The 72089-nt window shown below is 46.5% G+C and overlaps 1 long non-coding RNA gene across 1 annotated transcript; it reads left to right on the forward strand.

Annotated features, from left to right (window-relative positions):
- Positions 1-37529: 37529 nt before the first annotated feature.
- Positions 37530-40417, forward strand: LOC125536163. The gene is made up of 2 exons (XR_007294926.1): positions 37530-39979; positions 40118-40417. It is a non-coding gene; the product is annotated as an uncharacterized LOC125536163 (long non-coding RNA).
- The last annotated feature ends 31672 nt before the right edge of the window (positions 40418-72089 follow it).

A 72089-nucleotide genomic window follows, 5' to 3' on the forward strand; every position in this document is an offset into this window, starting at 1 on the left:
GAAAGAGAGATTGCACCGGTTGAATTAAATGGCTTGAATGAGATAACATCCTCGAAAGAGTTTGAACGAAAGCAGAGTGAAAACACGAATCTCCGAGATATCTAGAGCACTCCGGATCAATAAAATAACAAGTAGGGAATGATTAAGAGGTGCACCGGATGGGAAAAGCATTTGAAACGATGAAAAGGATGAACAACAAAGCTTGAATTGAAACCACTAGAGAAGAAAGATAACGAAGAATGACGAACTAGTAGAGCATCTTCAGGAGAACCACTGGGTAAGACATAGACGGAAAAGAATGGAGAGACTTCCATCAATAACATGATAATTGATTCAGAAATCCGAATCTTGAAAGAAAAAGGGGGGGGAGGGGGGGAAAACAAAGACAACTTGGAATGGAAAAAATGAGCACCGTTGAAAGAAAACTTAGAATTGAACATGCAGATGTTGAAATGATCGGATCCACTCGAAGAGGAACACGCCGGTTGAAAAGGATTGACATGACGATCTCAATTATCATGAAGGATTAGTATTATCGAAGAAATATGAAAGCACCGCTTAGAAACGGTATGGAATCAACACTTGACTTCGAAGCAACTCGAATACCAAAACTCAAACAAACAAAGGATTGGCTCGCAGAATAAGCCAGAAATACTCACGTGATCCTAAAAAAATTTAGTGAAATTTCAGAAGAGAAGAGTCAAAACTCTACGTGAGGATGCCTCACCAGAGAGACGAAGGGACTGAGGAGTAAAAAGAATTCCTAACTCTCCGATATATATAATCCTAAATGACTCAAAATATTTTTCTAAACTCAACAACGTCCGCTATTCGATCAAGCAGGGGGCTCCTAAGGTCGGGGAAGGCTCTGATTACCAACTTGTAACGCCCTCGATGCGTCTATATCTCCCACGTGTCGAAGCATGACTTAGAGGCATAACCGCATTGAAAGCAATGTCGCAAGTGAGGTAATCTTCACACAACCCATGTAATACATAAGGGAAAGAGATACATAGTTGGCTTACAATCGACACTTCACACAATTACATGAATAAAGCATTACATCAACCAAATACAATCAAGGTCCGACTATGGAACCAAAATAAAAGAAGACTACCCCAAATGCTACCCAGATCCCCGATCGACCCCAACTGGGATCCACAACTGATCAACTGGAAACGGAACAACGTAAAGGACAAAATCTTCATCGAGCACCTCCTTGAGCTTGGTTGCGTCATCTGCACGGTTCAACGGCACCGGCAAACTGGTTTTGGAAGTATCTGTGAGTCACGGGGACTCAGCAATCTCACACCCTCGCGATCAAGACTATTTAAGCTTATGGGTAAGGTAAAGGTATGAGGTGGAGCTGCAGCAAGCGACTAGCATATATGGTGGCTAACATACGCAAATGAGAGCGAGAAGAGAAGGAAAAAGCACGGTCGAATAACTATGATCAAGAAGTGATCCCAGAACAACCTACGTCAAGCATTACTCCAACACCGTGTTCACTTCCTGTTCTCCGCCGAGAAGAGACCATCACGGATACACACGCGGTTGATATATTTTAATTAAGATCAACTTCAAGTCTTCTACAACTGGACATTAACAAATTCCCATCTGCCCATAACCGCGGGCACGACTTTCGAAAGTTCATATCCCTACAGGGGTGTCCCAACTTAGCCCATCACAAGCTCTCACGGTCAACGAAGGATATTCCTTCTCCCAGACATTCCGATCAGACTCGGCATCCAGGTTACAAGATATCTCAACAATGGTAAAACAAGACCAGCAACACCGCCCGAATGTGCCGACAAATCCCGATAGGAGCTGCACATATCTCGTTCTCAGGGCACACTCAGGTGAGCACTACGTACAACTAAAACCAACCCTCAAGTTTCCCCGAGGTGGCGCTGCAAGTGGCTCTGTTTGGACCAACACTCAGAGGAGCACTGGCCCGGGGTTTAAATAAAGATGACCCTTGAGTCTGCAGAACCCAAGGGAAAGAAAATGCTAGGTGGTGAATGGTAAAACCAATGTTGGGCATTGCTGGAGGAGTTTTATTCAAGGCGAACTGTCAAGGGGTTCCCATTATAACTCAACCGCGTAAGGAACGCAAAATCCGGGAACATAACACCGATATGACGGAAACTAGGGCGGCAAGAGTGGAACAAAACACCAGGCATAAGGTCGAGCCTTCCACCCTTTACCAAGTATATATATGCATTAATTAAATAAGAGATATTGTGATATCCCAACAAGTAAACATGTTCCAACAAGGAACAACATCTCCATGTTCCAACAAGGAACAAACTTCATCTTCACCTGCAACTAACAACGCTATAAGAGGGGCTGAGCAAAGCGGTAACATAGCCAAACAACGGTTTGCTAGGACAAGGTGGGTTAGAGGCTTGGTTCAACAAAATGGGAGGCATGATAAGCAAGTGGTAGGTATCGCAGCATAGGCATAGAAAAAGAGCGAGCATCTAGAAAGCAAAGATAGAAGTGATTTCGAGGGTATGGTCATCTTGCTTGAAATCCCGCAAGGAAGAAGAACGAGTCCATGAAGAAGACAAACGGACGTAGTCGAACGGGTCCTCACAAACGCGATGTTATTGGAACCAATCCGAAGAAGCAATAACGGAAAGAAGCACACAACATAGTAAACAACCAACACATGAACATGGCATGATATGTGGGATGCGGTATGTGATGCATATGCATGATTTGGAATGGAATGATTGAACCTGGCCTCAACATGGAAATCCAAGAGTGCCACTGGAAAGGTGAGGTGATTTCGGTTGAAATCGATATAAAGATCACCATAATCGGATGCACAGTTTGGAAATGGCAAGCAAAACAAATATGGCACCGGTCTGCGATAATCAGCAAGTAACCTACTAAATGCATCAAGATAAATAAGCTACTGGACTCAAACATGACAACAAAATACATGGCAGATATCCACTCATGATGCTTTACAAAAGATGAACACTGAGCTACAGCTAATTCATCCGTTAATAGGTTCAAACAAGCATGGCAAAAGAGCAAATGATAACAGGTTTCAGACTTAGTGAAATTAACACAAGTCTGGAATTTATCATCAGGAAGCACACTTTAGAGCATGAAAACTACATGCTACATGAACTTAAAATGGCAAAGCAAGGCATGGCATGAAGCTACTAAAATCACTTAACAAAAGTCCCTTAGTGACCTTGAGCCAAAAGGGACAAGAGAATACAATTGCAATCATGTGAACATGGCAAAAACATAAACAGATTCAGACTTAGTGAAAAACTGGAGCATGCAAAACAGATTAGCAAGTAGGCATGTTTACGAGCTCGATGCACTCACTACAAAGCATGACATGACAAAATAAGCATACACCCATCAAGAATACATGGCATAGAAGCTAGACATGGCAAGTACAACAACATAGCATGCACGGATCAATAGCAACAACCTCGGCAAATCGCTAAACATGTTAACAATCTGCCAGGAACATTTTATAGCAAAAGAAGAGCTCGATTGACTCAAGCTAGGGTGCTCCATAGATGAAAACAAATACATGGATGGATAGAGCACAACAATATTAACAAAACATCCTTACTGATCATCCTCAAAAGAGGCACGGATCACTAGGAAACAACATGAACATATGGCATAAAGACAATAACAGGACAAGGACTTAGTGAAAAACTAAGTCCCTGAAATCAGCATTACCAATTACGCTACTTTGCAAGCTTTTGCTAGTCACCACATAGATCACAAAAATACATGGAAAGCACCTCTGTAAAGATGGCATGGCATATAACAAAACACATGTAGAGCTCAGGATCATAGCATGCACACATTAATCATGGCAAAAATGACAAAACGCCATTTGCTGAAACAGATCTGACAAATTACTCACATAGCCCTCTTCCAACAGCATTTCGGGCATCAAGATGAGCTCAAATGAAAATGATGCAATGAGATTAAATGATATACTCTTCGAGGTGAACATTTTGATATGCTACACGCACAAATCGGATCTACGGATGCAGAGTTATGATGTGATGAAAATGCCTAAAAAATTACTGGAATAAAATGATTTAGGAGAATTTTGGGGTCAACCTCAAAACATATCTGGATCGGGCGGTTCCCGATGCTCGCCGGGGTTGGAGCCGGACTTGGGGGAGGAGGCCGGAGAAGGGGCGCCGGGAGGCTGGAGAAGCTCGGGCGACGAGGTTTCTCCGGCGAGGTCGCGGGGACGCCGGCGAGGTCGGCGGGCAGCGGATCCGGCGGATCCAGCCGGGCTCGGGCCTCCCATGGCCGGATCTCGCGGGGCGGCGGCGGAGCTCCTCGGGGTGAGGAGGAGGCGGCGCACTGGTGGCCGGCCGGAGCGAGGCATGCGGCGGCAGGGCGAAAGGCGGCGGCGCGCGGGCTTGGAGGCGAACGGCGGCGAGGAGAGGCAGGTGGGGCGCGGCGGCTCGGAGGCGGCCGGGCGCGCGGGCGGCGGCGGGCGACGCGCGGGCCGTGCGGGCCGGCTGCGGGCCCCGCGGGCGGGTGGGGGGCGCGGAGGAGAGAGAGGGAGGATGCCGCTGAGGTGGCGGCACGTGGTTGGAGGAGATCGGCGGCGGGGTGACGTGTCGGGCGCTGATTCGCCGAAGTGAGGTGGCCGGTGGACGTGTCCGGCGCGGATGGACATGTCCGGCGGCGCGGAGGGAGCGGTGCTAGGGTTTGGGGTGGAAGATCCGGAAATTTCGGGGGAGACCTAGTTTTAAGGTAGAGGGAGCTAGGAAGCTCCAAATGGAGTACGGTTTGCGGCCACGCGATCGTGATCGAACGACCGAGATGATAGAAGGAGTTTGGTTGAGTTTTGGGCCACTTTGGAGGGGTGTTGGGATGCAACACAAATGAGGTCTTTTCGGTTCCTCGGTTAACCGTTGGAGTATCAAATGAAGTCCAAAAGGCACGAAACTTGACAGGAGGTCTACCGTTAGTAAACCAAGGCCGCATGACAAGTCATTGTCCAATCCGAAAACGTTTAACACCCGCACATGAAAAGAGGTAATAGGGGACAACGGGTGACATAGGAGCACCGGATTGCAAAACGGACAACGGGGAAAAATGCTCGGATGCATGAGACGAACATGTATGCAAATGAAATGCACATGATGACATGATATGCAATGCATGACACGCAAGAAATGACAAGGCAACAATAACGAATAACTGGTGGACACCTGGTGCATCGGTCTCGGGGCGTTACATTTTTGATGACTTGTAGATTTTTTCAATAAGTATGTGAGTTCTTTATGACTAATGTTGAGTCCATGGATTATACGCACTCTTACCCTTCCATCATTGCTAGCCTCTTCGGTACCGTGCATTGCCCTTTCTCACATTGAGAGTTGGTGAAAACTTCGCCGATGCATCCAAACCCCGGGATATGATACGCTCTTTCACACATAAACCTCCTTATATCTTCCTCAAAACAGCCACAATACCTACCTATTATGGCATTTCCATAGCCATTCCGAAATATATTGCCATGCAACTTTCCACCATTCTGTTTATCATGACACGTTCATCATTGTCATATTGCTTAGCATGATCATGTGGTTGACATAGTATTTGTGGCAAAGCCACCATTCATAATTATTCCATACATGTCACTCTTGGTTCATTGCATACCCCGGTACACCGCCGGAGGCATTCATATAGAGTCATACTTTCTTCTAGTATCGAGTTGTAATCGTTGAGTTGTAAATAAATAGAAGTGTGATGATCATAATTTTCTAGAGCATTGTCCAAAGTGAGGAATTAAAAAAAGAGAAAGGCCATAAAAAAGAGAAGGCCCAAAAAAAGAGAGAAAAAGAGAGAAGGGACAATGTTACTATCCTTTTACAACACTTGTGCCTCAAATTAGCACCATAACCTTCATGATAGAGAGTCTCTTGTTTAGTCACTTTCATATACTAGTGGGAAATTTTCATTATAGAACTTGGCTTGTATATTCCAACAATGGGCCTCCTCAAGTGCCCTAGGTCTTCGTGAGCAAGCAAGCAAGTTGGATGCACACCCACTTAGTTTCTTTTGTGGAGCTTTCATACATTTATAGCACTAGTGCATCCGTTGCATGGCAATCCCTACTCCTCGCATTAACATCAATCGATGGGCATCTCCATAGCTCATTGATTAGCCTCGTTGATGTGAGACTTTCTCTTTTTTGTCTTCTCCACATAACCCCATCATTATTCTATTCCACCCATAGTGCTATATCCATGGCTCGCGCTCATGTATTGCGTGAAACTTTATAGGTTTGAGATTACTAAAGTATGAAACAATTGCTTGGCTTGTCATCGGGGTTGTGCATGATGAGAGCATTATTGTGTGACGGAAATGGGGCATGACTAAACTATATGATTTTGTAGGGATGAACTTTCTTTGGCCATGTTATTTTGAGAAGACATAATTGCTTAGTTAGTATGCTTGAAGTATTATTATTTTTATGTCAATATGAACTTTTGTCTTGAATCTTTCGGATCTGAATATTCATGCCACAATTAAGAATAATTACATTGAAATTATGCCAAGTAGCATTCCACATCAAAAAATCTGTTTTTATCATTTACCTACTCGAGGACGAGCAGGAATTAAGCTTGGGGATGCTGATATGTCTCCAACGTACCTATAATTTTTGATTGTTCCATGCTATTATATTATCTATTTTGGATGTTTATGGGCTTTATTAAACACTTTTATATTATTTTTGGGACTAACCTATTAACCCAGAGCCCAGTGCCAGTTTCTGTTATTTGCCTATTTTAGGGTTTAGAAGAAAAGGAAAATCAAACGGAGTCCAATTGACCTGAAACTTCACGGAACTTATTTTTGGAAGGAAAGCAACCCGGGAGACTTGGAGTCCACGTCAAGGGAGCTTCGAGGAAGCCACCTGGTAGCGGGCGCGCCCACCCCCCCCCCCTTGGCATGCCCTCCACCCTCGTGGGCCCCTCGTGGCCCCCCCGACGTACTTCTTCTGCCTATATATCTCCATATACCCTAAAACAACCGGGGAGCACAATAGATCAGGAGTTCCGCCGCCACAAGCCTCTGTAGCCACCGAAAGCCAATCTAGACCCGTTCCGGCACCTTGCCGGAGAGGGAATCCCTCTCCGGTGGCTATGTTCATCATCCCGGCGCTCTCCATGACGAGGAGGGAGTAGTCCACCCTCGGGGCTGAGGGTATGTACCAGTAGCTATGTGTTTGATCTCTCTCTCTCGTGTTCTTGATTTGGCACGATCTTGATGTATCGCGATCTTTGCTATTATAGTTGGATCTTATGTTTCTCCTCCCCCTCTACTCTCTTGTAATGGATTGAGTTTCCCCTTTGAAGTTATCTTATCGGATTGAGTCTTTAAAGATTTGAGAACACTTGATGTATGTCTTGCCGTGCGTATCTGTGGTGACAATGGGATATCATGTGATTCACTTGATGTATGTTTTGGTGACCAACTTGCGGTTCCACCCATGGACCTATGCATAGGGGTTGGCACACGTTTTCGTCGTGATTCTCTGGTAGAAACTTTGGGGCACTCTTTGAGGTTCTATGTGTTGGTTGAATAGATGAATCTGAGATTGTGTGATGCATATCATATAATCATACCCACGGATACTTGAGGTGACATTGGAGTATCTAGGTGACATTAGGGTTTTGGTTGATTTGTGTCTTAAGGTGTTATTCTAGTACGAACTCTAGGGCTGTTTGTGACACTTATAGGAATAGCCCAACGGATTGATTGGAAAGAATAACTTTGAGGTGGTTTCGTACCCTACCATATTCTCTTCGTTCGTTCTCCGCTATTAGTGACTTTGGAGTGACTCTTTTTTGCATGTTGAGGGATAGTTATGTGATCCAACTATGTTAGTATTGTTGAGGGAACTTGCACAAGCGAAAGTATGAACCCTAGGCCTTGTTTCAACGCATTGCAATACCGTTTACGCTCACTTTTATCATTAGTTACCTTGCTGTTTTTATATTTTCAGATTACAGAAACCTATATCTACTATCCATATACCACTTGTATCACCATCTCTTCACTGAACTAGTGCACCTATACAATTTACCATTGTATTGGGTGTGTTGCGGACACAAGAGACTCTTTGTTATTTGGTTGCAGGGTTGCTAGAGAGAGACCATCTTCATCCTACGCCTCCCACGGATTGATAAACCTTAGGTCATCCACTTGAGGGAAATTTGCTAATGTCCTACAAACCTCTGCACTTGGAGGCTCAACAACGTCTACAAGAAGAAGGTTGTGTAGTAGACATTAAACTCCTTTGCTGCTTCCGAAGCAGCTATGTATTTCGCTTCACACGTAGATCCGCCACGACGCTCTGCTTGGAACTGCACCAACTGACAGCTCCACCATTTAATAAAAACACGTATCCGGTTTGTGACTTAGAGTCATCCGGATCAGTGTCAAAGCTTGCATCGACGTAACCGTTTACGACGAGCTCTTTGTCACCTCCATATACGAGAAACATATCCTTAGTCCTTTTCAGGTATTTCAGGATATCTTTGACCGATGTCCAGTGATCCACTCTTGGATTACTTTGGTACCTCCCTGCTAAACTGATAGCAAGGCACACATCAGGTCTGGTACACAACATTGCATACATGATAGAGCCTATGGCTGAAGCATAGGGAACACCTTTCATTTTCTCTCTATCTTCTGCAGTGGTCGGGCATTGAGTCTGACTCAACTTCACACCTTGTAATACATGCAAGAACCCTTTCTTTGCCTGATCATTTTGAACTTCTTCAAAACTTTATCAAGGTATGTGCTTTGTGAAAGTCCAATTAAGCGTTCTTGATCTATCTCTTAGATCTTGATGCCCAATATATAAGCAGCTTCACCAAGGTCTTTCATTGAAAAAATCGTATTCAAGTATCCTTTTATGCTATTTAGAAATTCAGTATCATTTCCGATCAACAATATGTCATCTACATATAATATTAGAAATGCTATGGATCTCCCACTCACTTTCTTGTAAGTACAGGCTTCTCCAAAAGTCTGTATAAAACCATATGCTTTGAACACACTATCAAAGTGTATATTCCAACTCCGAGAGGCTTGCACCAGTCCATAAATGGATCGCTGGAGCTTGCACACTTTATTAGCACCTTTTGGATCGACAAAACCTTCTGGTTGCATCATATACAACTCTTCTTTAAGATATCCATTAAGGAATGTAGTTTTGACATCCATTTGCCAAATTTCATAATCATAAAATGTGGCAATTGCTAACATGATTTGAACGGACTTAAGCATCGCTACGGGTGATAAGGTCTCATCGTAGTCAAATCCTTGAACTTGTCGAAAACCTTTTGCAACAAGTCGAGCTTTCTAGACAGTAATATTACTGTCAGCGTCAGTCTTCTTCTTGAAGATCCATTTATTCTCTATGGCCTACCGATCATCGGCAAGTCAACCAAAGTCCATACTTTGTTCTCATACATGGATCCCATCTGAGATTTCATGGCCTCAAGCCATTTTGCGGAATCTGTGCTCATCATTGCTTCCTCATAGTTCATAGGTTCATCATGGTCAAGTAACATGACTTCCAGAACAGGATTACCGCACCACTCTGGTGCAGATCTTACTCGTGTTGACCTACGAGGTTCGGTAGTAACTTGATCAGAAGTTTCATGATCATCATCACTAGCTTCCCCACTTACTGGTGTAGGAATCATTGGAACTGATTTCAGTGATGAACTACTTTCCAATAAGGGAGAAGGTACAATTACCTCGTCAAGTTCTACTTTCCTCCCACTCACTTCTTTCGAGAGAAACTCCTTCTCTAGAAAGGATCCTTCTTAGCAATGAATATCTTGCCTTCGGATCTGTGATCGAAGGTGTACCCAACAGTATCCTTTGGGTATCCTATGAAGACACATTTCTCTGATTTGGTTTCGAGCTTATCAGGTTGAAGCTTATTCACATAAGCATCGCAGCCCCAAACTTTAAGAAACGACAACTTGGGTTTCTTTCCAAACCATAGTTCATAAGGTGTCGTCTCAACGGATTTAGATGGTGCCCTATTTAATGTGAATACAGCCGTCTCTAAAGCATAACCCCAAAACGATAGCGGTAAATCAGTGAGAGACATCATAGATCGCACCATATCTAATAAAGTATGGTTACGACGTTCGGACACACCATTACGTTGTGGTGTTCCAGGTGGTGTGAGTTGCCAAACTATTCTGCATTGTTTCAAATGAAGTCCAAACTCATAACTCAAATATTCACCTCCACGATTAGATTGCAGAAACTTGATTTTCTTGTTACGATGATTTTCCACTTCACTCTGAAATTCTTTGAACTTTTCAAATGTTTCAGCTTATGTTTCATTAAGTAGATATCTGCTCAAATCATCTGTGAAGGTGAGAAAATAACGATATCCGCCGCGAGCTTCAATGTTCATTGGACCACATACATCAGTATGTATGATTTCCAATAACTCTGTTGCTCGCTCCATTGTTCCGGAGAATGGAGTTCTAGTCATCTTGCCCATGAGGTGGTTCCCTAGTACCAAGTGATTCATAATCAAGTGATTCCAGAAGTCCATCAGAATGGAGTTTCTTCATGCGCTTTACACCAATATGAACTAAACGGTAGCGCCACAAATAAGTTGCACTATCATTATCAACTCTTCATCTTTTGGCTTCAATACTATAAACATGTGTATCACTACTATCAAGATTTAGTAAAAATAGACCACTCATCAAGGGTGCATAACAAGAAAAGATATTACTCATAAAAATAGACCAACCATTATTCTCTGATTTAAATGAATAGCCGTCTCGCATCAAACAAGATCCAGATATAATGTTCATGCTCAACGCTGGCACCAAATAACAATTACTTAGGTCTAAAACTAATCCCGAAGGTAGATGTAGAGGTAGCGTGCCAACGACGATCACATCGACTTTGGAACCATTTCCCACGCACATCGTCACCTCGCCCTTAGCCAATCTTCGCTTAATCTATAGCCCCTGTTTTGAGTTGCAAATGTTAGCAACTGAACCAGTATCAAATACCCAGGCACTACTGCAAATATACCTTTCATTTTGCCATCCTTCTTCTCCGCCAAATACTTGGGGCAGTCCCGCTTCCAGTGACCAGTCCCTTTGCAGTAGAAGCACTCAGTCTCAGGCTTAGGTCCAGACTTGGGTTTCTTCACTTGAGCAGCAATTGGCTTGTTGTTCATCTTGAAGTTCCCTTTCTTCGCTTTACCCTTTTTCTTGAAACTGGTGGTCTTCTTGACCATCAACACTTGATGCTCCTTCTTGATTTCTACCTCTGTGGCTTTTAGCATCACGAAGAGCTCAGGAATCGTCTTATCCATCCCTTGCATATTATAGTTCATCACGAAGCTCTTGTAGCTTGGTGGCAGTGATTGAAGAACTCTGTCAATGACACTGTCATCAGGAAGATTAACTCCCAGCTGAGTCAAGTGGTTGTGGTACCAGACATTCTGAGTATATGTCACTTACAGAACTATTCTCCATTTTGCAGCTGTAGAACTTATTGGAGACTTCATATCTCTCAATCCGGGCATTTGCTTGAAATATTAACTTCAACTCCTGGAACATCTCATATGCTCCATGACGTTCAAAACGTTGTTGAAGACCCGGTTCTAAGCCGTAAAGCATGGCACACTGAACTATCGAGTAGTCATCAGCTTTGCTCTGCCAGGTGTTCACAACATCTGGCGTTGCTCCTGCAGCAGGTTTGTCACCTAGCGGTGCTTCCAGGACGTAATTCTTCTGTGCAGCAATGAGGATAATCCTCGAGTTACGGACCCAGTCCGTGTAATTGCTACTGTCATCTTTCAACTTAGCTTTCTCTAGGAACACATTAAAATTCAACGGAACAACAGCATGGGCCATCTATCTACAATAACATAGACATGCAAAATATTATCAGGTACTAAGTTCATGATAAATTAAAGTTCAATTAATCAAATTACTTAAGAACTCCCACTTAGATAGACATCCCTATAATCATCTAAGTGATCACGGTGATCCATATCAACTAAACCATGTCGATCATCACGTGAGATGGAGTAGTTTTCAATGGTGAACATCACTATGTTGATCATATCTACTATATGATATCATGCTCGACCTTTCAGTCTCAGTGTCTCGAGGCCATATCTGCATATGCTAGCTTCGTCAAGTTTAACCCCGAGTATTCTGCGTGTGCAAAACTGGCCTTGCACCCGGTTGTTATGTGAACGTAGAGCTTATCACACCCAGATCAATCACGTGGGGTCTTGGCACGACGAACTGTAGCAACGGTGCAATACTCAGGGAGAACACTTATACCTTGAACACGATGAACTTTGGCAACGGTGCATACTCAGGGAGAACACTTCTTGATAATTTAGTGAGAGATCATCTTATAATGCTACCGTCAATCAAAGCAAGATAAGATGCATAAAAAGATAAACATCACATGCAATCAATATAAGTGATATGATATGGCCATCATCATCTTGTGCTTGTGATCTCCATCTCCGGAGCACCGTCATGATCACCATCGTCACCGGCGCGACACCTTGATCTCCATCGTAGCATCGTTGTCGTCTCGCCAATCTTATGCTTCCACGACTATCGCTACCGCTTAGTGATAAAGTAAAGCATTACATCGCGATTGCATTGCATACAATAAAGCGACAACCATATGGCTCCTGCCAGTTGCCGATAACTCGGTTACAAAACATGATCATCTCATACAATAAAATTCATCATCATGCCTTGACCATATCACATCACAACATGCCCTACAAAAACAAGTTAGACGTCCTCTACTTTGTTGTTGCAAGTTTTACGTGGCTTCTACAGGCTTAAGCAAGAACCAATCTCACCTACGCATCAAAACCACAACGATAGTTTGTCAAATAGACTCCGTTTTAACCTTCGCAAGGACCGGGCGTAGCCACACTCGGTTCAACTAAAGTTGGACAGACAGTCGCCCGCAAGCCACCTATGTGCAAAGCACGTCGGGGGAACCGGTCTCGCGTAAGCGTACGCGTAATGTTGGTCCGGGTCATCTCGTCCAACAATACCGCCGAACCAAAGTATGACATGCTGGTAGGCAGTATGACTTATATCGCCCACAACTCACTTGTGTTCTACTCGTGAATATAACATCAAACCATAAAACCTAGGCTCGGATGCCACTGTTGGGAAACGTAGTAATTTCAAAAAAATTCCTACGCACACGCAAGATCATGGTGATGCACAACAACGAGAGGGGAGAGTGTTGTCTACGTACCCACGCAGACCGACTGCGGAAGCGTTGACACAACGTAGAGGAAGTAGTCGTACGTCTTCCCGATCCGACCGATCCAAGCATCGTTACTCCGGCACCTCCGAGTTCTTAGCACACGTACAGCTCGATGACGATCCCCGGGCTCTGATCCAGCAAAGCGTCGGGGAGGAGTTCCGTCAGCACGACGGCTTGGTGACGATCATGATATTCTACCGTCGCAGGGCTTCGCCTAAGCACTGCTACAATATAATCGAGGTGGAATATGGTGGCAGGGGGCACCGCACACGGCTAAGGAACGATCTCAATGATCAACTTGTGTGTCTAGGGGTGTCCCCTGCCTCCGTATATAAAGGAGCCAAGGGGAGGGGGCCGGCCGGCCAAGGAGGGCGCGCCAAGGGAGTCCTACTCCCTCTGGGAGTAGGATTCCTCCCCCCAATCCTAGTTGGAGTAGGATTCGCTGAGGGGGAAAGAGAGAGAGGGGGGCCGGCCACCTCTCCTTGTCCTAATAGGACTAGGGGAGGGGGGAGGCGCGTGGCCCATCTTGGGCTGCCCCTTCTCCTTTCCACTAAAGCCCATTAAGGCCCATACAGCTCCCGGGGGGGTTCCGGTAACCTCCCGGTACTCCGGTAAAATACCGATTTCACCCGGAACACTTCCGATATCCAAACATAGGCTTCCAATATATCAATCTTTATGTCTCGACCATTTCGAGATTCCTCGTCATGTCCGTGATCACATCCGGGACTCCGAACTAACTTCGGTACATCAAAATGCATAAACTCATAATAACTGTCATCGTAACGTTAAGCGTGCGGACCCTACGGTTCGAGAATAATGCAGACATGACTGAGACACATCTCCGGTCAATAACCAATAGCGGGACCTGGATGCCCATATTGGCTCCTACATATTCTACGAAGATCTTTATCGGTCAGACCGCATAACAACATACGTTGTTCCCTTTGTCATCGGTATGTTACTTGCCCGAGATTCGATCGTCGGTATCCAATACCTAGTTCAATCTTGTTACCGGCAAGTCTCTTTACTCGTTATGTAATGCTACATCCCGTAACTAACTCATTAGCTACATTGCTTGCAAGGCTTATATTGATGTGCATTACCGAGAGGGCCCAGAGATACCTCTCCGACAATCGGAGTGACAAATTCTAATCTCTATCTATGACAACTCAACAAACACCATCGGATACACCTGTAGAGCACATTTATAATCACCGAGTTACGTTGTGACGTTTGGTAGCACACAAAGTGTTCCTTCGGTATTCGGGAGTAGCATGATCTCATAGTCATAGGAATATGTATAAGTTATGGAGAAAGCAATAGCAACAAACTAAACGACCATCGTGCTAAGCTAACGAATGGGTCAAGTCAATCACATCATTCTCTAATGATGTGATCTCGTTAATCAAATGACAACTCATGTCTATGGTTAGGAAACATAACCATCATTGATTCAACAAGCTAGTCAAGTAGAGGCAAACTAGTGACACTCTGGTTGTCTAAGTATTCACACATGTACCAAGTTTCCGGTTAACACAATTCTAGCATGAATAATAAACATTTATTATGATATAAGGAAATATAAATAACAACTTTATTATTGCCACTAGGACATATTTCCTTCACTCTCCCACTTGGACTCGTTTTGAAGCTATGGAAAAACTCCAGGTCCTCACATAGAGAACCACCCAAGATAAACAAAAATGTAGGATACAAAGTATGCGAAGGTTATATCATATATTTTTGGAAACTATTTGGATTTGGCTTCTCTTTAGTATATAGGATATGAGTGGAATTGTGTATAGTGTTGGGGAACGTAGTAATTCCAAAATATTCCTACGCACACGCAAGATCATGGTGATGCATAGCAAGGAGAGGGGAAGAGTGTTGTCCACATACCCTCGTAGACCGTAAGCGGAAGCATTATGACAACACGGTTGATGTAGTTGTACGTCTTCACGATCGACCGATCCTAGTACCGAAGGTATGGCACCTCCGCGATCTGCAGACGTTCGGCTCGGTGACGTCCCACGAACTCATGACCCAGCAGAGTGTCGAGGGAGAGCTTCGTCAACACGACGGAGTGATGACGGTGATGATGATGCTACCAGAACAGGGCTTCGCCTAAGCACCACTATGATATGACCGATGTGGATTATGGTGGAGGGGGCACCGCACACGGCTAAAAGATCAATGATCAACTTGTGTGTCTATGGGGTGCCCCCCTCCCCATATATACAGGAGTGGAGGAGGGGGAGGGCCGGCCCTCTACTATGGCGCGCCCTGGGGAGTCCTACTCCCACCGGGAGTAGGATTCCCCCCTTTCCATGTAGTAGGAGTAGGAGAGTAGGAAAGGGAAGAGAGAAGAGAAGGAAGGAGGGGGAGAGCCACCCCTCCCCCCTAGTCCAATCTGGACAAGGCCTTTGGGGCGCGCAGCCTGCCCTAGGCAGCCCCTCCCTCTCTCCCCTAAAGCCCATTAGGGCCCATATACTCCACGGGGGGTTCCGGTAACCCCCCGGTACTCCGGTTAATGTCCGAATTCACCCAGAACCATTCCGATGTCCAAACATAGTCATACAATATATCGATCTTTATGCCTTGACCATTTCGAGACTCCTCGTCATGCCCCTGATCACAACCGGGACTCCGAACAACCTTCGGTTCATCAAAACCCATAAAGTCATAATACCGATCGTCAGCGAACGTTAAGCATGCGGACCCTACGGGTTTGAGAACTATGTAGAAATGACCGAGACATGTCTCCAATCAATAACCAATAGCGGAACCTGTATGTTCATATTGGCTCCCACATATTCTACGAAGATCTTTGTCAAACCGCATAACGATATACGTTGATCCCTTTGTCATCGGTATGTTACTTGCCCGAGATTCGATTGTCGGTATCTCAATACCTAGTTCAATCTCGTTACCAGCAAGTCTCTTTACTCGTTCTGTAATGCTACATCCCATAACTAACTCATTAGCTACATTGCTTGCAAAGCTTATATTGATGTGCATCACCGAGAGGGCCCAGAGATACCTCTGAGAATCGGAGTGACAAATCGTAATCTCGATCTATGCCAACTCAACGAATAGCATCGGAGACACCTGTAGAGCACCTTTATAATAACCCAGTTACGTTGTGACATTTGGTAGCACACAAAGTGTTCCTCCGGTATTCGGGAGTTGCATGATCTCATAGTCATAGGAATATGTATAAGTTATGGAGAAAGCAATAGCAACAAACTAAACGATCATCGTGCTAAGCTAATGGATGGGTCAAGTCAATCACATCATTCTCTAATGATGTGATCCCGTTAATCAAATGACAACTCATGTCTATGGTTGGGAAACATAACCATCATTGATTCAACGAGCTAGTCAAGTAGAGGCAAATTAGTGATGAGGGAGTCCTAGACTATGGGGTCCTCGGGCGTCCGGCCTGTTATCCATGGGTCGGACTCATGGGCTGTGAAGACACGAAGGCGGAAGGCTGTACCTGTATCCGGATTGGACTCTCTTTGGCGTGGAAAGCAAGCTTGGCGACCGAGTATGAAGATTCCTTCTTATGTAACCGACTCTATGTAAACCCTAGATCCCCACGATGTCTATATAAACCGGAGGGGTTAGTCCGGAAAGGATATACTCATTACCATAGTCATATAGGCTAGGCTTCTAGGGTTTAGCCACTGTGATCTCGTGGTAGATCAACTCTTGTAACACTCATATTCATCAATATCAATCAAGCAGGACGTAGGGTATTACCTCCATAGAGAGGGCCCGAACCTGGGTAAACATTGTGTCCCCCGTCTCCTGTTACCATCGATCCTAGACGCACAGTTTGGGACCCCCTACCCGAGATCCGCTGGTTTGGACACCGACATTGGTGCTTTCATTGAGAGTTTCACTACACTGTCAACGAAAGGTTCGATGGTCCCTTCAATCGTCTATAGTGACGCTGTCCAAGGAGAAACCTTCCTCCTCGGACAGATTTTCATGTTCAGCGGCTTCGTACTGTGGGCCAACTCGCTTGGCCATCTGGAGCAGATCGATAGCTACGCCCCTGGCCACCAGGTCAGATTTGGAAGCTTGAACTACATCATGGATATCCGTGGATGTCAGATTTCGGGTTCCGGTAGACCCTTAAGGTTCGAACACTGGGGTGCGCGCGGAGATTACGCCTTCTACCTCTCCGTCTCGCAAGGATCTAAAACTACTGAAAGAACTACACAAGAGACACAAGGTTTATACTGGTTCGGGCCACCATTGTGGTGTAATACCCTACTCCAGTGTGTGGTGGGTGGATTGCCTCTTGGGGCTGATGATGATGAACAATACAAGGAAGAACAGCCTCGCGAGGGTCTGTTCTTGGCTGAGGCGATGAACTGTTGGGAGGAGTTCAACTACCTTTTTCTCTCTCTCTCTCCGAATCGGAACCCCCTTGCTGTGTGGGTGGCTCGTCCTATTTATAGTGCCCTGGTCCTCTTCCCAAATATTGAGCGGGAAGGGAGCCAACAATGGCGGGCTAATTTGAAGGGGGACAACAAGTATCAACTATCCTGACAAAAGCGGTCTTCGCCTGCGCAAAGATCTGGTGATGACACCGTCTTGGGCTCCACGGTGACCTCCGCCTCGTAGTCCTCCTGGTCCTGGTCTCGTTGCACCGAAATGGCAACCTTCGCCTGATGCCTCGGTACTCCGCGGCTGTGCTTGCCCCCTTTGCACCAAAGAGGAAAGGAAGATGCCGCGCGGGCTGGCACCCACCTGGCGCCCTGAGTCGTCATGGCTTGTGTCATGGGCACCTCGCGAGGTACCCCGCCTTGATCTCTCCGCCTCCTCGCGAGCCAGCCTGATGAGGCCGTGCCTGAGGAAGGTCCGTGTCGTCCACCCCACGAGGCTTGGCCCCTCGCGAGGGTCTTGAGTCTTGTGTTGGTGAAGATGGGCCGTACTGGGCCTCCTTTGAGCCACGCAGCAGGCCGCAGGCAGGCAAGTCTGGGGACCCCCGTTCCTAGAACGCCGACAGTGGAGACTTGATATTCAATGGATTTCAGACCGCAGCGATCGCTCCCCCTCAACCCGATGAACATGACTTAAATCTGTCATCGGATCACATCAGGAGATGGTCCCTGTTGCTGCAACGGCCTTAGAACCGGAGCAGATCGTGCCATCTGAGGCCACAGAGTCCGTGGTGTTTGAGCCGCACACGGACTCGGCACCCCGCAATATTTGCGTCAATGGAACTCCGGACTCGTCTCCGGCTATAAGTCCCGGACCGGGTACGCCTACGGACACCGAGCTGGATCGGTTATCGATTTTTGAATTTATCGCCGCAGACATCTTCCAACACTCACCTTTGGGTGATGTGCTAAACTCTTTAAAGAACTTATCCTTAGAGAAGGACTTATGGCCGAACTATGTCCGGTTCGAGCTGGAGGCTGACAAGGGAGAATTTTGCTTCCCACCCGCCACCCACTTCATAGCCACTGTCGAGGACTTAACCAACATGCCCGCTTCTAGCTCTGAAGACATTGACGGCATAGACGACAACACCGATAAGGAGCAAGGCCAAGACCCGCCAGTCATCAGGCGTGGGACGGCCACCTCTTCATATGACGTGTACATGATCAATACACTTAAAAAGCCTCGCGGCAAGGACAAGGGAGATCCAGCTAAAACTCCTGAGACACAGTCCAAGTTCCGGCGCCCCAAGTCATGTTGCAGCAACGATGGCCCTGGAGAAAATAGTACTTTGGATGGCGCCGAAAGCAATGAAGACCCTGTGGGAGCAATATCCGAACAAGAGGAATAGAAAAAGGGCAAGACAACCCCGACGAACAGGCCCCGCCTAGCGACGGCTCGGAGGACGACAACTACCTTCCGCTCTCCGAAGATGAGGTAAGCCTCGGCGACGAAGACTTCATCATACGCGAAGAGCCCCTCGAGCAGGAGCGCTTCAAGCGCAGGCTGATAGCTACGGCAAGGAGCCTAAAAAATAAGCAGCAACAGCTTCAAGCTAACCAAGACCTACTCAACGACAGATGGACCGAAGTCCTGGTCGCCGAAGAATACGGCCTTGGTGGCCTAGCCAAAAGCTACCCACAGCACAGATTGCTATACCAGTCCGATGACGAGGCGTTGGAGCCCATACCATCGTCACACAATGCGGCAGGTCCCGGCAACTCTGTCCGGATAAAGAGGCAACTCAAGCCGAACACCAGACCGCCCCACCTCACCGTAAAGGCAAGAACAACGCAGGTCACGATTACCCAGACAACCTGCAGAGGGACTTGGGCAATAGAGCAGGACATGCAAGACCGATCTACGGATCGCAAAAGCATGCTTCGACACGCGATGATGGCTACCTATTTGGACGTTTCACACCTCGCCATGACCGAGCCGAAAACCATAGGGGAACTCCTTTGGAGTTACGTCGCAGTGTGGCCCAACATAGAGGTGTCGCACACCCGCTTTGCTTCACTGATGAAGTAATGGATCATGAATTCCCCGAAGGATTCAAACCCGTCAATATTGAATCATACAACGGGACAACCGATCCCGTAGTATGGATAGAGGATTTCATCCTCCACATCCATATGGCCCTTGGGGACAATCTCCACGCCATTAAATACCTCCCACTAAAACTAAAAGGACCATCTCGGTACTGGTTAAACAGCCTGCCTGAGAACTCCATAGGCAGTTGGGAGAACTTAGAAGAGGCCATCCTCGATAACTTCCAACAAACACATGTCCGGCCACCTGATGCCGATGACCTAAGTCACATTGTCCAACAGCCCGGAGAATCAACCAGGGAGCTCCGGACTCGGTTCTTACTCAAAAAGAGCCAAATCATCGACTGTCCGGACGCGGAAGCCCTTGCGGCTTTCAGACACAGCGTCCGAGATGAATGGCTTGCACGCCACCTCGGCTAAGAAGGACCTAAATCCATGACAGCCCTCACTGCTCTGATGACCCGCTTTTGCGCGGGAGAAGACAGCTGGCTCGCTCGTAGAAGCAATAGCGCCAGCAACCAGGGCACCTCCGAAATCCGAGACAGTAACGGCAAGCCATGAGGAAGCAAAAACAGCAGTCGCAATGACAATGAAAGATCAAGCGACACAGCGGTCAACGCCGGATTCAGCAACCCCAAGCCCGGTCAGTGGAAGAAGCCATTCAAGGCGAATCGAGACGAACCATCCAACCTGGACAGGATATTGGACCGACCGTGCCAGATTCATGGCCACCCCAATAAACAAGCTAATCATACCAACAGAAACTTCTGGGTCTTTAAACAGGCCGGCAAGCTCAACGCCGAACACAGGGGGAAGAGGCCGCCAAGCGACAAGGATGACGAAAAGGTTCACCAACGAAACACTGGGGGTCAAAAGCAGTCTCCACCCGAGGATCAACTACTCCTAGAACGGAAATAGCAACCCGGCTTTCGCCGCCCACTCCGTACACCTACAAAGTTTGTACCGCGCATACATCATTACGCACTCAAGATACCATGGGCATTGGCGGAAGCACAATACGGACAAGCCTGCAAGCACTCCAGTAAATTTTTCTATAATTATTTATTTTCTTTTTATTTCTTCCTTTGATATCCTTTAAAAACAGGTGACGAACAGGACAAACATCGGAAACTGGCTCTATCGGAGTCCGGATCCGTACACTCACCCAAGGGGTCATGTCCGTCAAGGATTCCCCCCACCGAGGACTCGGGCTGCTACCTCTTGAGCACTGCGTTGGTTTTCCCTTGAAGAGGAAAGGGTGATGCAGCAAAGTAGCATAAGTATTTCCCTCAGTTTTTGAGAACCAAGGTATCAATCCAATAGGAGGCTACGCGCGAGTCCCTCGCACCTACACAAAACAAATAAATCCTCACAACCAACGCGATAAGGGGTTGTCAATCCCTACACGGTCACTTACGAGAGTGAGATCTGATAGATATGATAAGATAATATTTTTGGTGTTTTTATGATGAAGATGCAAAGTAAAATAAAAGGCAATGAAAATAACTAAGTGTTGGAAGATTAATATGGTGGAAGATAGACCCGGGGGCCATAGGTTTCACTAGTGACTTCTCTCAAGAGCATAAGTATTTTACGGTGCGTGAACAAATTACTGTTGAGCAATTGACAGAATTGAGCATAGTTATGAGAATATCTAGGTATGATAAAGTATATAGGCATCATGTCCGAGACAAGTAGACCGACTCCTGCCTGCATCTACTACTATTACTCCACACATCGACCGCTATCCATCATGCATCTAGAGTATTAAGTTCATAAGAACAGAGTAACGCTTTAAGCAAGATGACATGATGTAGAGGGATAAATTCATGCAATATGATAAAAAAACATCTTGTTATCCTCGATGGTAACAATACAATACGTGCCTTGCTGCCCCTACTATCACTGCGAAAGTACACCGCAAGATTGAATCCAAAGCTAAGCACTTCTCCCATTGCAAAAAAGATCAATCTAGTAGGCCAAACCAAACTGATAATTCAAAGAGACTTGCAAATATAACCAATCATACATAAAAGAATTCAGAAGATCCAAATATTGTGTCATAGATAAACTTGATCATAAACCCACAATTCATCGGTCTCAACAAACACACCGCAAAAGAAGATTACATCGAATAGATCTCCACGAGAGAGGGGGAGAACATTGTATTGAGATCCAAAAAGAGAGAAGAAGTCATCTAGCTAATAACTATGGACCCGAAGGTCTGAGGTAAACTACTCACACATCATCAGAGAGGCTATGGTGTTGATGTACAAGCCCTCCGTGATCGATGCCCCCTCCGGCGGAGCTCCAGAATAGGCCTCAAGATGGGATCTCGTGGATACATAAAGTTATGGCGGTGGAATTCGGGTTTTGGCTCCTTTTTTGATCATTTGGGGGTACGTAGGTATATATAGGAGGAAGGAGTACGTCGGTGGAGCAACAGGGGGCCCACAAGGGTGGAGGGCGTGCCTAGGGGGTAGGCGCGCCCCCCTACCTCGTGGCTTCCCTGTTGGTTGCTTGACGTAGGGTCCAAGTCTGCAAGATCATGTTCGTTCTGAAAATCATGTTCCCGAAGGTTTCATTCCGTTTGGACTCCGTTTGATATTCTTTTTCCACGAAACTCTGAAATAGGCAAAAAACAGCAATTCTAGGCTGGGCCTCCGGTTAATAGGTTAGTCCCAAAAATAATATAAAAGTGAATGATAAAGCCCAATAATTTCCAAAACAGAAGATAATATAGCATGGAGCAATCAAAAATTATAGATACGTTGGAGACGTATCAAGCATCCCCAAGCTAAATTTCAGCTCGTCCTCGAGTAGGTAAATGATAAAAACAGAATTTTTGATGTGGAATGCTACTAGGCATAATTTCAATGTAATTCTTCTTAATTGTGGCATGAATATTCAGATCCAAAAGATTCAAGATAAAAGTTTAATATTGACATAGAAATAATAATACTTCAAGCATACTAACTAAGCAATTATGTCTTCTCAAAATAACATGGCCAAAGAAAGTTCATCCCTACAAAATCATATAGTTTTGTCATGCTCCATTTTTGTCACACAAGAACGCTCTCATCATGCCCAACCCCGATGACAATCCAAGCATTTCATACTTTAGTAATCTCAAACTTTATAAACCTTCACGCAATACATCAGCGTGAGCCATGGATATAGCACTATGGGTGGAATAGAGTATAATGATGGGGGTTATGTGGAGAATACAAAAAAGGAGAAAGTCTCACATCAACGAGGCTAATCAATGAGCTATGGAGATGCCCATCGATTGATGTTAATGAAAGGAGTAGGGATTGCCATGCAACGGATGCACTAGAGCTATAAATGTATGAAAGCTCAACAAAAGAAACTAGTGGGTGTGCATCCAACTTGCTTGCTCATGAAGACCTAGGGCACTTGAGGAGGCCCATTGTTGGAATATACAAGCCAAGTTCTATAATGAAAAATTCCCACTAGTATATGAAAGTGACAAAACAAGAGACTCTCTATCATGAAGATCACGGTGCTACTCTGAAGAACAAGTGTGGAAAAAGGATAGTAGCATTGTCCCTTTTCATTTCTTTTTTTGGGGCCTTCTTTTTTTGGCCTTTATCCTTTTTATTGGGTCAATGCTCTATGAAATGATGATTGTCGGTGTCAAAACCGGTGGATCTCGGGTAGGGGGTCCCGAACTGTGCGTCTAGGCCGGATGGTAACAGGAGGCGAGGGACACGAAGTTTTACCCAGGTTCGGGCCCTCTTGATGGAGGTAAAACCCTACATCCTGCTTGATTGATATTGATGATATGGGTGTTACAAGAGTAGATCTACCACGAGATCAGAGAGGCTAAACCCTACAAGCTAGCCTATGGTATGATTGTATGTTGTGATTGTTGTCCTACGAACTAAAACTCTTTGGTTTATATAGACACCAGAGAGGGTTAGGGTTACACAAGGTCGGTTACAAAGGAGGAGATATCCATATCCGTATTGCCTAGCTTGCCTTCCACGCCAAGTAGAGTCCCATCCGGACACGAGATGAAGTCTTCAATCTTGTATCTTCATAGTCTAACAGTCCGGCCAATGGAGATAGTCCGGCTATCCGGAGACCCCCTAATCCAGGACTCCCACAGTAGCCCCTGAACCAGGCTTCAATGACGATGAGTCCGACGCGCAGTATTGTCTTCGGCATTGCAAGGCAGGTTCCCTCTCCAAATACATCACAGAAGAATTTGAATACGAGGATAGTGTCCGACCCTGCAAAATAAGTTCCACATTCCACCGTAGAGTGAATAATATCCTTGCAGATCTAATTTGCTGGCTTGTTTTGGCAGCACGACGTTATGTCATGGTCCGGTGATTATTCGAACCGTTTCCTTTAACCAGCCCCGCACATAATGCGAGGCAGTTTTTTGACATGTCTCGTCGAAGCAGAGATTGTGTCCCCCCCAATTACGGGATTCTCATCAATACGGGTGTGGGTGACCCAACCGCGCCATCAATTGCGGCACTTGGGGGACAAGAGAGTTTTACCAGGAAAGTGGGGACGCTTAGTTTCATCCACCCTAATAAAGGGATAAGGATTCACTTTTCTACCCACGCCTTCTTCCTCCTTTGCTCATCCGCTTTCACACACTCGAGCTCTAGCGCCCAAGCCCACACTTCTACCTCAACCTTCTCCAACCATGTCCGGAGCGGGAGGAAAGTGGATGGTATCCTCCGTCATGGAGGGAGACATAAAAAAACTGAGGAGAGCCGGATACCTGCCCGACGACATCGAGCACCGGCTCCCAGATGAGGGGCAACTCATCCCCACCCCCAGGCCCCATGAGAGGGTGGTGTTTCTCACCCATTTCCTCCGCGGACTGGGATTTCCGCTTCACCCATTTGTCCGGGGGCTCATGTTCTACTATGGCCTGGACTTTCATGACCTAGCCCCGAACTTCATCCTCAACATCTCGGCGTTTATCACCGTGTGCGAGGCCTTCCTCCACATCAAGCTCCACTTCGGCTTATGGCTGAAGACTTTTAATGTCAAGTCAAAGGTAGTGAGCGGCTGCCAGGCAGAGTGCAGAGGTTCCATGGTGGGCAGGATGCCCAACATCACATGGCTCGAGGGCTCCTTTGTGGAGACAATAAAGGGATGGCAGTCGGGGTGGTTCTACATCACCGAGCCGCGTGACCCTACATGGGTAGCAGCCCCCGAGTTCCGATCTGGCTTCCCCACACGGCTCACCTCCTGGCAAGAGAAGGGCCTATCCTGGGGTAGTTCGGAAGAGCTGACCGGACTCCACACATGTCTTCAAAGCATGGTGAACAAGAAGCTCAAGCTTGTCAACGTAGTCCAGGTCATGCTCATCCACCGGATCCTCCCGTGCCAACAACGGGCCTTCAACTTGTGGCAGTTCGACCCGGCGCAGCACCGAACTCTGAACAGGCTCTTCGACACAACTCACGAAGATGCCTGGAGGGTGCTGTTCAAAAGCGTCGAGGTCCCCCCTCCTGCTACTCAGGATCGTGGATTCAGCACGAAGTGCCAAGCCAGCGCGGTAAGCTGCTTTTACCTCTTACAGGATAGATGTTTTTCATAGATTGGCTCCATGCGGGATCTAAACTCCCGTGCCTTTGACAGGATTGGCAGGAGACGGCCGGACAGATCGACTGTCCGGCACCTTTGCCCGAAGGCCCAGCAAGCGCTCTCCTGACGAAGATGTTGACTCCGGCTCCTTATACGGTGCCGGAGAAGACCAAAAAGGCCAAGGGAACCCGAAAGAGTTCCCGACGCCAGGCGTCGCCGGACTCACCATCCGAAGACTCCACGGTGCAATGCTCCCCCGAAGACGGGGAGGCAGAAGAGGATGCTCCCCCTCCAGTCGGGGGAGACAAGAAAAGGAAGGCCGCCCCGACCGGGGAGGCCGGAGGGTCCAAGAAAGGGAGGACCCTCACTACGGACCACTCTACCACCGTCGTCGACAGCGAAGACGAGTGGTTTCCCAGGGCCAAGCCCCTAGGAAAGTCGTAAGTATTCGGACACCAGAGCAAGTCATAGTATTCCTTCGCTGCACTGCTCTCCCTAATGTCGAACATGATTATGCAGGCCGCCACGAGCCAATCTCGATGTGTCATCGGACGGCTCCCTAGGGTCGTCGGACATGGATAGCGATCCAGTCCCGACCGCCTCCTCCCATCGTCCTGCTGACGACGCCGAGGTGCTGTCCCAAGAGGCACCGGGTCGGGGGGAGACAGTCCCGGAGGCGCCCAAAGGCGGCCTCTCGGACTCTGGGAGCAGGGGGACAAAGCCCCTGAGGGCTCCAAGTTCGGCCCTCAGCCGGACACTGTGCCGGAACCTCAAGCGGTTCCGGACTGTGGGCAGGCGACCTCCTGCTAAGAGGGGCAAGATGCTTGCACCGGCAACCTCTGTCCATCCAGAGGCGCCGGACAACCTGTTGGAAGCGCTTCGCAGCGCTTCCATCGACGAGGAGCACCTTACTGTTATGAGTGCGGTGATCCAGAAGGTTCAGTCCGCCAAGAGAGGATTGACTGAAGCCTGTGCCAGCCTTCTAACAGGCTTTAAGGTAAGTGGTTTTAAAATGTAGTAGAAATATTACCGCATAGACAGTAGCCCCTGATGCTTTTTCGGTGTTCACAAACAAAAGCCGAACAGAGGATCAAATAATATCGCAGGAGTCTAATATAAGTATGTCGATATGCATATGCAGGCTTCGCTGCTGGCGTCCGCCGCACTAACTGCGGAGGTTGCCGTACTGAAGCGGGACCTCGAGGAGTCCCGGAAAGAGCTCGGCCTTGCCCAGAGGGAGCTCGAGAAGAACAAGGGTAAGTAATACCCCGTCTATAGATATGTATATATAAAAAGGACGTGACTGCAAAATGACAGGATCATTGTATGTTTGCCAGGGGCCATGACTGAGGTGGCGACCCTGAAGCGAGCGCTAACCGAGGCCAAAGATAAAGCGGCCAAGGAGCGCACCGAGCGAGAGAGGCACGAGGCTCGGGTGGGCGACGTGCAGCAAGAGCTCCAGGCTCTCGTGATGAAGCACGAGGCGTTGGAGCTTGACTTCAAGACGCGGGAGTCTGAGCTTGCCGCGGCCCTCGAGAGTGTAAAATCTGCCAAGGCCGAAGCCCAAAAGGCCCTCCAAGAGATCAACGCGATGAAGAAGATAGCAGCGAGTAAGGCTTTTTATATGCGAAGCAAGCATGTAAAAGTAAATTACCGATTACTTACCCGGATCCGGAGCTCCTCAGGAGCATTCGCAGATTTGCCCCGCAGTGTGTCCGATGCCGCACAGTTTTACCAGGCCGAGGACGGGAGCTCGACGGAGAAGTTGTTCTGGTCTCAGTATGCTGAGGCCGAACATCCGGTGCCAACGAGCGACCAGCTGAAGCAGATGGTCGAGCTACATAAGGCGGCCGATCAGGCCATGAAGAGCTTTGTAGTCCGGTTGTGACCTGGTGACGCCCTTCCGAGCAGCTTCTTCGGCCTGGTGAGGTGGCTTGTGGATGCCTGCCCACGGCAGGAGGCCGTTAAGCGATCCGTCTGCATTGAAGGTGCACACCGGGCTTTCGCCCGTGTGAAACTGAAGTGGGTCAAGCTAGACACCGTGAAGCTAATCAAGGAGGGGCCGCCAGAGGGCAAGGAGCACCACCGCCCCGAGATGTACTATGAGGGTGTTCTGCCGGGTGCCCATCTCATCGCGGATGAGTGCTCGAAAGATGTAATATTTGAATGAGACTTGCTCGTTTTATCCTGTATGTATGAAAACTTGTTTCATATGCGCTATGCAACACTTGTTGGAGTTTAAAATATTACCTTCTGTTTGGCTATTTATCCAATCTGAGAGATGGCTAGTCCTCGGCTTCTGCCCCCATGCCATGAGCGCTGGGGTGTTCGGGATAAACCTGAGCACTCTTGTTCCCATGTTTGGGTCCTTCGAGGGAGGTGCTCAGCACAACGAACAAGGCAACCAGACTAATAATGCTTTATCGCTCTCACTTAGCCATAGAATTCTATAATTTTAAACTTCGGCGAAGCCCCTGGTATTCGGAAGGCCGAATTCGGGGCGCAATACACGCCTGTAAGCCGGACAGGGCCGGCCCTTCGCCCTAAGCGGCATAAGTCGTTAGGGACTCGAAAAACCTCACCGAACAGCGACCAGTCTCTCGCCTTATCATGACAGTCAGTTTTAGCTTTCTCTACTGAGGTGCTCAGCCCGGAAGAACCGGGGCACAATCGCAGTAGTTCTCCTAGCGCTACCTTAGCCGATAGAGCGGAACGTAAGGTACCAAAACATAGGAGCCGGGCAAACCCAACATTTGACCAAAGACATGATTCGGAGCTGATGCATATAATGCTATAAGTTCGGGGTGCCGCACTTGTGAAAGTGTTTGGACTTCTCACACCATATTGTGGGTACTTAAGCCCCTGGTGTGTTGGTCGTACCAGAGTGTACAGTTGCAAGGCGTCATTAATGAACAATATATATATATATATATAACAGGAATGCAATAATAGTCTTAATGTCATGCATTGTTTATTGAAAAATTGTGTTAAAGCAGAATGATACAGGTGGTGCGATAAGCAAAGAGTGGGACTATGTCCCTTCCAAGGGCAAGCTAAGAAATGATATGATATCAAATATTTCGCTCGTTACTGTAATCAACCTGGGGATTCTGTGGTATAACGTAGCTATCTGCCTCCTTGGTTGCTGCATCATGTGTTCGGCAATAGTGCTGCCGGACAGTGTTTCCAGAGATTAAGGTCCTGAAAGAAAAAGAAAAATAACCAAACAGGAAGCCCCTAGTGCGGTTTAAGCCGCGTTTTGGGGCGTGCCGCAGTTGTGCCCCCCTCCCCACCTGTGCCCATGGTATTTTTAATGCATAATTATGTACGCGCGGCACGAATATCACCGTTGGGCTGGGATTGGGGGGGCGTCGTATTGCTACGCGAGCTCAGATCGTGCCAGGCGGTCTATTTGCCGATTGCCTCGAGCGCGCTTGAAGGTGTTCGGGCTTTGAAACGCCGAACTGGTAGATTGCCTTGAGAGGCTGCTTTGCGCTTCCGCTGCGAGGGCCGCGGTGTGCTCCTCTATTCGGAGAGAGCGCTCTGTGTTTCCATTGATTGTAATAACTCCGCGGGGTCCTGGCATCTTGAGCTTGAGGTATGCATAATGAAGTACCGCGTTGAATCTAGCAAATGCGGTTCGTCCGAGCAGCGGGTGATAACCACTGCGGAACGAGACTATATCGAAGACTAACTCTTCGCTTCGGAAGTTATCCGGGGATCCGTAGACCACTTCCAGTGTAATGGAGCCTGTGCAATGGGCCTCTACGCCTAGAATGACGCCCTTAAAGGTCGTTTTTGTGGGTTTGATCCTTGAGGGGTCTATACCCATTTTGCGCAATGTGTCCTGATAAAGCAGGTTCAGGCTGCTGCCGCCGTCCATAAGGACTCGAATGAGGTGAAATCCGTTGATGATTGGATCTATAACCAGTGCAGCGAATCCGCCATGACGGGTGCTAGTAGGGTGGTCCCTGCGATCGAAGGTGATCGGACAGGAGGACCAAGGGTTGAACTTTGGGGCGACTGGCTCCAACGCATATACGTCCCTGAGCTCACACTTCCGTTCCCTCTTGGGGATGTGGGTTGCGTATATCATGTTCACCGTCCGCACTTGCGGGGGAAACCTCTTCTGTCCTCCAGTGTGCGGCTGCGGGGCTCCTCCTCGTCATCGCTATGCGGCCCCTTGTCCTTGTTTTCGGCAATTAACTTGCCGGCCTGCTTGAACACCCAACAATCCCTGTTGGTGTGATTGGCTGGCTTGTCTGGAGTGTCGTGTATTTGACATGAGCGATCGAGTATACGGTCCAAGCTGGACGGACCCGCGTACTTTGTTTGAATGGCTTTTTCCGCTGACCGGGTTTAGAGCCTTTGAATCTGGCATTGACTGTTGTATCCTCGGTATTTTCGCTGTTAATGCGGCGATTATGCTTGTTGCGACGTGACCTGCTATTGCCGTCCTTGGTATCTGAGGTACCATGGTTCTTTGATATGTTATTACTGCGAGCCAGCCAGCTGTCTTCTCCCGCACAAAAGCGGGTCATGAGCGTCGTGAGAGCTGCCATAGATTTCGGCTTTTCCTGACCAAGGTGCCGGGCTAGCCACTCGTCTCGGATGTTGTGCTTGAAAGTCACTAAGGCCTCCGCATCCGGACAGTTGACGGTTTGATTTTTCTTTGTAAGGAACCGAATCCAGAATTGCCTGGCCGATTCTTCTGGCTACTGAATTATGTGGCTCAAGTCATCGGCGTCTGGTGGTTGCACATAAGTGCCGTGAAAGTTGTCAAGGAATGCGGCTTCCAGATCTTCCCAATAGCTAATGGAGTCCGCTGGCAAGCTATTAAGCCAATGCCGCGCTGGTCCTTTGAGCTTTAGTGGGAGGTATTTGATGGCGTGTAAGTCATCACCGCGGGCCATGTGGATGTGGAGGAGGAAGTCCTCGATCCATACTGCGGGGTCTGTTGTGCCGTCGTATGATTCAATGTTTACAGGTTTGAAACCTTCTGGGAATTTATGTTCCATTACTTTGTCTGTGAAGCATAAGGGGTGTGCGGCGCCTCTGTATTGGGCTATATCTCGACGCAGCTCGAATGGGTCTTGCCCGCTGTGTCCGGCCTGGCCGGATTTGCTTTTACTGTATCCGGCGTGACGTTTATCGTCTCGCAGAGTGGTGCACCCTCGTGATCCGTAGATCGATCTTGAATGCTTTGCTTTGTCCTCCAATATGTCTCGCATGTCTGGCGTATCTCCCCATGCCTTTTTATTTGAATGGTGTTGGGGTGGAGGCTGAGCTTTTGGCTAGAATGCCTCTCTATCGCGGCCACGAGGTGGCCGATCAGCCATGTCATACGCTTCTTCCTCCAATCAGGGTAGTAACCTACGCCTTGGGTAACTCTTGGAAGGACGCTCGAGTTTATATTCCTCGGCCGCGAGGACTTCAGTCCATTTGTCAGCTAGCAGATCTTGATCGGCTTGGAGCTGCTGCTGCTTCTTCTTATGGCTATTTGCCGTGGCCATAAGCCGGCGCTTGAAGCGCTCTTGTTCGACGGGATCCTCTGGGACGGCGAATTCATCGTCGCCAAGGCTTGCCTCATCTTCGGAGGGGGGCATGTAATTGTCATCCTCCTCCTCTCTGTCTGCCACTCTCTCAGGAGAGCTGGCTCCTTCATTCTCCTGCTCTAAATCTTGCTGGAGGGGATTGTTGTTGTCTTCGGCACTATCCGGAGTGTTATTATCTCCTGTGCCGGTATCACCACTTTTGCTTTGGCGGGACTTAGAGCGGCGCCGCTGACGTCGGCGCTTGGGTTGCTTCTTGGAGGGGTCATCCTCTGCTATCTCGTTGCCATTGCCTTCATTTGGTGTATCCACCATGTATATGTCATATGATGAGGTGGCTTTCCAGTGCCCTATAGGCGCTGGTTCATGTTCGTCTCCTACATCGTCGTCCATACCATCGATGTCTTCGGAGTCGAAGTCGAGCATGTCGATTAAATCATCGACAGTGGCTACGAAGTGGGTGGTGGGTGGGCGTTGAATTTCTTCGTCTTCCGCATCCCAATCATGTTGGCCATAATCCGGCCCGGGCTCTCCTGACAAAGAGAGAGACTTTAATGATTTTAGAATGTCGCCGAAGGGCGAGTGCTGAAAGATATCTACGGCAGTAAATTCCATGATCGGCGCCCAATCGGATTCGATTGGCAGGGGCGCGGACGGTTCGGAGTCCGGAAAAGAGTCCGACACCTTGGAGTTACGGGCTGCGCAGAGGATTATGCTGGTGTTCGGCTCGATCGCCGTTGTGACTGCAGCTCCTGAGGCGGTGTCTAGCCATCCATCCTCGATTGGCGCAGTTGGCTCCGAACTGAGGGTCGGAGCTAATGCGGGCGTGGCCTCTGGGGTACTGTTCGGCGGCAGAGCTAGGTCATACCCATCGCGACAGTGCGGCGCGCCCAGCTATGGCTCGAATCCGTCGAAGATCAAGTCTCCGTGGATGTCGGCCGTGTAATTCAAACTTCCAAATCTAACCTGATGGCCAAGGGCGTAGCTTTCAATCTGCTCCATATGGCCAAGCGAATTAGCCCGCAGTGCAAAGCCGCCGAATACGAAGATCTATCCGGGGAGAAAAGTCTCACCCTGGACCGCATCGCCATCGATGATAGTAGGAGCCATCAAGCCTAATGGCGACCACACAGAGGAACTCTCAATCAAAGCACCAATGTCGATGTCAAAACCGGCGGATATCAGGTAGGGGGTCCCGAACTGTGCGTCTAGGCCGGATGGTAACAGGAGGCGAGGGACACAAAGTTTTACCCAGGTTCGGGCCCTCTTGATGGAGGTAAAACCCTACGTCCTGCTTGATTGATATTGATGATATGGGTGTTACAAGAGTAGATCTACCACGAGATCAGAGAGGCTAAACCCTAGAAGCTAGCCTATGGTATGATTGTATGTTGTGATTGTTGTCCTACGGACTAAAACTCTTCGGTTTATATAGACACCGGAGAGGGTTAGGGTTACACAAGGTCGGTTACAAAGGAGGAGATATCCATATCCGTATTGCCTAGCTTGCCTTCCACGCCAAGTAGAGTCCCATCCGGACACGAGACGAAGTCTTCAATCTTGTATCTTCATAGTCTAATAGTCCGGCCAATGGAGATAGTCCGGCTGTCTGGAGACCCCCTAATCCAGGACTCCCACAATGATCATCACACTTCTATTTATTTACAACTCAATGATTACAACTCGATACTAGAACAAGGTATGACTCTATATGAATGCCTCCAGCGGTGTACCGGGATATGCAATGAACCAAGAGTGACATGTGTGAACGAATTATGAACAGTGGCCTTGCCACAAATACTATGTCAACTACATGATCCTGGTAAACAATATGACAATGATGAACGTGTCATGATAAACGGGATGGTGGAAAGTTGCATGGCAATATATATCGGAATGGCTATGGAAATGCCATAATAGGTAGGTATGGTGGCTATTTTGAGAAAGATATAAGGAGGTTTATGTGTGAAAGAGTGTATCATATCACGGGGTTTGGATGCACCAGCGAAGTTTGTACCAACTCTCAATGTGAGAAAGGGCAATGCACGGTACCGAAGAGGCTAGCAATGATGGAATGGTGAGAGTGCGAATAATCCATGGACTCAACATTAGTCATAAAGAACTCACATACTTATTGCAAAAATCTAAAAGTCATCAAAAACCAAGCACTACGCGCATGCTCCTAGGGGGATAGATTGGTAGGAAAAGACCATCGCTCGTCCCCGACCGCCACTCATAAGGAGGACAATCAAAGAACACCTCATGTTTCAAATTTGTTACATAACGTTTACCATACGTGCATGCTACGGGACTTGCAAACTTCAACACAAGTATTTCTGAAATTCACAACTACTCAACTAGCACAACTTTAATATCACTACCTACATATCTCAAAACAATCATCAAGCATCAAACTTCTCTCAGTATTCAAAACACTCATAAGAAAGTTTTTACTAATCTTGAATACCTAGCATATTAGGATTATTTAAGCAAATTACCATGCTATTTAAGACTCTCAAAATAATCTAAGTGAAGCATGAGAGATCAATAGTTTCTATAAAACAAATCCACCACCGTGCTCTAAAAGATATAAGTGAAGTACTAGAGCAAAACTATATAACTCAAAAGATATAAGTGAAGCACATAGAGTATTCAAATAATTTCTGAATCATGTGTGTCTCTCTCAAAAGGTGTGTACAGAAAATATGATTGTGGTAAACTAAAACGCAAAGACTAAAATCATACAAGACGCTCCAAGCAAAACACATATCATGTAGTGAATAAAAATATAGCTCCAAGTAAAGTTACCGATGGAAATAGACGAAAGAGGGGATGCCTTCCGGGGCATCCCCAAGCTTTGGCTTTTTGGTGTCCTTAGATTATCTTGGGGGTGCCACAGGAATCCCCAATCTTAGGCTCTTGCCACTCCTTGTTCCATAATTCATCAAATCCTTACCCAAAACTTGAAAACTTCACAACACAAAACTTAACGTAGAAAATCTCGTGAGCTCCGTTAACGAAAGAAAACACAAGACCACTTCAAGGTACTGTAATGAACTCATTATTTATTTATATTGATGTTAAAACTACTCTATTCCAACTTCTCTATGGTTTATAAACTATTTTACTAGCCATAGATTCATCAAAATAAGCAAACAACACACGAAAAACAGAATCTGTCAAAAACAGAACAGTCTGTAGTAATCTGTAGCTAGCGCAAGATCTGGAACCCCAAAAATTATACAATAAATTTCTGGACGTTAGGAATTTATCTATTAATCATCTGCAAAAATAATTAACTAAATAGCACTTTCCAAATAAAAATGGCAGCAGTTCTCGTGAGCGCTAAAGTTTCTGTTTTTTACAGCAAGATTAACAAGACTTTCCCCAAGTCTTCCCAACGGTTCTACTTGGCACAAACACTAATTGAACACAAAAAACACAACCAAAACAGAGGCTAGATAAATTATTTATTACTAAACAGGAGCAAAAATCAAGGAATAAAAATAAAATTGGGTTGCCTCCCAACAAGCGCTATCGTTTAACGCCCCTAGCTAGGCATAAAAAGCAAGGATAGATCTAGGTATTGCCATCTTTGGTAGGTAATTCTTCAATGAGGCATCTACCATCCTTAGGAATTTCTTTCTTTTTATTGATTATCAAACTTTTAGGCACAAGATCGAAAAATTCATTTGTAACAATTGGTTCCTTAATGATAGCAAAAAGATTGGGATGAATACTTATAGATTTGAGATCTGCAATTTCCTTACTAGAGGATTCACCCTTATTTTTAGTAACATACATAAGCTTGGCAATTTTAGTGGGAGGACTTGGAGTATTCTTTGTGGAAGAAAAAGAGGTTCGCAAGTTGGTAATAATATCCTCAAGTTTATCGATTCTAGTGGAATCCTGATTTATTTTCTCATTAACTATAGGTTTCTTTTCTTTAATATTTTTCAAAGCGACTCCTACTTTAGATCCATATTGAGTGATTCGGTTCTGGATCTTTTTATTCAAATTTTCAATTAACTCTATAGTAGCAACCTTATTCTCAATAATTTCAAGTCTTTGCATTACATGATCCAAAGTTAACATAGTTCCATTAACCAAAACAGGTGGTGAGCCAAACAAATCTATCATAGCATTATAAGAATCAAAAGTATGGAAACCCAAGAAGTTCCCTCCGGTAATGGTATCAAGGATATATCTATACCAAGGAGTAGCGCCTACATAAAAATTGCAAATAAGAACGGAAGTAGATTGCTTCCTGGTAGATCTATTTTGAGCATTGCAAATTCTATACCAAGCGTCTTTTAGATTTTCTCCCTCCCATTGCTTAAAATTTAAAACTTCATTCTTGGGGGACAGCGGAGAAGATAGAGGACTCGCCATAACGACAAGCAAACGGAAGAGGCGAACGGAAAAGAGAGGGCGAATAAAACGGCAAGGGTGAAGTGGGGGAGAGGAAAACGAGAGGCAAATGGAAAATAATGTAATGCGGGTGATAAGGGTTTGTGATGGGTACTTGGTATGTTGACTTTTGCGTAGACCTCCCCGGCAACGGCGCCAGAAATCCTTCTTGCTACCTCTTGAGCACTGCGTTGGTTTTCCCTTGAAGAGGAAAGGGTGATGCAGCAAAGTACCATAAGTATTTTTCTCAGTTTTTGAGAACCAAGGTATCAATCCAGTAGGAGGCTACGCACGAGTACCTCGCACCTACACAAAACAAATAAATCCTCGCAACCAATGCGATAAGGGGTTGTCAATCCCTACATGGTCACTTACGAGAGTGAGATCTGATAGATATGATAAGATAATATTTTTGGTATTTTTATGATAAAGATGCAAAGTAAAATAAAAGGCAATGAAAATAACTAAGTGTTGGAATATTAATATGATGGAAGATAGACCCGGGGGCCATAGGTTTCACTAGTGGCTTCTTTCAAGAGCATAAGTATTTTACGGTGGGTGAACAAATTACTGTTGAGCAATTGACAGAATTGAGCATAGTTATGAGAATATCTAGGTATGATCATGTATATAGGCATCACGTCCGAGATAAGTAGACCGACTCCTGCCTGCATCTACTACAATTACTCCACACATCAACCGCTATCCAGCATGCATCTAGAGTATTAAGTTCATAAGAACAGAGTAACGCTTTAAGCAAGATGACATGATGTAGAGGGATAAATTCATGCAATATGATAAAAAAAACCATCTTGTTATCTTCGAAGAGACTTGCAAAGATAACCAGTCATACATAAAAGAATTCAGGAGATCCAAATATTGTTGATAGATAAACTTGATCATAAACCCACAATTCATCGGTCTCAACAAACACACCGCAAAAGAAGATTACATCGAATAGATCTCCACGAGAGAGGGAGAGAACATTGTATTGAGATCCAAAAAGAGAGAAGAAGCCATCTAGCTAACAACTATGGACCCGAAGATCTGAGGTAAACTACTCGCACATCATCCGAGAGGCTATGGTGTTGATGTAGAAGCCCTCCGTGATCGATGCCCCCTCCGACGAAGTTCCAGAACATGCCCCAAGATGGGATCTTGTGGATACAGAAAGTTCAGCGGTGGAATTAGGGTTTTGGATCCTTTTTTGATTGTTTGGGGATACGTAGGTATATATAGGAGGAATGAGTACGTCAGTGGAGCAACAGGGGGCCCACGAGGGTGGAGGGCGCGCCTGGGGGATAGGCGCGCCCCCTACCTCGTGGCTTCCCTGTTGGTTGCTTGACGTAGGGTCCAAGTCTCCTGGATCATGTTCGTTCCGAAAATCACGTTCCCGAAGGTTTCATTCCGTTTGGACTCCGTTTGATATTCTTTTTTTGCGAAACTCTGAAATAGGCAAAAACAACAATCCTGGGCTGGGCCTCCGGTTAATAGGTTAGTCCCAAAAATAATATAAAAGTGAATAATAAATCCCAATAATGTCCAAAACAGAAGATAATATAGCATGGAGCAATCAAAAATTATAGATACGTTGGAGACGTATCAGCGGCGCAAACGTGCGACAGGAGGTCCAAAATAACTTTTTATAGACCGCACTCTATTTCTCGAGCTTGTACTATGCCTGTTCCTCCGCCTCCAACCCCGAGCATGTCAAATAGCCGGGAGGATGGCTTATATATATACACACACATATATATAGAAACTCTATTAGTGACCCAGGGTGAAGAATAAGCTATTCTTCACCCCAGTCCATCGACCGAGCTCCTCGCAAAAAAAAGTATATCGACCGAGGCACGTTCTGGTTAAGCAAATCTCGACCGATATAAAATTCTGTTGCACTGCCGTAAATTTACCTTTATGGCAGTGGTTAAGCAATTCTCCCCGTACCTATTTGTTTTTTTCTAATCAGCTATGACCTATGAGCAGTTAAGCGACCGACAGGTGGGCTCGACACGGTTCCTCTCACCCCGGACCATCCTCTCCGGCGACGATTGCTGAGGCGGCGATAGCGATGGCGACGGTGCCGGAGGGACGATCGGGAGGTCCACTCCCCTCTCTCGTACGTGGAGTACCCCCCTTTCCCTCGTCATGCAGTAGTGACCATGAGGGGAATTGGGCACTGCAACGATTCGGTGCGAGCTCGGGGATGGGAACGTCCTTCTCCGGCGTCCATCTCCATCACCGGTGGGATTCTCTCTGGTAAGATCTTCCTCCCGTACCTTTCCCTTTCCTCCTCCATGAATTTCTAATTTTTTAGGGTTAGGGTTCTTGATTTTTTGGGAACGGGGCTAAGAAAGAGGAAGAAGTACAAGAAAGGAGATGAATGAAAAGAGGGAGCTTGCATACTGAAGGGGGTGATGGAGTAGACCTTCGCTCAGATGTGAGATCAATTCGAGGAGGGGATGATCATGCAGGAGGAGAAGAGGACGAGCTCAACTCTGCGGAGGAACAACACTAGAGTATCTTCCAAGATTCAGCCCTGTTTCTTGACATTTTTTTCTATTTTGGATGAATTGTTCCTTATTTCTTCTTTGGAGCTCCACTGCTACAAAAAAAGGAGCAATGCCCAGCCGTTTTCACTTGGTGGAGTTGGGATGCTGCTACTATATTAGGATGGTCATCCCATCATTGTGAATCTGCCCTGTTGCAGAATAAGGCGCAGAAGGAAACCAGAAAGGGCAAAGCACAAGAAAGTGTGAAAATAACAAGCCACACACTGTGAGCAACTAAGAATCACTCCCAAAAATAAGCACAAATCATTGAAGCCCAAGTAATTGTGATCTTAATGCACAATGTCATTGACTTCCTGATAGGGAGTATAACGTTTTGTTAGATTTCAAGTCCATCAAACCACTGTCATCAGGGCTGATCATACCTCTAAATAGAAAGAAATGTAAACCTTTGGATTCAATGATCTTGCTAAAGGATACAAATGTGTCTTTTCTTAAATGTAAGGTATTTGATGGCTCCATTTGGTCAAAAATTTCTTCCCCTGTTTCATTACATAATTTGTAGAGAAATCATGGTGCTTAGCATACTTCTCTTGCCTTCAAAGTTCAATTTCTAAGACAATGGAGATGTCATGCCTTGTTTTATTAGGAATGATGCATCCAGAAAAACGTTCTCATATTATGGAACAGAGGGAATATTTGTGATATATCCCTGTAGGCAACGGATAATGTTAGTTTCCAGTAGTGCCAATTGGCTCCTATCTGAACTTTATTTTTGAGATGCACTTCCATGTCTGTGAGACCAATTCCCTCTGTCCCATAACAGACCTATCTTTTACCATATTTGCTATTAAATGTAGTTTTTCTAAATTCAGGGGAACGATGTATGCAAAGAGTGTGACATCATACACCTTCAGGTGATGCCTATAAGTTACCTGAATAGTTTAGGACTTCCATCATTTTACTTTGACAATAATACTTCCTGAGTTCACAAATTATATAATATGAAAACTTGCAACATCCAATGCTTTTAGTTGAACGCACATTCCATCATATATTTCTAAGCTAACATGTTATCATTTTTATGGCAGGCGCACTGACCTAGAATAGCGTAAGAATGACCACTCAACTAGCTAGTGTTTGAAACTTCAATTCCATGTAGAGATACCCAACCCAGCAATTTGAAGTCTCTTTTTTCTATACAAATAAGTCTCCCCGGCTCCATTTTATTAAAAATCAAAGCACAGGGATTCTTATTTCTTACAATATGTGCAGAGTACAGCAGTGTACTACGTCAGTAAAAAGAGGTAAACCTTGCCTGGAGTCCAAAACTACAAGATGTCGGATGACGAAAAGATACACGCTCCTTGCACCATAGCAGATAGATGAATATTAGCACACTGGTATTGCCACATTTAGTCAGGCTGATTTATCAAAAGCGAATGATATTGGATTCTGTACCCCATCAATTATGGAGTTATGGTATCAGTTTTTGTTCTAACTTCTCATGAATACACATCAATTATGAATTGATTTTATTAGCAAATGGATACTAGCCAGCAATTTTATTTCAGTTATGAAGATGATGTTATTATTTTCTAATGCATGCTACCTGCTGATCAGGTGGGTCCACCTCCAGCCACACAAGTATTATTTCTAATGGACGAAGAACTACATCTTCAGTTTAAGCAGTAAGAGCCGTATTCAGGTTATATACATGATCAGAGACAATTTTATTCATGATATAGCCTGATTTCAGACCGCGGTTCTTAAATATGGTTTGGCAAGATTTAGGAAGCAGAGTTTGGCCTTTTATATTTTTCATTCATACCATGCATCCGGCGTGTTATGGGTTCATGTGATTCCGATGAATTTGGTACATCCGAAATCCATCTGTGATGTCTTTGATTTCAACATTGTTTCCAGTTTTAGGTTTGCGAAGCCTATTAACCGTTCAAGTGTTATATGTGCTTGTGTGTTGGTACACTTGTGAGAAAATATTCTGTTTGTCAGGTATCTGTTCAAGCGGATGATGGTTAATGTACGAGGGATAGACATTAACGTCTCCGTATCTATGGTGGGTACTAGTAATGTTGAATTGAAATTTCAGGCTTTCTTTTTCTAGTAACCAAAAGCAAAATTTAGGTTTTGGTGAGAAGAAAAGTGAACCTAAAGGGTGCAGTACTATTAATAGGATACTATATGTTGGTTACAGCTCATGGATAGTAATGTTTCAGTCGCTGGAGAGCTTGCTGAACAGATGAAGTTGACGTAAAATCTCTGGTCACCTGCAAATTTAGCTCCTTGAAGATCAAGTTCAGCAGTAGTCAGTTTCAAGTTTGGTAGTATTCAGTTTTGTAATACAGTAGTGATTTCTGAATTTTTCATGCTGCTGGTTACCAAGCTAAGTAGCACTCAATTGTGTCCAAACGAATTTTATTTGTAATTGTGAGGATGGTTTTTATTATGTGAGATAATTAGCAGAACCACAACACAGAATCTATTTATTAGACCACTTTGTTGTTCCGCTGTTAACAAAATATTCATAGCGTACAGAATGAATTGCGTGTATTTCTTATTGTTACCAAAAATGCATTCCACAGAATGGTGATAATGGCCTGTGTTACTTAAATCATTTCTACATTTCATTTTTGCTAGAGACCTGGTGTACTAAGTCCAATAGAGATAGTAAAAGAACTAACGAAAAATACATCAAATAAGGAACGCAGCCTTATATCTAAAAAATCAAGAACGCCCAGCTACTATAAGATTACCCGAGTGGCCGTAAAATTATGTCAAGATGCGCCAGACTGGTTCCTCATATCCAGGGAGTAATTTACTCGCATGCAAACTGTTAGATGCGGCAGACTGGCTCCTCCTTGGAGTAATTTACTCGCATGCAAACTGTTAGATGCGGCAGACTGGCTCCTCCTTCCATGCTGTAATATTACCTCACAAACGTGTTTTCCCTTACAGATTATGGTTCTGAGCGTGGGTATAGAAACTGACTAGGTAAATTATCAGTGAAACTGCCAGGATGACGAATAGCGCGACCATATATATATATATATATATATAGGTAAATTATCTAGGGCACCTAGGTGCCCAGGCACCTAGGTCGAACCCGAACCGCTAATGCATTTTTTGCTAATAAATATAAATAATCAGGAGTACCTTCCATATAATTTTCTTTCCATTTTCTATTTTCATGCATTGATAAGCTTCACGGTATTGATTGTTGACTGGTTTCCAAAAACTGGATGGTATTGATTCCCTCGTAAAAGATCTCTTTTCTTAAACAATTCTACTATAATCATGTTAAAATAGTCTAAATACTCGTGCACTTGTACTTGGGTAGCTATATACCCTATGATTATTCTAGGTTTTAGATACCTTCAAACGTTTTCAATATATTTGTAAGTCCATACTCAAGTTTTCGCAAAATACGGTGCAACTCATGGTGTTTCTCTGTATGTACATACCTCGAATGGAATATACCCTATGATTTATTCTAAATTTTGGATACCTACACACGTAGTCCGATATATTTGTAATATTTCAGTTTTCGCGAAAAAACAGTGCATACTCAAAGTATTTATTATGTATGTACCTTGATGTAAAAAAATATATTGGTATGTACCCATAAATATAAGTAGATACATGTACGTAAACCAACTACCTTGAGAAATGATTTTTTACGTTCTATGAGCATCTATACAAGATACCCGATAGAGATGTAGCAGAGGTGTGATACTCGACGAATCATACTATAATATTGTGGTTACATACCCAAAAATATATCTCTTATCCTCAAAGAATTTGTGGGTATATACCCTAAACACAGCTAGGTATCATACAAAGAGAAATAATTCTAGTTACGTAGACACCACTACACATACATGTATCTTTTTAAAACGGCACGTTATCAATACTTGTGTAGTGTGTACAGCAAAAATTAGGCAACTTTTAATAATTTCCTTTTATGCATTAATTAGTATAAGTTTTTCACACACACATGCATAGCTATAATTAGGTAGATTCTCGTTTTCTAGGGAATGTTTTGGTGCATGCATTCTAATTAATGCCTCCATCCAAATGGGAGCAAGTGGTCGTTGATTCACACAGTTATAGGAAATTAATTAGTACATCCGCAATAACTTTCCAATTAAGTCTTGCAAACGGTTATACCCGTTACTGTCTATGCCTAGCACATCGGCACACATCCTAAAGCAATCCGAAGGTTGACAGGCAAGGAGCTTGGGCACCTAGGTGTCCCAAACTGTCGTCCAAACTAATCACCTGCATTGTTTCCCCAACAAATATGGCTCCCACGGTTGTTTCACAGAAACACCTAGGCATAACCTGCCAGGGGCTTGGTGTGGGAACAAATGAGTTGCCAGTAAAAGTCCGAACCGCTCTATAGCATACTTCGGCGTCGCAAGTTTGGCCTTATATGCATCAGCTCCAAATCATTGTCTTGGGTCAATAGTTGGGTTGCCCGGCTCCTGTGCTTGCTACCTTACGTTCCGCTCTATCAGCTAGGGTAGTAAAGGGAGAACTACTGCGATTGTGCCCTGGTCTAAACCGGATGAGCACCTTATTAGAGAAAGCCGAAAACTGACTATCATGATGTGGCGTGAGCTGGTCAACCACTTGATGACTTCTTAGAATCTTTAGCGATTCTCCGTGTCACGCGAGGGATCTTTTTCGGATCAAATATGCAAGGCACCATATTCCACATACATACCAGGGGCTATGTCGTAGCCCCACCATAAAACTCCTATGGCTAAGTGAAAGTGTTAACGCCCTATAGTTCGATTGCCTGGTTCGCCGCATTATCACCTCCTTCATGGACCAAGACGTTGGATAAAGAGTGATTAAATGCCTTTCCGAACACCCTCGTACTTCCTACGAGGGGGCTGAAGCCGACGACTGGAAAACTTTCAGATTAGATTAAAACGGCCGCATAGGAGGAATTCAAGCTTTCAAGCAAAACATAAATAGATTAACTATAAAATTGTCTTTTACAATTTTCATACACCTCACTCGAACATTATGTCTTTTGAGAACTGACCCTCTATAAAGCGGGAGGCCTCTAGGACGTCTTCAAAATAATGCTCCGGTTCCGGAAGGTCCTTGCCTTTGGGTGGACCCTTCGTTGCAACATCGATGGCCTTCATCTTCCCCCAGAACATCTTGACTCGGGCAAAAGCCATCCATGCACCCTCAATGCACGTTGACCGCTTCACAGCGTCGATACGCGGCACCACGTCAACAAGCCTTTGCACCAAACCGAAATAGCTACTCGGAACAGGCTCGGTTGGCCACAACCGGATTACGACATCCTTCATGGCAGCGCCAGATATCCTATGAAGTTCAGCCCATTCGGACATCTGTTCATTGAGCAACAGAGGACGCTTTGATGCGCCAAACTGCGACCAAAAAAGCTTCTCCGTTGCATATCCATCTCGCGCTTGGTAATACTGTGCCGTATCGGCAGAACTCTTCGGCAAGTCCAAGAACTCGTCCGGAGAACTCCATACTTGGTTAAGCTAGGCATAGTTCGGGTCACCGAACTTAGTTTGCAGCAGAAAGGGCTTTCCAAACGCAATCTCCCTCGCCTGTCGAACCTCCTCATGGGCTGCTCTGCATTCCGACCGTGCTTCTCTCGCCTCTTGTAAGGCCTTGTCCAGATCAACCGTTAAGGCTTTACTCTCCTTCTCCAGAAATTCACAGCGGGCAGTAGCATTCTCCAGTTCGAGCGTCATCGTGGATATCTTCTCCTCATCTTGGCGTCGTGCAGCTTGTTCGGCCTTTAATTCAGCCGATGCCTTTTCGGCGGCAGCATTGCTACGCCGGGCCTGCTCCTTGGCCCGGGCCAGCTCCGCTCAAAGAACTTCAACGGTGGCAGTACCATCTGCAGCCAAATCTCAGCATCATGCTTATACCACAAAAATGTATGAGGATTGCCCCGAATACATACCTTGCGACTCGTCCAGACGCATATTGATTAAAGCAAGATCATCCCCTGCCACATCAAGCTTCCGCTGCAAATCAGCGATTTCGATAGTCCGGGAAGTGGCCAAGGAGGAAGTAGCCTGTGTTCAAAGTTCATCAGGTTAGTCCTCAAACGATCCTTTTCGATCCTCCGTTTGCTTCCAAGTGGAAACCAACCCGAGTATCAGGGGCTACTACCTATACACATGCGCATCTTTGCAAATGAAACATAGCTGAAAACATTATGTCACAAACCTCGAAGCCCTTCAGTAGGCTCATGAAGGCTTCATTTAATCCGCTCTTCGCGGACGAGATCTTCTCAATCACTGTACCCATCAAGGTACGCTATTCCCCCGAGACAGATGCTTTCCGCAACATGTCCCGCAATATATCCGGAGTCTCCGGGTTTCCTGAAGCTGCTCCAGGAGCACAATCATCCTTTGAAGGAATCCGTTCACCCGTCTCTAGAATCACTGTCGGCTGCGAACCAGTTAGTCAGGGACCTTTGTTATCATCAGCCCCGGAATCTCGGATGGTCGGTGCTCCACCTTCGGGTACTGCCTGTTCTGTCCCCTACGTAACTTTTTGGTCAAAAGGGACCCTCCGCGATGACACTTCAGAGGCATCCGCCTTGTTGGGCGAGGAGGTTGGAGGAGGCGTCTCGCTCTCCATCATCTCTGGAAGGAGACTCCCCAAAGAAGAGGATCGCCCAGAAAAACTCTGTGCCGGCCTGTAAAAATGCATGAATGAGTTACGTATATCTTCGATAACAGCAACGGAGCGGGACACTATGAAAGTACTCTGGATTCTCTTACGGTTTGGCCGAGGGCTTGTCCCCTTGTTGGAGCTGCTCAACAACATCACTTTCCAAACCCAAGCCGGTCGACGGCGGCATCTTGCCCTTCTTGAAAGACCACCCCTCCCAATCTTTGGAGGCGACCCTTTTCCTCCTGTTTGCAGAAGGGATACTGGGTCCTTTTCCGCCTCCGTCCTCGGGCGAGGAAAGGTCGATTTCTCCGGACTCAGTGTCCGACTTACCTCCGGAACCAAGGTCATCTTGGGTCTTTTCACCCTCCCCTGCTGATACCTGGTATGGCACCGAGGCCAGCATCCTTGTTAACACAGGAGTAGATGAGTCTTTGGGAAGGGGAGCCGGACACCTAATCAATTCCACCTTCTTTATCCAGCCCTGAAAAAGGGTGATATTGTTGGTATCTTGCCACTGGGTATGTGCTTATGAGGTATTCGGTAAATGGGTACTTACCGGGGTGTCCGGATGGTTACAGTCTAGGCCAACATCTTCGGTGGTGTCCGGCCATTGCCTTCGTTTCCCGAAGAATAATCTCCACATTCCTTCATGCGTTGTGTCGAAGAAGTGCTGAAGAGTCCGCGGCCCTCCTGGATTGAACTCCCATAGGCGGAGAGGCCGTCACTGGCATGGCAGGGTCCGACGAACTAGCATTACATGAACGACATTGGCTATGTCGATGTCCCTCTCGATGAGGCTTCGGATGCGACTTTGCAGAGTTCGCACATCATTCGTTGATCCCCAATCTAGCCCCTCGTTAATCCACGATGCAAGCTGAGTTGGGGGGCTGGATCGGAATGCGGGCGCGGTTGCCCACTTGGATCTGCAGGCTCGATGATATAGAACCACCCCTGCTGCCACATATCGGAAGATTTGGCAAAGGATCCGCCCTTTCAGCCAAACGGCGCTAGCAAGCTTGCTCACTGTAGCGCCGCCGCACTCGGCCTGCTCCCCCTCTACCACTCGCGGCTTCACATCGAAGGTCTTGAGCCACAAGCCGAAGTGCGGAGGAATTCGCAGGAGGGCTTCGCACGTGACGATAAACGCCGAGATAAGAAGAATAGAGTCTGGGGTCAAATCGTGAAAGTCTAGCCCGTAATAGAACATGAGCCCTCGGACGAAGGGGTTATGTGCAAACCCCAACCCGTGGAGGAAGTGGGACACGAACACGACCCTCTCGCCGGATCTGGGGGTGGGAATAACCTACCCCTCGGCAGGAAGCCGATGATGGATTTCAGCGGTCAGGTACCTCGCCGCCCGAAGCTTTGCAATGTCTTCCTCCGTAACAGAAGAGGCTACCCACTGGCCTTGACGGCTAGATCCGGACATGACTGGGGCTGGTGGCGACCGAAACCCGGGTGTTGGAACTCAGGGTAGCAGGAGTTGAGGAAGATGCAAGCGTGGAAGAAAAAGACGGGTCTGTACCCCTATATAAAGGCTGCAAATATCAACCATCTCCTCTCAGGCCTCAAAAACTTGCTTGTTTCCAAGGAGTTGTACCCAAGAGACGGTTGGGTTACCCACCTCCGAGTCGATAGGAATCCCTTAAAAAAGGGAGGCACGATCTCTGCTTGGATAAGACGTGCCAATAAGGCCACGTCCTGGGACGTGGGGCGACGGGCCGGCTAAAACGGTTCGAAAGTAGTGGCCAGGCAGGTGTGGTGTCATATTACCAAAAAGTGGTCGGTGGGTTGAACCCATGAAATATTATGTCCTCTGCGGTTGTGCATACAAGTCTGGACACAATCATTACATCTGAAGATCAACTAGGAGTTTGGAAGGGGGAACCCGCCTTACAATGCCGAAGACAATCTGCGCGCCGGACTCCTCGTCATTGAAGCCAGGTTCAGGGGCTACTGAGGGAGTCCTGGACTAAGGGGTCCTCGGGCGTCCGACCTGTTATCCATGGGCCGGACTGATGAGCTGTGAAGACACGAAGGCCGAAGGCTGTACCTGTGTCCTGATTGGACCTCCTTGGCGTGGAAGGCAAGCTTGGCGACCGACTATGAAGATTCCTTCTTATGTAACCGACTCTATGTAAACCCTAGATCCCCATGGTGTCTATATAAACCAGAGTGGTTAGTCCAGAAAGGATATACTCATTACCATAGTCATATAGGCTAGGCTTCTAGGGTTTAGCCATTACGATCTCGTGGTAGATCAACTCTTGTAACACTCATATTCATCAATATCAATCAAGCAAGACGTAGGGTATTACCTCCATAGAGAGGGCCCAAACCTGGGTAAACATCGTGTCCCCCATCTCCTGTTACCATCGATCCTAGACGCATAGTTCGAGACCCCTTACCTGAGATCGCCGGTTTTGACACCGACAAGAGACACTCTGTTTGTCTATGTATTCACACATGTACCAAGTTTCCGGTTAATACAATTCTAGCATGAATAATAAACATTTATCATGATATAAGGAAATATAAATAACAACTTTATTATTGCCTCTAGGGCATATTTCCTTCATATAGAAGATGTTGACTTGAGCAAATCCATCACAAACCCCTTTGATCCCCTCTTAATAGTGTGGGGTCCCTATAACTCAAGAATCATAAAAGAGCTACACTACATAGCTATCGAGAATCCATTCTTGAGTGTATATGTTTCTTTGGTGGTCATCACTCCACAACACTAACGTCAAAGGAACTAATACCTTTGACACGAGCCATTCACTTGAGCTTGATGTTGATGTTTCTTCTTGGCTCAAGATGAAGGCAAGACATTGGTGAAGTCTTCAAGTCCCTCCCCCATACACAATGTGGGAAGCTTTGCTTTGTATTCATCTTCACTTGTCCATCATGTGATCATCCACAAGCTACAAGCATGTAATCCTTTGGGATGGTTATCTTGAACTTGCCCTTGCCAACCATGATCACCAACACTTGATTTCATCCTCTCATAGACACTTGAAATCTCTCTCTCGATGCGAGCCCATGAGAATCACCTAACCCTAAAAACATAGACAACACATAGTATGGGTTAGTACACAGAGTGCAATTGATAATTTCTTATCATACCACAAGATCCTGTGTGGTGCATCATTTGTGCTCGTGTGTTGACTATTTAGAGTTCGATCTTTGAGCTTCATCTTGGTCAACCTATATCCCTACTCCATGTTTAATCTTGACATCTTCAAGGGTATATTGAATTCTTCACTTGAATATCTTGCTTGAATACTTGATCAATCATGACTCAACACATGAGTCCCTTATGATCATATCTTTGAGCCACTCCTAGAATTCATCATTGAAATCATCATTTTAAGATCTTGATCCATTATGGCTCAAACCATAGCTCTAAGCATGGCAACCCTTAAGATACTCCAATGAACTTCATTTTGATCATCTCAATGTAATTGTTGCTTCAAAGCAGTTGTCTTCCATTATTCTTCAATCATTTTCCAATGGGACTAACCTTCAAATGTATATCTTAATGCAAACATTAGTCCATAAGGATTGTCATTAATTACCAAAACCACACATGGGGACTACATGTACTTTCAATTATCTATGAATATTATTTTGTTCTTCCCTCAATTCTTATATGCATGATTTGATATCTTTGCAAGTCCTTTGAATTATTGGTTTAGTTTGGCCTACTAGATTGATCTTTCTTGCAATGGGAGAAGTGCTTAGCTTTGGGTTCAATCTTGCAGTGCCCTTTTCCAGTGACAGTAGGGGCAGCAAGGCACGTATTGTATTGTTGCCATCGAGGATAAAAAGATGGGGTTTATATCATATTGTTGGAGTTTATCCCTCTACATCATGTCATCTTGCTTAAAGAGTTACTCTGTTCTTATGAACTTAATACTTTAGATGCATGCTGGATAGCGGTCGATATGTGGAGTAATAGTAGTAGATGCAGAATCCTTTCGATCTACTTAACACGGACGTGATGCCTATATTCATGATCATTGCTTTAGATATCTTCATAACTATGCGGTTTTCTATCAATTGCTCGGCAGTAATTTGTTCACTCACGTAATACATGCTATCTTGAGAGAAGCCACTAGTGAAACTTATGGCCCCCGGGTCTATTTCTTATTATATTGCATCTCTTGTATTTACATCGCATCTAGTTTACTATTTTGCAATCTTTACTTTCCAATCTATACAACAAAAATACCAAAAATATTTACCTTACTATCTTTATTAGATTTCACTTTTGCGAGTGACCGTGAAGGGATTTACAACCCATTTATCGCATTGGTTGCAAGGTTCTTGATTGTTTGTGCAGGTACTAGGTGACTTGTGCGTTGTCTCCTACTGGATTGATACCTTGGTTATCAAAACTGAGAGAAATACTTACACTACTTTGCTGCATCACCCTTTCCTCTTCAAGGGAAAATCAACGCATGCTCAAGAGGTGGATTCATCGGGAAGAAGTGTGATCATCTCGCAGAAGGTATTGCCGGACGTCGAAAAGGCCTAAAGATAGGTGGTGGCAAAAGTGTCATTTTCATAATGTGACATCATCATTGAAGTCACACCATTTGAACGGGCTCGGGAAAGATGAACTGGGGCTTTGGAATCACCTGATCCGGAGTTAAGGTTAAGAAGTTGTGTTCGTTCATCCATAAAACGATTAAACGAGGAAATGAATAAAACCATCGATTTCGGCCGCTAACTAGTGAACACCCGCAACCTAACCCTTTCGGCACACGGCTGAGGACGAAAGTACCTTTCGAGGAATGCACTTTCGTTAAAGAGAAAGTGTATTCTTCCTATAAGTCATGATCTATTGCACTTCGCGGAACAGAAAGTGTATTTCCTCATAGTACGCTTTCACTTAAGGGACTGGGCCCAGTTGTCGATGGCACGTGCCTCTTCGTTGGCCCGCTTACATGTGGGTCTCGGCCTGCTCTCTCTCTCTCTCTCCTCCCACCACCTTCTTCAACCTCCCGACAAGGAGATGCAGAGGAGGCTCGGCCGAGCTTCGTGCCAGCGACTGGGACCTCCATTTGCGACACCTGGCATATGGAAGTGCTAAGGGGGTCGAGACGCATTCACCCAAGTGATGCTTGACCTCGGGGAGGGGGGCAGGAATGAGCAGAGCTAGGCCCGTGACGGACAGCAGCGATGGGTGCCATCAGGGAGCACAGCACGCCAGAGAGAAGATGGTATGGGGTTACAGAGAGGTTCTTGCTAGAGGAGGTGTGTCATGGCTTGGTTTTCAGGGAGAAGGGGAGCTCAGTTGGCTCGAATTTGAGCGGGGACAAGTCTAAGGACATATCTACTGCAAACTTGAGAAGAGCACCCTCTCCTCTCGCGACCGCTTCGCCCCCGCGGGCGACCGGTCGCGCCTCCAGCGCCTCCTCCCCGAGCTCCCCCCTCCCCTCTCTCCTTGCCGTTGTCGCTGGCGTCCGGCGCTGAGCCTGGCCCGGGCGGCGCTGGCGGCGGCGGCCACTAGCCTTTCCTCTCGCGGGTCGCTCTGACGCGGGGCGGTGCGGCGCTGCGGGGTGCTCCTAGGCGGCCGGCGGGGGATCTTCTGGGCGGCGGCGCTGCCTTTGGCGGCGGTGCGATCTGGCGGCGCCCGCTCGGCCCAGATCTGGGCCCTTCGGGCCCCATCTGGGTCTAGGCGGGCCGGCGGCATGGAGGGTCATCGGTGTGGCTTTCGGGAGGCCGGGGAGCGGCGATGGGCGGGTGGATGCTGGCGGCCCTGGTGCCGCCCTGCTGCTGCGTCTGAACGGCGACCGCGACGGTGCCGGAGACTCGGGCTTCCCGCACGACGGCAGTGGAGGTAGTTCCTCCCGCGTGGCTCCGGTGCTGCTGCTTCTGTCGCCTCGTGCGTCTCTCTCCATCCTCTTGGCCTCGTGGTGGTGATCTCGGTGAGGCGGCGTGGGTGGCGTCAAGACCGCGGTGGCGCATGCTGGTGGGCGGCGAGGTGGCTGATTGGCTCCGGCCTGGTTGGGCGGCGGGGTTTGGAGTGCGGGAGAAATCCCTTGCCGACTCTCTTCCGGCTCCGATGCGGTGACACCTGCGGTTGCCACCATCCCTTCTTGGAGGATGTCGGATGTATCCATCCCCCACTTCCTTTCGCGTGACGGGGGAAACCCTAGGACACGTCCGAGCAGCAGCGTCGTCGGCGTCACATCCCTTGTTGGAGGTGCTGCTTGGTAGGCGGGTCGGAGCCTGGCTATGTGGTGGGTCAATTTCGGAGGGCGCAGCGGTGGCGGGTCATCCGCGCTTTGTCGAGCTGCCGTTGTTGGTATTTCTTTCTTCTTCTTTGTTCTTTTTTTCTTTGGGCTTGTTATGCTTCTCGCCCGAGCATTCCTATGTATCGGTGTTGGTTGCTTTGGAGTACAAAGCCGGGGAAACCCTTTTTGGGTAATTTGAGCAGAGAGGAGGCGTGCAACATATATCAATGTGATGCAAAATAATAAACATGTAGCAAGAATAAAAAGTAACGTGCTGTTTAAACGAGTGGCTCTTAGCCAAAGGCACGGTGCAAAAAACAAAACTGAAGTAGTACTCCGACTAGCACGGATGAGACAGTATTGCATTCATTTCTAGCGCGCACATAATTTCATCTCTTGAATGTATCGCATGCGTACAAATCGTATATGTGGGATCAAAATATGAGAAATGCAAGTGGCATTGCAGAACGATCAATGGGCAGTCGCAATTTTCCTGCTTAAACAGAAAAAAAATGGAAGCTGGCTATTCCGAAGAAGGGGAAAAAATCATGTCAACGTTTGCACACGATTGCTAGAGTGAATGAATCTTCTTTAGCGAGGAATGGGATGTTCTCCCTCGCACAACACTTGTTGTAATGTTATGCATTAACAAACAGTAGGCTAAACATGTCTTTTTTTGCGTGTGTATGGGGAGGGGAGGCGCACCTCTCTGATGTCGTTGCCTATCAACTCAACAGCCTTCTGTTCCGATTCATACGCACTCCTACAAAGAAAAAAGTGAGTACATTAGTCAACAAACCTTACAAAATAAGCAAGTTATGCTTTGCAAACTCCATGTTGTAACTGAGGACTTACCAAAAGTTTGGTGTTGCCAATACTAGGAACTCCGTGTTGCCCGTGATATTTTGCTAACAGGAAACATGTTATTGTCACTCAATCATATCCAACAGCACATAGGGACAAGATTTTTTTGTTTGTCTGACTCACAAAGTGAATTTCTGGTAGACAGGTAACGGCTTGCAGTGCAGGATCCAGCTCCTCATGGTGTTTGTACCTCATTAGTCCTATAAACCAAACAACCAAAAAAGAGATGAAGGGTATGTTTGGTTTGAGCCCCATCTAGCCCTGCCAAAAATTTGGCATGACCAAACAAAGGGCATGGCCAAAATTTGGAGCCATGGTAACTACCATATATTTGGTTTGAAGACAAATGACTTCAGAACATATATTGGCAAGTGTGTGTGGTCTGGTTCTAAAATTCAAAGTTTCGATGATGCAATAAATACAAGCCTACAACATGCAAGAGAACATATAACAATATCGTCGCAAGCAAGACTAACCGAAGATTCATTAGACATGGTTTTAATATACCAAGCATACATCAACTTTATTGCCTCATTCATGTAGTGTCAGTAAGAGAAATAACTCAGCATACCTAGAGCTCGGGAGACTCCAAGGCCTAGGTCACCATCAATCTTACTAATGCCATCTGCATCGACCACTTCAAATCCAGCATTTTGAATTCTGTTGGACTCCTCCGGAAGCCCTGGCTGGTGCTCCGTAGAGAGAGGAATTGCCTTATGGAAACAAGCTTAAGTACCATTAAAATCCACCAATCGGGTATAAAAAGACAGCAGGGTAATTAGATAGAAGATAGTACTCAGTGCACCTGGCTATCCATGGAAAGTACGCAGCGACAGGTGCCTGCATTGCCAACCATAATGTGGTTTCCCCTCACGACCACTACACAAGCACATGCTCCTTCATGCAGTGGTCCTGGATATACCTACGATGCAAGACAAGATAAAGTATATAATAAGTATTTTTGTAACATGATGGTTTCTTCGATGCAAGTAATTATATGATTATCACCTTCAAACAAGCACACGAAAGAAGCCTGTCTCTGAATGTCGTCGGTTTGAGGTAATTGGTAGGAGTGTTAGTGAGGGCTGTCAATTCCTTCCGCCCTTCTTTTTGCTTCATCATTTCATCCACTCTACATTAACAGCAACACCATATTTAACATATGTAAGGACCTTGGGTTGTCATAGCAGCTGGTACAAGGGGGGAAGAGTGGCGAACTGGTGTTAGATATATAAAATTACCTGAAAAATGCGCTGGTCAATGCAGCATCACCATTGGTGGCAAACTGAGGATGCCTAAGCATTTCAGTATGCAAATGCTTTGCACTGTAGCTAGAGACTGCTGATCCTGAAAATTAAACAAGCTTAGTGAATTAAGTGTGTACATACATTATAAGATGGTACTGGTTAAAGCAGCACTTAGTCTGATTGTGCATATAATTAAGATGACACTGACACATTTTCCTTTGTAAAATTAGGATGTGAGTGTACCTCCCAAGCCATCGTAAACACCAAAGAATGATGTTCCAGTTGGGACGTCAAGATCAGGAAGGGCAATATGCTGCAAGATCAGGAAAATGAGGTTATAATTCCGTATTTAAAAAAAACTACTTCTAGTTCAGTCCAACGAAGAACAAGAGGTAGTATGTTACTCACAGCCTGTTGCATAAAAGGCTGGGTTCCCTTGGAGCATGATACAGCATACTCTAGCCTTTCATTCCCCCCCCCCCCCCCCCTGATTTGTGCTGACAACCGGACGGTTGCTCATGGTTGCAGCGCTCTGCTCGGAAATTAATTAACACAAGAAAATGAGCATACAATGTTCTACAAAGCACAATGAAACTAGGACAGATCACAGCTGGATGAGCTACTATGATGATTTGAAGTAATCCTTCAGGATGTACTAATAGCATATTTACACCTACAATCGACAAAGTGCACACTATATTTAACTAACTGCAGTAGTTATAGAGCACTGAAAAATGTAAACTCATTTGGGCAGAAGAAAGGTAAACCAAGAAATGAAGTAGAACTTTCCTAAAACATTTTTTGGATGTACTATAGACACAAATTTTTGGATTGCACGAAACTAGAGGGCCACAAAAACAATTATGCAAGCCTAGAACACAGATCTTTACACAGATGCAAGCAGCCTCGTCTACAAGTTAGTGCCAAAAAGAATAAAAGTTATACACTTATGCAGCGGAAATGGCAAGATCAGGCAGTTCATGTACGGACTCGTCCACATGCTCCTCCTCTATTCTAATTGACGCAAACAACAGGAACGACTTGCCACAAACACGATTATGCATAGAACATAGATCTTCACACAAAGGCAAGCATGCCTCGGTCTACAAATCAGGCCTAGGTACCCAGGTATGCAGTACAGTAGTCGCTCATATGCTCTTAGTCTATGAACTAAGCGGAACATTAAGAACGGCCAGAAAATTAATTTTCGCAAGACATAAGGAAATCGCTGTGCAAGCTGAGAAACAGATCTTCACACGCTTCAAGCAGGAGTCGGTCTAGACCGCTCCAAATCTAAGAACCCAAGGGTCTCGTCAAGCAAGAACACATCAACCCTGTTAAGCAGCGAACTGAGACCAGGAGAGCTGCCCCTTCCACTATCCAAAAAATACCTAAACAGTTGGCACTTGGCACTCACATGCGTATACCACAGCTGCAAAGAGATCGCAAATAATGTGGATCACCCACGTCTTGCAGTGATGGCCTTGTTTAATTTGGTACTAGTGCAACTATGAAATGGCATCAGTTCTTAACACGGGCAACAAATGAGCAGCAAACATAAAGCACCGGCGTCTCGTAAGAAAAAAAAAGGAGAAATGTGCTCCCAGTAGAGACTTCGAATTCTAGCCAGTGTAAATTGCACAAAGTGTTGTCTACACTCTTAATATTCACTGCTAATAATAAGCTGCACTGCACAATGTGCTAATTCTAGCCAGTGTAAGCTGCGCTGCACAATGTGCTGTCTACACTAATAATAATAAGAAATGACTTGACCCATACCAAATTGCACAATTTTAGGGCGTGTTCGGTACTCCTCCAACTCCTGACTCCTCTAACTCCCGGCCAGGAGTCCAACCGAACGGCTCCACTCCAGGATTTACGGGAGAGAAGCTGGCTAAAAATGTAGTGCAAAATCTATGGAGTCGTAGAGTTGGGAAATCGCAGCTCCTCCAAAACTAGAAGCGAGAGTTGATAGGTAATTACCGGCCCTTGCCACCGCCAAGTGAATTCTTCTCGTACCGGTTCGCTCCGAGTCTTTTCTCTCGTTGCAAGTCGTCCCTCCCTACAGCATTCCCCCCTCCTGCCCCTGACCAGGCCTATGGCCCATCCCATCTTTCCCACACCTTGGACTGTCAGCTTGTTCGTGATGGGCCACAAAGGGGCGATTTTATGGGCTTCAGGTTCGCTCCCTCGTGCGAGCAAGAAGCGGTGACACCGAACATATCGCTAGCTTTGGGATCGATCGTGAGAAGCTAGAGCTCGATTCCGGGAAGCAACTAGTTAACGAGCGCTCCTTCGGGAGCCTCGCAACGATCAGCGCCACTTGGCGCGCTCTCAGTCATTCGTCACGTGTCGCGCTTTGGACGTTCTCTTCGGATTTTTTTTTCGCACGCGTTTTCGGCTTTTTAAACGATTTTTTTCCAGATTTTTTCGACGTTTTGGTTTTCCCCCGGTCTTTCTTAGCTTTTCGATCAAAAAAATTGTTCAATTTTTTTTTGTAAAAAAACGTGTTTTCTTTTTTTTTCCCTTTCGTGAAAGTCATGGTTTTTCTTCCTCAAGAGACACGGTTGTACTTTAGAGAGAGTCACGGCCGTGCCTCTGGGAAACGAAAAAAACGCGTTTTTTATTTTTTTTTTCTTTCGCGAGAGTCACGGTTTTGCTTTTGCGAGAGGCACGGTTGTGCTTTCGCGAGAGTCACGGCCGTGCCTCTCGGAAAGGGAAAAACAAAACACGTTTTCTGTTTTTTTTTCGTTCGTGAGAGTCACGGTTTTGCTTCCGCGAGAGGCACGGTTGTGCTTACGCGAAAGTCACGGCCGTGCCTCTCGGAAAGGAAAAAAAATACGTGTTTTCTGTTTTTTTTTCTTTCGCGAGAGTCACGGTTGTGCTTTCGCAAGAGTCACGGCCGTGCCTCTCAGAAACGGAAAAAAACGTGTTTTCTGTTTTTTTTTCCTTACACGAGTCATGGTTTTGCTTCCACGAGAGGCACGGTTGTGATTTTGCGAGAGGCACGGGCGTGCCTCTTTCAGAAAGGAAAAAACCATGCTCCCGGTTCTTTTATTCGCCCGGTTTTTTTCGTTCGGTTTTTTTGTGAGAAAAAAGTTCGTCAAAACCTATCAACACGGAATCTAGTTTTGAACGTCTCGACGCGAGGAATCCAACGGTGAAAACGGTTCGAGATTTGAACGCACGATTTAAGAGATAAAACGTTTTGAATAAACGGATCTACGAAAAAGGGAAAACTCTCAGGTTGCAACAAGTGGTGCACTGCATGTGCGCCATTTGTCGCGACCCTGGGAAAGTGGAGTGTTTTTTGCAACGAGTACTCCTTAATTAATGATTTCGTCGATTCCAGAAGTTGGAGTTGAGGATTTATCGGCCACGGAGTGCTACCGAACACGCCCTTATTGTCGTGAAACCAAAACAATCGGTATGACTGCAGAGACGGAAGAAGTCTCATTGTGGTTTAAAGTGATTTCAGGAGGTGCTATCTGCACCGTACATATATGTACACAATCTGCAGCAGAGCAAAGGGGATGTAGTGCAGATCAAAAGCTACATCCTAGTGATCAAAACCACATCCTACATACTAGAACATAGATCTTCACACAAAGGCCAGCAGGCCTCGGTCTATGAATCAGGCCTAGGGAAACCTCTAAGTACCAAAACCATAATCATCAACCACTAAAAGTTGATGAAATTTCATGCACGAAACTAGAGGATTTCAAGATCATTAGTAATAAACCTATTAAAAACCACCCGCCAGCACTCTGACAAATGAATCAAGGGATGTGCTCAGATCAGAAAAAAAACTGGCGAATTTAAGATGAATCTGGACAAACTAGAAGATTCCACAAACGGATTTAGTTCCAAGAAGAATAAAAGTCATGCAGTTCGTGTACGGACTCATCCACATGCTCCTCCTCCTCTACTAATTGACGCAAACATCAGGAAGGGCCACAAAAACAATTATGCATGCCCAGAACACAGATCTTTACACAGATGCAAGCAGCCTCGTCTACAAGTTAGTGCCAAGAAGAATAAAAGTTATGCACTTATGCAGTGGAAATGGCAAGATCAGGCAGTTCATGTACGCACTCGTCCACATGCTCCTCTATTCTAATTGACGCAAACATCAGGAACGACTTGCCACAAACACGATTATGCACAGAACATAGATCTTCACACAAAGGCAAGCAGGCATCGGTCCACGAATCAGGCCTAGGTACCCAGGTATGCAGCGCAGTTCGGTACAGCAGTCGCTCATATGCTCTTAGTCTATGAACTAAGCGAAACATTAACGACCAGAAAATTAATTTTCTGAAGACAGGACGAAATCGCTGTGCAAGCTTAGAAACAGATCTTCACACGCTTCAAGCAGGAGTCGGTCTAGACCGTTCCAAATCTAAGTGTTGACACCTGATTTTGGCACGGTCAAGAACTTAATTAAGATGGTCTCAAATGTAGAAGTGCTTAAAGTAAGAAAGTTCCGTATTGTCAAAAGGAAAAACTTTGATATTTGGACATAGTCATCCGGTCTCATCTCTAAGGCCGAAGTTGTGTTCGAAGTACTCAGATTTTGTATTCAGAACACTATTCGGCTGATTACACCCTCAAGACTGCCCCATATTGAAAACTGATCTACATGAATTTTCTTCGTCTCGTCGAAACGATCGATTTTGATATAAAGATTGTCTCAATCCGAGGTCATATACAAAAGTTAGAGCCCGCACAGCGCGACCCTTCAGTGAGAAAAAATATGACGCCCGGAACTTGACACATGTGTGGGTATGTCTAATGTGCTGCATGAATAATTAGCTGTCTTGCACGAGCGATTTGACCCTCGAGATAACCTCTGATGAAAAAACGTTCAACATGAAAGTTGTTCGTCTCGTCGAAACTGTCAAGATTGCTTTTGGGCTCGTTTTCATCTGAGGTCGTTTGTCACCACAAAAAGGACCCTCAAAGTACAGCTAGTTTAAACCGAACAGTTTTGAAAAGTTCGGATAAAACCAGTCCGAATTTGACTAGGGTTTTGGACGTGAATTGATGTAATTTTTTTGTAAGGAAAGCCTAGATAAATCCTTTGCTTGTACGGAAAGTCCAGCCGCCTCTTATATATGTTGGGGGTGACGGCCGATTGAGACAACACCAATCGAACAAACACATCTACGAGGCTCTAGGGGCGAGCGAATCGACCTGGAGCAGCCCTGACACCAATCAAATAAATCCTTTGTATCTTTCTTCTCGTTCTTCGCTAGTTCTTCATGCTGGAGGGCTGCGGATCCACGAGCCTCTAGGGGCGAGCGAATCGACCTGGAGCAGCCCATAGCCGCCGCGAGCCCTGACGGCGTCCCTCCCGGGCAAATGGGGCTTCGGGTCTACAAAAGTATCTGCCGGCTGTCCTGCGTATCGCGCTGCCGGTCAGATATCCTTCGACGTGAGCTGCGGTGCATCACCCCCGGCGCTGAGGGTACACGGTGACATGTTCGTGTGCGAACACTAAGAACCCAAGGGCCTCGGCAAGCAAGAACACATCAACCTGTTACGGAGCGGATTGAGACCACAAAGAGGCACGGGCAAGGAACACCCGACTCGCCGATGAGATGGAGACGGGGGGTTGGAGGAAGGTGCTTACCATGTGGCGGCTGTGGAGGCGGACGGGGGGTTGGGGTTTTGGGAGGGGAGAGCGGGTTGCTGTGCTGCTCTCGTTGCAAGGCCTCTCCTTTTGCGTGGGAGGAGAGTGGGAGGAGGACCGACGCTTCGTCTTAAGCCTTCTACACTCTTCTTCACCTGCCCGGTGGGGCCACACGTCAGCGGAAGAGGGACTCTGCGAGCGAGAGAATAATTAATTAACAGGTGCTCCTGCTGTAATTGTAGTATAACTTATAAACTCATATACAATTAATAAAGTGGACAGGAAGGACCTGGAAGTAATTAGGAACAAAGATTACCGATGATAACCCCTGTGGCGGCAATTGAAATGCATAGGGGCACCACAGCGCCCGGCCACAAAGGGCAATGCATGTCCTGCAAAGCGCAAAGCTCCCGCACGGTGCGACACCGGTGGTCGGAGGCTTCTTTCCAGGCGGTGGCTGGCGGCAGGCGTGCGCCACCTTCCAGGCAATGCTCGATTGAAACGCGGCGGAGAGCACCCGTGACCATCCCCAAGGACTACGCCGCCGTCCTCTACTCCTCTCCCGCTGGTGAGGGACTCGAAGGTGCGGTAGAGGACGAGCACGCCGTGGTGGCGGCGGCGCCCTCGAGGATGGGACCGCCATGTTGTTTTTTTAGACAAAGATGGGGCCGCCATGTGGACCTATGCCAGGGCCACCACCCCTTCCCCCCAGCAGAAAATAGTGCGAGCTCTTAAGGCTATGAATTGGCCCAATTTTCTTTTCCTCACCAGCCCATCAACTCCGTTCTTTCCCCTACTCCAAGGAACCAAACGCCTGGTCATAAAAACAAAACAAAAACAAAGCCTTTATATATTCCTAAAAGAAATGTCTAAAAAATATGCCTAAAAAGATAAAGGAATGAACACCTCTGTTCCCAGCTGGCAGATACGCATCACTTCACCAAAGGAGGGACTGTTCGTCCTTATTAAAACCAAAAAATAAATAAACTATTCGTGTGGGAAAATCTGTCAGGACCCCGATTCGAAGTCACACCGATCTAGTCTGTAACACCTCATATCACTTTGCGGCCTCACGCACGGTATCCCCACGGGTGTCGCCTTACCATGGCCTGGGACCGTTTGCGCCTTTTGGTTCACGTATATGATAGTGTCGCTAGCATCCATGTGACAGAGAACCCGGGCCGACATGACTAGTAGTGAACCCAAAGTGGCACTAACTTACGGGGACAGGCATACATGAATCAACATCGAGCATGTCGGTCAGCAGCGTGCAAATCCGGGCTGTAGCATTGGGCTAACAGGACTCCGGGAACCCGGGCTGTAGCAGGCTAGGCAGGACTCCGGATGTCACTGCGTGACATTTCCCCGAAGGGACAGACACAGGAACGAAGTGAATCACATGCCGGCCAGTCAAGTGTTTCGGAGCAGTAGTGCTGGGCTAGCGGGACTCCGGTGAACCGGGCTGTAGCGGACTACTATGGCTCATGGAAGCACAAGACTACATTTCCCCATAAGAGAGGCTACCAAGGATAAACAACTAGGTTGTCGGATCCCACACATACCAAGCATTTCAATCGTACACACAATATGCTCGATATGTGTAAATACAACATGGCATCACAACATAACTCTACGACTCAAGTATTTATTCATTAGGCTCCGAGGAGCGAGATATTACAAACATGGGTCTGATGACCCAGCATTCAAGTCATACAAGCAACAAGCACAAGCGGAAGCTTAACTTGTCTGAGTACAGACAACTACAAATGAAAAAGGCTGAGAAGCCTGACTATCTACAAGACCCTGCCGAGGGCACAAGATCGTAGCTGAGGTATCAAGCTAAACGTCGAAGTCCACATGGAACTACTAGCGAGACTGACGTCTCTATGCAAAACATAAAATAGGCAAACGTGAGTACAAATGTACCCAGCAAGACTTACATCAGAACTAACTACATATGCATCGGTAACAAAAAGGTGGTGGTGGAGTTTGCTGCAGCAAGCCAGCTTTGACTCGGTGGCTATCCTGAACTACGACTGCAGGTAACTCTTTTGAGGTGGCGCACACGAGTCCACATATTCATCATGTCAATACACCACTATGGATCCGCTCCCGTCTCCCCATGAGAACGCCATCCATAGCACTCATGCTTATCTTGCGCATTTTAGAGTATCCACTTTCAATTGTCTATGAAATGTACAGGCAACCCAGAAGTCCTTTTCCGTGGACACGGCTATTTGAATAGATGATGTTAACCCTGCAGGGGTGTACTTCTTCTCACACGCTCTCGCCACTTACACCATGTACACGTCGTGTATCTCGGCAACCTTCAAGCGGAAGCCTGGTGAGGGAGTCAGCCACGACCTGACTAACCACACAAGTCTCTAGTCTAGGTTTAGCGCCTATTCGGGTTCCATCCGCAAGGAGATCCGGTCGGGGTGTCGCTCACGGCCCCAAACGATGTGTGCAGGGTTCCCAAGCCCACCTCGACGGATGGATCTATGCTTGGTACACCATGCCACGGTGCCTAGTCTGTCCCAAGCCCACCTGTACCGGGTGCCACTTGGTAGACTACTAAGACAACCTACAAACATCAGAAACTAGTTTCAACTCCTGGACAGAGATTGAGGCGGTTAATAAGCCGAGAGGGGTTGAGTTACCGGAACCCAATGTGTGGTAGTAACTATTCATGGATCACAAACACATAACTCAGTTCCTAAGGACGGTTTCAATGAGACAACCCACCATGTACTCCTACATGGCCTCTCACCGCTACCTTTACCAAATCGTGTTCACACACTTAGCTCTCAACAGTAGGACATGTTCACACACCTCTGATTCATCCCCGATGAATCGGACCTGACTCAACTCTAAGCAATAGCAGGCATGACAAACAAGCATGAATGAGTAGGCACATCAGGGCTCAAACAACTCCTACTCATGCTAGTTGGTTTCATCTATTTACTGTGGCAATGACAGGTCATGCAGAGGAAAGGGGTTCAACTACCGCAGCATGTAATAGTTCAATTGGTGTTGTCCTAATGCAGTAAAAGAGAGCAGGAGCGAGAGAGTGGGATTGTATCGGAATGAACAAGGGGGTTTTGCTTGCCTGGCACTTCTGAAGATAGTATAGTTCTTCATCGGTGTCATCAATCTCATCATCGGAACGTCGTCTACCGAGAGGGGACAAATACCGACAAACAAGGAAGAACACAATCAATGCAATGCACAATATGATGCGTGATCATGACATGGCAATATGCTGTGATTTGGGATAATGCAACAAAAATCATTTTAATTGAAGTGGAATTCAGGACTACATCAAATTCCAACTCCAAACCTATTATGAAATTTGCCCTAATCATGTTTCATCCTAAACAGTGAGTTTAACTTGCTCAAACATGCATGAAAATGGTACAGATGGATAGATTGGATTTTTCTGATCATTTTTCATATATAAATCTTTGCATTTGGAGTTACGGTTGATTTTCTATGAATTTTAGAAGTTTTGGGCAAATTCTGGAATTTCCTGATTTATTTTAAATCCGGAAAATCAATTACTGCATCAGCATTGCGTCTGGGTGATGTCAGCAGGGTCAACAGGCCGGTCCAGGTCAAACCTGACCAGTGGGGCCCACTGGTCAGTGACTCAGGACAGGTTAGTGTCACAGACAGGTGGGGTCCGGTCAACATGTGATGTGGCCAGGTCAAACTGACCTATGGGGCCCTTGTGGTTAGTTAAACCTAAACAGAAACTAAACCAGGTTAATTAGAGAGTGGGGCCCGGCTGTCAGTGTCACCGGTTATACTAACCACGGGGTTAGTGGCTAACCTAATCTGCCACGTCACCTAACCGGCGATTAGTCGCCGGTGCTAATCAGAACGCGGCGGCGCTCCTCGTCCGGCCATCTCCGGCGACGAGAGCTCGCGTGGCTGAGCTCTACGGACGCGTCGTGGCGAGGCGCGTCATTTGGTAGAAGCGGGAGGTGCTGGGGTGGTCGGAATCAGCAACGGCTGCGAGCGAGGCGGCGGCCGGAGCTCGAGTGGGTGCGAGGTTAGCGCTGCGGCTTGCAAACGAGCTAGATGTCACGCTAGCGTTGCTCCATGGGTCGTTGTGAGTGCAACGGACACATGCGCGGGGCCATTTGGTCACCGGGGCTTCGCCGGCGATGAGCCCGTGCGGCGACGGCTACGGTAAGCAAGGGGGTGACCGCTACGGCGACCAAACGGGGGCAGGGTTAGGGGTGAAATGACCGGGGGCTCACCGCGGTCACGAAGAGCTTCTCGGTGAGCTCGGGGAGGCACGGACGGCGACGGATTTGACGGCGGCGATGCACGGCCGTGCGCGGAGACGACGGGTCGATGGCGAGTCGACAGGGCGTCCGGCGATGCTCGCGTTGAGGGGGAGCTTCAAGGCGTCGAGGCGGACGTAGGGGACAGCACGGGGAGGCGATGGAATGGCTGTGGTTGTGCGTACGGCGGTCGGCGTCGACGACGTGCTCGGTGGACGCGCGTGAGAGAGACGGGGAAGGGGAGAGAAGGCGAGGAGTGCTCGAGGGGACTCTGCGGGGATGGCGTGGCGTCTCCAGGCGCATCGGGGCAGTGGTGGGAAGCAGGAGGTGGCGCAGCGCGTGTGCGCGCACGGCGGCCACATGCCCTCGTCCTTATGGCGCAAGGAGGAGGACGACTGGCATGGCTAGATGGGCCGGCTGGGCTGCATAGGTAAGTGGGCTGCCAGGTTAGGCCAGGTAACTCTCTCTCTCTCTCTCTTTTATTTCTGTTTTTTCTATTTTTTCTGCAATAGTTTTGACTTAATTAAAATGCTAAGGCATTTCCAAAAATCATGAAACTAATCATGGCTACTGTTTAGAATATATCCAACTGTAAACATTTTAGTTTATGATTATTTGAGCATTTAAAATATTTTATAGCATTTAAATGCCCAAATGCAAATAGAGTATGATTTAATTCAGAGCCCAAATATGTCATGGAAAAATGTGCGTCACCTCTGGTTACTGTTTACAGCATTTTCCATAAATGATGAACATTTTTGAAAGCCATTGGGATTTACTGAAAATATTTTAGGTGAACCTAGTGAATTCCTTTGATGCTAGGAGTTTAGGCAATCCCCATTTCAAGTTTCTTTCAAGATTAAACATAATGCACACATGAGGCTAGCCTAGTGCATTACCAGAAGCTAGTGATGTGACAACTCACCCCTACTAAACAAGAATCTCGTCCCGAGATTCAAGCGTAGGGTAAGGTGAAGGGGGAACACAAACTAGCATAATCTTCACGATCCAGGTTGCACCTTATAAGGTTGTTGATTTGTTGCATACGTTGATCTTGACATCCTCGCTTTTGAGATCTTCATCAACGCGAAGACGATGGAAAGAAACTCTACTACGATTGATCTTCTCGAAAATCGAGCTATACAATATCAACTTGCGGAATGAGATGTCGAAACATCTCGAGTTGAGACACAAAACACATAGAGAGGGATGGAAGAACAAACGACAGGGTTTGATTTGGTGGGCAACAATTCCACGCTTAGAAAGATGGTGGATGGTGTCAAGGTGGCGAGGAAATAATTGCCATGATCCCGTAACGGGGCACCTTGAGAAAGGTGACTCGTTGGACTGTTCCCTTAAGTGGCAGAAAGAATTACTTTTGATCCATAGATCCTTGAAACTCTCTAAACCAGATCAAGGAAAATCACAAACGACCGTTTGAAGGAGTTCGGGAGAACGGCACACTCGAGCTAGAATGGATGATGTGGACTACCTTGTTGAAGACAACGCAATGGATGATTTGGTTTATCATCAGAAATGGATGGGACCCATGGTAAGTCCACCTTTGAAGATGAACCTGGACATCAACTGCTGAGAAGGGCATCCCATGGAAAATTGGCACGATGGGGTGCAAGCTGGGAACAGAATGCAAATGTTGGGAGTGTTCCAACCATCATATCTGCCTGAGATTCAGATCTGGTTAGAAACAGGATACTTCAGACTCACATGTCTGAAAAGAAGAGTTGCAACACAAATCGACGAGATAACATTGCGAGATTCTCGGGAGATGAACTACGATAGCAAGCTCCAAAACATGAACCGGTTCTGCTACACACATGTGAACACGTTGTTCCAGACAAGCATGACCACGTGGTAGTCTTATAATAAAATACTACCGAGTTCGAGGGGAACCATCAACGAGGATATCGAGGTCCTTGCGTAAGTCTAGCTCTTAAGAAGAAACTTCTTCTCCTTGAACAAACCAATCAGTGGCTTGGTGTGCTACGAACACATATGGAGTGGAGGTAATTAATCTACCAAACCATAGAATACCTCGCACGTATGCATGACTGATTTGGGATGATTCCAAGGGAAACAAAACAAACCTTTCTCAAATTCATGGCGGCAACTTACACCTAATGCACGTGAACTTGGAGAAAGTCACTTCTTTCATCCAAGCATAAGCTTCATGAATGGAACACGAAGGCATTGCTTACAAAGTTTTCAACACTAGGTTGATGTTCAACATGAATCATGGGGGAGACAAAATGCTACTGATGGGCTCAACAGCAACTCATCAGAATTTCCATATCATCGGACTTCCACCATCATGTGAACACGGTGATAGTATTGGTCAGACCAAAAGATGTAATGGTGTATGCTCGAGGGATCAAGCACGAGTAAGACAACATTACGAACATCACTGGTTCTGATTTGACCTGACGATGGCCCATACTCAAGTCAAAGTTTTGACAAGGCAATAGATTCAACAACTGATCACGGGGATCAGTCGATGAAAATATCATCTTTCTTCAACACACACACACTCAAGGATATCCCTTAGCGATGAACTAAGTCGAACAAGCTTTCATCTTCCAACTCTCCAAGTTGTTGTTTCACTTAACCAACTAGCTCAGGGGTATCCAACACAAGTTCTTGGAGAATGGGTGGTTTGGAGGGAAACCAACATGATCACGAACTCAACATAGCGGTCAGGTGACAACCTGGTAATACTTCTGAGAAGATAACCGGAACGTCATGAACCACCGATATTTTACTAAGCTCGAGAACAATCTTGCTTTTCAAGGCAAGATGATGTGATCAAAAGAGCAAAGGTTTGACAAAATTCTAACTCATTGATCGAAGAGTGCACCAACAAAAGTGGACAAGGTAGCACAATCTATCTTAGAATGATGATTCAATAACCAACACGCTAAGAATGAGAATATTGCCCATTTACCTACCAAGCAACGGGGTTGCTAGGAGTATTGATATCACACAACATAGTTCACTTGTCGGCATTCCGGTTGCAACAACACGGGACCAAGAAATGAATGATGACGGCGAGAGGTATCACTGTATCAAGAGTTCATAGGAGGTGGTGCAATTCCCATGACAACCCTGACATAAAGACGGTAATACTTCAGGGTAGAACAGAATCAAAAGCTGGATTGGCATTTGATCTGCGGAATACAACTACTTTGACCCAATCCTGGATATGGATGAGGTACTGGAGTTTGTTTCTCCTAGTCATTCTGGAATAGAATGGCTTGACAGACCACAGGAATATGAAGTATCCATGAGCATGAATGCATGACATGCTCTTGTCTATCCAATGATAGATGATGGTCCGAATACAACCGAAGAGGATCAACTCAAGGAAACATATGATTTTCTGAGTCGTGGATGCATAGATTAGCATGTCGAACCAGGTTCAACGCATTTCTTCCAGATAATCCATGCAGAAAGGTAAGACTGGCAGAGTCACAGCTATTGAATGGGGAACTCATCAAGAGCACTCTTGCTATGATCTTTTGGTTCAAGAGAACATCTGCCATGGTGGTTCATGGTATTGGAAGGATGAGATACCATAGACCTCGAGGACTATCGCAGGGTTACTAATATCATAAAGGGACTAGCAAACACTACCAACATGAATGAGTAGAGTGAATCTCGGGTTCAAGAACCCAGGAGTAGAATACCTACTACTAAATGGCATCACGGGAGCTTTCGAGAATGGTGGCCAGAATCATCACACCGGGAACACAAAACATGGCTAGATTACTAGGTGACTCCCTGAAACACCTAGGGTCATAATAATAGCTCCAACATATATACTGAGGCATTAGAGTACCTCAACGCACCGGTTAGTGTGCTTATTCTGACCAAAAAGGACATCGGGAACGGAAAGAAAGGATTTGCAAATGCATCAGACTATGTAGAGACCTGGGAAGACTCGGACATCATAACGGTTGTAAATGCTCAAAAGATTTGGGACATTATGCAAAAATGGTGGCATAACCACTTAGCATCATCATATCAAGGTTCTGGTTCAGCTGAGAACATACTAAAAGTAGTAGAAACTGAACTGAGGCATGGAACCAACAATCCTATAAGTCTCTAACATAGTAACTCGTCATCCTAATAGATAGATGAGACGGCCTAGTTCTTAATCCCCATAGAAAAGAAGAGGTTGACTCAGATCAGAAGGGCATAAGGTAAAGGAGTAAAAAGAGCCTTATGTTCCTTTTCACAATCAATTCCCTTACATAACTACAGCATTTCTAGACACAACTTCGACCGGTTTGGCTTGGTAATCCTACAGGCACTCAGGCTCTGATACCAACGCAGTCAGGACCCTGATTCTAAGTCACACTGATCTAGCCTGTAACACCTCATATCACTTTGCGGCCTCACGCACGGTATCCCCACGGGTGTCTCCTTACCATGGCCCGGGACCGTTTGCGCCTTTTGGCTCACATATATGATAGTGTCGCTAGCATCCATATGACAGAGAACCCGGGCCGACATGACTAGTCGTGAAACCAAAGTGGCACTAACTTACGGGGACAGGCATACATGAATCAACATCCAGCATGTCGGTCAGCAGCGTGCGAATCCGGGCTGTAGCACTGGGCTAACACGACTCCCGGAACCCGGGCTGTGGCAGGCTAGGCAGGACTCCGGATGTCACCGTGTGACATTTCCTCGAAGGGACAGACACAGGAACAAAGTGAATCACATGCCGGCCAGTCAAGTGTTCCGGAGTAGTAGTGCTGGGCTAGCAGGACTCCGGTGAACCGGGCTGTAGCAGACTACTATGGCTCATGGAAGCACAAGACTACATTTCCCCATAAGAGAGGCTACCAAGGATAAACAACTAGGTTGTCGGATCCCACACATACCAAGCATTTCAATCATACACACAATATGCTCGATATGTGTAAATACAACATGGCATCACAACATAACTCTACGACTCAAGTATTTATTCATTAGGCACCGAGGAGCGAGATATTACAAACATGGGTCTGATGACCCAGTATTCAAGTCATACAAGCAACAAGCACAAGCGGAAGCTTAACTTGTCTGAGTACAGACAACTACAAATGAAAAAGGCTGAGAAGCCTGACTATCTACAAGACCCTGTCGAGGGCTCAAGATCGTAGCTGAGGTATCAAGCTAAACGTCGAAGTCCACATGGAACTACTAAGACAACCTGTACCGGGTGCCACTTGGTAGACTACTAAGACAACCTACAAACATCAGAAAATAGTTTCAACTCCTGGACAGAGATTGAGGCGGTTAATAAGCCGAGAGGGGTCGAGTTACCGGAACCCAATGTGTGGTAGTAACTATTCATGGATCACAAACACATAACTCAGTTCCTAAGGACGGTTTCAATGAGACAACCCACCATGTACTCCTACATGGCCTCTCACCGCTACCTTTACCAAATCGTGTTCACACACTTAGCTCTCAACAGTAGGACATGTTCACACACCTTCGATTCATCCCCGATGAATCAGACCTGACTCAACTCTAAGCAGTAGCAGGCATGACAAACAAGCATGAATGAGTAGGCACATCAGGGCTCAAACAACTCCTACTCATGCTAGTGGGTTTCATCTATTTACTGTGGCAATGACAGGTCATGCAGAGGAAAGGGGTTCAACTACCGCATCATGTAATAGTTGAATCGGTGTTGTCCTAATGCAGTAAAAGAGAGTAGGAGCGAGAGAGTGGGATTGTATCGGTATGAACAATAGGGTTTTGCTTGCCTGGCACTTCTGAAGATAGCATAGTTCTTCATCGGTGTCATTGATCTCATCATCGGAACGTCGTCTACTGAGAGGGGACAAATACCGGCAAACAAGGAAGAACACAATCAATGCAATGCACAATATGATGCATGATCATGACATGGCAATATGCTGTGATTTGGGCTAATGCAACAAAAAATCATTTTAATTGAAGTGGAATTCAAAAGTACATCAAATTCCAACTCCAAACCTATTATGAAATTTGCCCTAATCATGTTTCATCCTAAACAGTGAGGTTAACTTGCTCAAACATGCATGAAAATGGTACAAATGGATAGATTGGGTTTTCCTGATCATTTTTCATATATAAATCTTTGCATTTGGAGTTACGGTTGATTTTCTATGAATTTTAGAAGTTTTGGGCAAATTCTGGAATTTCCTGATTTATTTTAAATCCAGAAAATCAATTACTGCATCAGCATTGCGTCTGGGTGACCTCAGCAGGGTCAACAGGCCGGTCCAGGTCAAACCCGACCAGTGGGGCCCACTGGTCAGTGACTCGGGACAGGTTAGTGTCACAAACAGGTGGGGTCCGGTCAACAGGTGACGTGGCCAGGTCAAACTGACCTGTGGGGCCCTTGTGGTTAGTTAAACCTAAACAGAAACTAAACCAGGTTAATTTGAGAGTGGGGCCCGGCTGTCAGTGTCACCGGTAAACTAACCACGGGGTTAGTGGCTAACCTAATCTGCGACGTCACCTAACCGGCGATTAGCCGCCGGTGCTAATCAGAACGCGGCGGCGCTCCTTGTTGAGGGAGTCCTGGATTAGGGGGTGTTCGGGTAGCCGGACTATACCTTCAGCCGGACTCCAGGACTATGAAGATACAAGATTGAAGACTTCGTCCCGTGTCCGTATGGGACTTTCCTTGGCGTGGAAGGCAAGCTTGGCGATGCGGATATTCAAGATCTCCTACCATTGTAACCGACTTTGTGTAACCCTAACCCTCTCCGGTGTCTATATAAACCAGAGGGTTTTAGTCCGTAGGACAACTTCATCATATAACAATCATACCATAGGCTAGCTTCTAGGGTTTAGCCTCCTTGATCTCGTGGTAGATCTACTCTTGTACTACCCATATCATCAATATTAATCGAGCAGGACGTAGGGTTTTACCTCCATCAAGAGGGCCCGAACCTGGGTAAAACATTGTGTCCCTTGTCTCCTGTTACCATCCGCCTAGACGCACAGTTCGGGACCCCCTACCCGAGATCCGCCGGTTTTGACACTGCCATTGGTGCTTTCATTGAGAGTTCCTCTGTGTCGTCGCTTTTAGGCCCGATGGCTCCTTCGATCATCAACAACGATGCAGTCCAGGGTGAGACTTTTCTCCCCGGACAGATCTTCGTCTTCGGCGGCTTCGCACTGCGGGCCAATTCGCTTGGCCACCTTGAGCAGATCGAAAGCTACGCCCCTGGCCATCAGGTCAGGTTTGGAAGCCTAAACTACACGGCTGACATCCGCGGGGACTTGATCTTCGACGGATTCGAGCCACAGCCAAGCGCGCCGCACTGTCTCGATGGGCATGATATAGCTCTGCCGCCGAACAGCGCCTTGGAGGCCGCACACGCATCAGTTCCGACCATTGATTCGGAGCCTACTGCGCCGATCGAGGATCAGCGGTTGGACGCTGCCTCAGGGGCTGCGATCTCAGAGGCAATCGAGCCGAACTCCAGCCCCGCACTCCGCATGGCCCGTGACTCCGAGGAGCCGGATTTCTCTCCGAACTCCGAGCCCCCCGCGCCCCTGTCGATCGAATCCGATTGGGCGCCGATAATGGAGTTCACCGCCGCGGACATCTTTTAGCACTCGCCCTTTGGCGACATCCTGAATTTGCTAAAGTCTCTCTCTTTATCAGGAGAGCCTTGGTCGGACTACGGTCAGCAAGGATGGGATTCAGATGATGAAGAAATTCAAAACCCACCCACCACCCACTTCGTAGCCACTGTCGACGACTTAACCGACATGCTCGACTTCGACTCCGAAGACATCGATGGTATGGACGACGATGCAGGAGACAACCAAGAACCAGCGCCTATAGGGCATTGGACAGCCACCTCATCTCACGATGTGTACATGGTGGATACCCCTAATGGAAGCAACACCGAGGAAAACGGGGATGGAAAGAGGGATCAATCTCTCGAAAAACAATCAAAGCGTCGGCGTAAACACCGACCCAAGCCCCGACTCGATAAAGACCCAGCCATAGAGCAGGATGAGCCGGTAGACGACGAGCATGCCTTAGAGCAACCATCCGAACAGGACAACCCGGATAGAGAAACCGAACATCCCTCCCCCGGCGAAAATGGCATTCCGGACGATCCTACGCCGGACAAGCCCACGAAGCAGAAGAACCTCCACAAACGGCTCGTTGCAACCGCACACAGCCTAAAAAAGCAGAAGCGGAAGCTAAAAACTGCGGAAGATGCACTCAGGATCAGATGGAGTAAAGTAATCAGCACCACAGACAAATACGGCGACAGTCGCCGCACTAAAAGCTATCCGCAGAGAAAGCTACTGCCTGAATTCGATGAGGAGGCCTCAGAGCCCTCGCATTCAAAAAGTAAGAAAGCCACACGGTCGGATAGACGACCCCATGGCCAGCATAAAGCGGCAAGCAGCGCCGCACTTAAGCCGGCATGTGACCCACTTAAGGATTCGCATCATGGCCCAGCCAGGTCCATTTACGGGCCAAGAAAGCAAGCTCTCGTAAGCAATGCAATAAAGCCATTATCAGAATCCGACACACCCAAATACAGGGGTGCCGCACACCCCCTATGTTTCACCGATGAGGTCCTGGATTATGAATTTCCAGCGGGATTCAAACCCGTAAACATAGAGGCATATGATGGAACAACAGACCCTGGAGTCTGGATCGAGGATTATATCCTCCACATACATATGGCTAGAGGAGATGACCTCCATGCCATAAAATACTTACCCCTCAAGCTTAAAGGGCCAGCCCGGCATTGGCTCAAAAGCCTTCCTGAAAACACAATCGGAAGTTGGGAAGAGCTCAAGGACGCTTTCCGAGCAAATTTTCAAGGGACCTATGTCCGCCCTCCGGATGCAGACGATCTTAGTCACATAACTCAACAGCCCGGAGAGTCAGCTCGGCAATTCTGGAATAGATTTCTTACTAAAAAGAATCAGATAGTCGACTGTCCGGACGCCGAAGTCTTAGCAGCTTTCAAGCATAATGTCCGAGACGAATGGCTCGCCAGACACCTCGGCCAAGAAAAGCCAAGAACAATGGCCGCACTAACAAGCCTCATGACCCGCTTTTGCGTAGGAGAGGACAGCTGGTTGGCAAGATGCAGCACCAGCGACCCAAGTACATCCGAAACAAGGGATGGAAACGGAAAACCACGACGCA

Source organism: Triticum urartu, chromosome 2 (genome assembly GCF_003073215.2).
Source record: "Triticum urartu cultivar G1812 chromosome 2, Tu2.1, whole genome shotgun sequence".
Taxonomy (NCBI): domain Eukaryota; kingdom Viridiplantae; phylum Streptophyta; class Magnoliopsida; order Poales; family Poaceae; genus Triticum; species Triticum urartu.